General features: G+C 42.1%; 2 protein-coding genes across 8 annotated transcripts in view; both read right to left on the bottom strand.

Annotated features, from left to right (window-relative positions):
• Positions 1–19670: 19670 nt before the first annotated feature.
• On the bottom strand, positions 19671–46092 carry LOC110496163 (hepatocyte growth factor). Its single transcript, XM_021571914.2, has 18 exons — positions 45894–46092; positions 44618–44774; positions 39572–39684; positions 38724–38838; positions 34201–34343; positions 32935–33055; positions 30712–30830; positions 29544–29709; positions 28579–28712; positions 27733–27820; positions 22103–22233; positions 21887–21919; positions 21677–21782; positions 21316–21390; positions 21067–21216; positions 20854–20960; positions 20594–20736; positions 19671–20476 (listed from the first exon to the last, which is right to left on the bottom strand). Exons 1-18 carry the CDS (start codon positions 45940–45942, stop codon positions 20297–20299), a joined length of 2130 nt encoding a protein of 709 aa, XP_021427589.2. The 5' UTR covers positions 45943–46092; the 3' UTR covers positions 19671–20296.
• Positions 46093–68122: 22030 nt separating this feature from the next.
• Positions 68123–70559, bottom strand: part of LOC110501950 (voltage-dependent calcium channel subunit alpha-2/delta-1) — a 114838-nt gene continuing 112401 nt past the window's right edge. For all 7 annotated transcript variants that reach the window (XM_036955531.1, XM_036955521.1, XM_036955523.1 and 4 more), the window contains one exon: positions 68123–70281. In XM_036955531.1, the coding sequence (XP_036811426.1) occupies positions 70245–70281 (37 nt within the window). In that variant the 3' untranslated portion in view covers positions 68123–70244. The remainder of the gene's footprint in view (positions 70282–70559) is intronic.

Here is a 70559-nt window from a genome sequence, read left to right as displayed (position 1 = left end):
TTAACTGGTTAACCCCAAATTATTAAGGTTATGCTTAAGTATAGGCATTAACACAGAAATCTTAAGGTTAGGTGTTAACTCCGAGTGGTTAAGGTAAGGGTTACGGTTTGGGTTAGGCTTAAAACAAAAATCTCAAAACAACTTTCTATTGCTAGTTTTGAATGCCCTAACAAAACCAGAACCTCCTTGAAGGTAACAGTGTTGCCCCTAGTGGCTTATTTCCACATCATCTCCTGATGTCCTCAGACATGGATAGACGTCGAATACTGACATGTATTACGGGTGACCTGGCTGTGAATTTCATGCTGTGCTATGCTGACAGTACTAGAGATTTTCACTCGTTCAACCTCCCACGATCACTCACTCACTCTAATTACAGAGGTTAAAATAAGCCTGTGAGGGTCTCTTCCTCTATCACCTATCCACCCCTCCCTCCATCCCAAGCTCCTCTGTGTAAGGATGCCTACAGGGCTCTGGTATCTCTGCCTCAGGCTGAGGAGGAGGACAGTGACGTCAGAAGTTTTTTTGTGGTGGCAGTAATGTCATTAAGTCCAGCTCGTATCACAGGGTTACCATATGCCCATTCCTACTGGGCACCTGGGACAGAGAGTGCAGGGTGACACACTACACACACTCACATACCGCAGGAGAAGTGTACACATACAGGCAAGGAAACTCACTGTCACTTACACACACAAACACACAAACGCACAGATACATGCACACACACACACTTCAAAATGTAGAGACCTTTCATGTGATACTAGAACAGGAGACGAAGAGATGCCACCTACAGACACAGCTTGAACCCCTCCATCCATCAATCCATCCATCCATCAATCCATCCATCCATCCATCAATCCATCCATCTGTCTATCCATCCACCCATCAATTCATCCACCCGTCCACCCATCCATCCACCCACCCATCCACCCAACCAACCTACCATCCATCTCTCCATCAATCCACCCATCCATCCATCATCCATCCACCCACCCATCCATCCATCCATCCATCCACCCATCAATCCATCCACCAATCAATCCATCCACCCGTTCATCCACCCACCAACCCGCCCACCCACCCACCCACCCTTCCACCCAACCAACCATCCATCCATCCATCCATCCATCCATCCATCTACCCATCCACGCATTCACCCATCCATCCACCCATCCACCCATCTACACATCCATCCATCCATCCATCCATCCTAGATGGCTTCATCGGAGAGCAGGACCACATAGATGGAGAGGGGAAGAGAGGCTTCCCAGAAAGTGTCAGAAAGTGAATGCCTTAACCATTGTGTAGTCTTAACATTCTGTGTACTCCCCTTGTCCTAAGGGTAAAAAATGACCCGCCTTCACCTAACCCTAAAAATAAAGCAGCTGAATTGAATTTTAAACCCCAAATATTTTTTTGCATGAAGAAACAACCTGTCATTCCTTACAATCTTCATGAATATCTGGGTTTTCCCTCTTCACAACACAGAAAGACTGCATTCAATCAGTGGACACCACTCGTTTTTATTATAACAAGACACCTGTCAACATTTTTTTTTTTTTTACTAAAGTAGAGGTTTATTATTTCTGAAGGTACTGCATAGGTGTAAACAAATGTGTTAGCAAGAGATAGCACTTGTATAGCAGAAAAGTAGCAGAAATGTGCAGAACGTAGTTTTGATGCATTTTATTGAAGGGAAACAATAACAGTCTTACTTTTTTGACAACATAGTGATACAGTACCTTGCAAAAGTATTCATTCCCTTGCCATTTTTTCCTATTTTGTTGCATTACAACCTGTAATTTAAAGTTTTATTTGGATTTCATGTAATGGACAAACACAAAATAGGCCAAATTGGTGAAGTGAAATGAAATGAAATCAAAAAAAAAATTTAAAAAAATGAATGACTGGTGTGTTCATGTGTATTCACCCCCTTTGTTATGAATCCCCTAAATAAGATCTAATGCAACAAATTACCTTCAGAAGTCACATAATTAGTTAAACAAAGTCCACCTGTGTGCAATCTAAGTGTTATATGATCTAAGTGTTACATGAAGTTAAGCTTTATTTTGGTGTATTGCACTTGTGATTGTATGAAAGATAAATAATTATAATAATTTAATTTGAATTTGGCGCTCTGCCATTTCACCGGATGTTGTCAAATCAATCCCGTTGATACCTGGCTATGCCCAGGTAACAACCTTGCCTAACCTAAACAATGACTTAGGTAAGATTAGTCAATTATCCTTATGTTCTGACATTATCATGTAGGAATGCCCCTTTCATTCTCCACTTGTCCAATTATCCATTGGGAGTCCATTCATATCTATCCTGTACCAATTCTCTGCCAAGTGTCTTATCTACTTTAAAATTAAAATATTCTAATGGTTAATTAAAGCCAAAACAAATGCTAACCATATCATATCCCTTTCCTGTGTTAATGAAATCTCTCCTTCGGGAATCCACTGTTTTTTATCTAAAAAATAGCATGGGTTAAACTTAAAAATCAGTCACATCAATAATTTAATATATGTTGCATAGTTTGAGATACCTTATCTACCGTAATTTACCATCCCTAAGAACTGCAACGTATTTATATTCACAAATAATTGTAATGCTTATAAAATCACCTTTTCTATCATGGATTTTCCTGCTCTATTGGCTTAAACTGTGTCCTGTCCAAACCTCAAAAGACCATCCTCTGTGGTTCAAAACTAATAATTGTGGTTCTGAACTAATAATTATGTCCAAGAGCTATAAACTCCATTATAATTAATTTACCTTAAAAACCAGTACCACCCATGACCACAAATTCATATTCAAATGGCTCCCCCCTGTGGCTGATCAGACCACCTGAGAATGCCATGAAAACTGGTCAAAAGTTACACTACCCCTTTACATTCATGTTCCATACCATATTAGACACATTAAAGAACCCTTTATCTTTAAAAAATTTACTCGTCTAATTAAAATGCAGAAAATAAAACTCCTAAAATTCCATATGTGAGTGTACCCCTTTAAGATATCTTGTCTCTGGGAACATGGTAATCCCCTTAACCCAAACGTTTACTACAAAAAGAAAACCTAATAATTAGGATAATACCCTCAAATCATTCGTTTTAAATTTCCTCAGTGTTTCATTCAGTCTTTCTCCAAATTGTCTCACCAAAATACTTTATACCCTGCCATTACACTCACACAATTGTGATAAACGTGCACTGTCATACCCTATTGTAGACCTTTCATTGTTCCCCGTAATGAAAACAGATCATGTTTAGAATACGTTAACTTCTTGTTCGAATTCACTGGCGTTACCTAACCAAAAATCCATACCCGGGAAACAACCACAACTTTTTACGATTCAACTATTCTTACCTCCCTATATTATAGCCAAAAATAGCCCAATGGAACGCCTAGCAATTCTGATGCAAGCTGTAGCATCTTTTCAGACTATCCTGACGATATTCCGCTACTTTTTAAAAATGTACTTCCCTCTAAATGACACAACCAATTTTCTCTGTCATAATTTTAGGAACATTATTATGTATTCAACGTAATGACGCAGCAGTTCAACCTGTCTCTCGTCAAAAATATATCCCCTATTCAGATTGAGTTCTGCTTTAAATTGTAGCGAAAAAGTAAAACCAACCGAACTTCCCAACTTTCTATACCCCAAAATTTAAACGTACCATGTTCTTTGCTAAATTTATATCGTATGTCAGTCGATTCTCTCCGTTATTCCTTAGAATTCATCAGGTTTAGGTAACTTTCTCTTCTATGATACATTTATTTAAATACGACTCCCGTCTCAATATATTATTTCAGCAGATCATTTTGGGCAACACAACGTATTACATCAAAATTGCCTCGCCATTATTTTGAATGAATTATTCTCTCAATTCAACCTAAACAACCTATTAAAAACGTTCAGTTCATATCGTATACAAACACTAGCGACCGTATTTTTCCAGGCAAAACGTACAAATAGTTGAATTACAATTTTAAAAAATCACATTTTAGTCAAAATAATTTACCGGCAAGCGAACTCAGATCTCAAGCTTGGAAGGCACCTATTTAACCACTGAACCACCAACACTATTTGGAATGAAAGAAACTCCCCGCCAACGACCATATTATTATAATTTTCTGTAGTCGCAAACTCCGGCACCGAGAATTCCCAGAAAATAGTCCTAATTTAAACGCTTCCTGACTATTTTAGCAGTATCAGTTTCTATTCAGGGTTCATCATCGTCTTTGTCTGAGTCAGACGCCTCTCTTCATTTCCCTTTGTTCTCAGCTCTCTTCCTCGCCTCGGCTAACCATATCCTAGCTGTATTTAGCCCCTCTGCCCGTTGTTTATCTGTCTTGTCTCCACTAACCCTATTTATTTGTTTAATCATTGATTCCAGTTTTTCTTTCAAATTCGTACTTACTCCTCCATGTCTGGCTAAAATAGGCGTTCCTCTTATCTTCTATCTGCATAGATTTCTTATCTCCCGTTAATTTCGGGACCTCCTCTGAGGATTTACTACTCATGTTTAATAAATACTTGCCGCTCCTAGTAGCAATGTTCGTACTTACTATATGTATGTATTTCTATGTATGTGTTGTTTACCCTTACCTAGTTCTCTCCTTTGTTTTCTCCTTTGTGGAAACGTTGTCTATAGCTTTGACTCTCGATCAGATACCATGTCTCACCCTTACAACTATAAGCTATTACCCAGGGGTCGTAAATCCCTAGTTAACCTCCTATTTCATGTTGCCTCATAGGACTTTTAAAGTACACCAATATCTTGTCTCACTTCGCTATATTAGGCTTCCCTCTCTCCTGGAACCTTTTGTCTATAGATTTGGCTTTTATCCCATTCCTCTAGATTTTGGCTTCCCTCTCCTCCTCATTTGGACTGCCTGTTCCGTCTTAATAACCACTCTGGCCTCCAAGGCACCCGGATCTATCAAGCTAGTTTATTTATGGTGTGCACTTAACCCCAGGTTGTCGCGAACCTGCCAGTATATATACACAAAACCCAGTGTATCGCGGTCATACACAACCCATTGGATCTGTTTGGAATAGCAAAGCTCCTATTCTTGATAAATTCTAAACCTTTTAGAACATCAAATCAAAGATAACAGAAATCATTCCTCCCAGAATCGAGAATATAGGCTACTGACCTTGTCGCTGACTGGGAAAAGCAATGTTTGTTGGATCTAGTCACCTTCCCTGTCAGTCTGGGGTGTATACCGTCCTGTTCTTTAACCTCAATTCAGAGGCCAGGTCTTAAAATAACTGGACTAGACCCGCCCGTGCACGATTTTCGGCGTACTACCTTCAGATGGCAGAGACAAGTATTTAGTCCCGGCGTTCGAAGGACCAATTGTTAGAGCAATTCAATTCCTATATGTTCAATACCCAATTAAAATGAATACACTCAGCCCATTTCAAAGGATTTGTAAGAAACTTATTTGCATAAAATGGGCGGAGACCAGTCTCAAAATCAAGCACTAGCGTTTATTCTCGAGAGTACTGAACATGATAAAATTTACAACAGGTTATAAACTGAAAATGTCGTCATTAGGTTTCGGACTGTCCCGTCTCTCCTCCACTCCGGTACAATGGCAGTATAGTTCTCAAGCCTTCCTACATCGTCTCTCACCAATTTAGATAATATATGACCAAGCCAAGGTCTTCCTGCATTCTAGCCAGTCTGACGATAAGTTCATTCGTTTCTACAAAGGAACAGACAGTCATTGTTCTAATTCGTGATTATAATTACACACATTATATTCAGTACTAGGATTAAAAGAAAATTCATACATCTATACAGTAACATAATAGTATTCTGAGTAGTCAGTCCTGATTGAAATGTATGCATAATTAGTCATTATTGATAAAAAAAAAATACCTTAACACCACCCTAGTCACACCCTGGCCTAACCAAAATAGAGAATAAAAACATCTTTATGGCCAGGGCGTGATAGTAGGGTCCCCGCCTCTGGTGCGGGGACCCTCGCCGCCGGACTGGGGACCCTCATAGCGGGCCCTAGACTGGGCACCGTCGTTGCTGGAGGCTCCGGACTGGGCACCGTCGTTGCTGGAGGCTCCGGACTGGAGCCCGTCGTTGCTGGAGGCTCCGGACTGGAGCCCGTCGTTGCTGGAGGCTCCGGACTGGAGCCCGTCGTTGCTGGAGGCTCCGGACTGGAGCCCGTCGTTGCTGGAGGCTAGGGACTGGAGACCGTCGTTGCTGGAGGCTAGGGACTGGAGACCGTCGTTGCTGGAGGCTCCGGACTGGAGACCGTCGTCTCTGGAGGCTCCGGACTGAAGATCGGCTCCGGATTGGAGGCCGTTGTTGGAGGCTTCGTGCCATGACTCCTCACTGGAGGCTTCCTGCCATGACTACTCACTGGAGGCTTCGTGCCATGGAACATCACTGGAGGCTTCGTGCCATGGAACATCACTGGAGGCTTCGTGCCATGGATCATCACTGGAGGCTTTGTGCCATGGATCATCACTGGAGGCTTCTTGCCATGGATCATCACTGGAGGCTTCGTGCCATGGATCATCACTGGAGGCTTCTTGCCATGGATCATCACTGGAGGCTTCTTGCCATGGATCATCACTGAAGAGAGGAGACGTATGGGCAGTCTGGTATGTGGAGGTGTCACAGGGCTCACCAGGCTGGGGAGACATACAAGGGGATTAGTTCTGGGCGCAGGCACAGGACTCACCAGGTTGGAGAGACATACAGGAGGCCCTATCCTTGGCAGAGGCACAGGAAACACTAGGCCGTGGAGGCGCACTGGAGGTCTCGAGCTAAGAGCCTGCATAACCCGTCCTGGCTGGATGGTGACTTTGGCCCGGCACCTGCGGGGCGCAGGCACAGGACGCACTGGGCTGTGCAGGCGCACTGGAGACACAGTGCGCAGAGCCGGGGGAAGGATATTCTGGGCTGTAGAGACGTACTGGAGGTCTGGAGAGCAGGGCTGGCACAATCCGTCCTGGTTGGATGCTCACCCTAGCCCGGCAGATGCATGGAGCTGGGATGTAGCGCACCGGGCTAAGAAAGCGTACTGAAGATGCTCCACCGCATAACACAGTGCCTTACCAGTACGACGCTCTCTCCGGTAAGCACGGGGAGTTGGCTAAGGTCTCCAACCTGGCTCAGCCAATCTCCCCGTGTGCCCTCCCCAAAACATTTTTGGGAGTGGCCTCCCGGTCTTTAGTGCCAGTCTTGTCCCCGTGTAATCCTTCGCCCTTTTCCTAGCTGCCTCCGCATTCCGCCTTCCTTGATCCGACCTGCAACCATGGCAGGCGATCTTTTCCGGCCAGGATCTCCACCCACGTGTAGGATGCTTTGCCGTCCAGGATGTCCTCCCATGTCCAGTCCTCCTTACCACGCTGCTTGGTCCTTTGGTGGTGGGTAGTTCTGTAACGCTCGTCTGAAGAAGAGGGAGTGGACCAAAGCGCAGCGTGGTACGTGTTCATGATGTTTATTAAAATGTGAACACTAGCACAAAATAACAAAGAGCAAAAACAACAACAAACAGTTCTGTCAGGTGCAAAAACACAAAACAGAAAACAATTAACCACAAAACACAGGTGGGAAAAAGCTGCCTAAGTATGATTCTCAATCAGAGACAATGATAGACAGCTGCCTCTGATTGAGAACCACACCCGGCCAAACACAAAGAAATAGAAAACATAGAAATATAGAAACTAGACTGCCCACCCTCATCACACCCTGGCCTAACCAAGAATAGAGAATAAAAACCTCTCCATGGCCAGGGCGTGACACGAGGTCTGTAGTAGGAGTCCTGTGGTTTAAATATCTCTCATCCTGTCTGTCTCAGAACTCATTGTGCACCCACACAAACTCAATTATTTGCCTTGTGTACGTTTAAGAAACATTGCCATGTGCCTTAAAATTCCATTACCAAAAACCCTCATATCTATAATATAGTTTATAATTTCTCTCCCTCATGAGGATGGAGAATAATGAAAGTTCACAGAAGAAACAAGTAAAGGTAGACCTACCAATTAGTTAGTGTTTTTACTGGTATCTATTTGGTTTTTTAAATTGGTAGCAAAATTGCAAAAAAAAAATGGTAATGGAATTACTGCAGTTGAATTGGCTACAACGGGGAAGTCATACTAGTCACAAACCACAGTTGAGTCACCTGCTACTATCCTCCCTTCCACTGGCATACTGTTATGTTCAGCTCAGAACTGTTTTCTTTCTCTTTCTGTCATCTGGTCCATGATTGGTTCAGACTGAACTCTACTGTAAGAATACATTTTCAAAATATTGCCACATACTGTACACCAGATAGGTGTAGTGAAAATGTGTTGTTTGGTACTGTACTTTACTCTATTGTGCTGTACTGTACTGTACTGATGTGGTACTTTGCTGTACTCTACTGTGATGTATTTTGATCTCCAAACATGTGAAACATAGAGGTCTATGATTGGTTCAGATTAGGTCCTGTCCAGACCAACCAAATTTGTTTGGGGACGGAGATCATTAAAATAACTACCTTACTATGATGTTTTCAATTAAAATGGTTAAAAAAATAACAAAAATAGCTTCTTAGCAAAGAGCAATTTCTCAAGCAAGAATTTTGCTAGGACTGTCTGGGAATTATCTGAATGGGGAGGGGAAAACTGAAAACTAACTGTTATTGGCAGAGAGGTTTGGAACTCTCTTTCTTATTGGTCTATTAACTAATTTACCCACCAAAACAGGCTGAAATTGTAGGCAGTCTTTTCAAACAGCTCTTACACTAAAAGGGCATTATCATTTCACAGTATTATTCCAACCTCAATGTGGGGAAATGTAAATAAAACATAGAAAACCACGTTTTAGATTGCACTTGGCCTTTTAACCAAGAGTTAATATTATAATGATAGAGAGCACTTTCATCAGCCATATAGCCCTCTATATCTCTCTCTCTCTTCCCTCTCCGTCCCTCCTTCATTCCCTCCCTCCTACATGTATGAGCAGTCAGCAGTCAGCCAGGCATGATGGTCTGTGACAGTAGCTGTGTGCTACGGGTCATTAAGCAGACAGGAGCCATGGCAGTCACGCTGCTCTCTGCCTCTAGATGAGACACCAAGAGGACATACTCGCAAGCTTTTGCTTAGATCCAAGGTTTAGACGGGTGGTCTAAAATGGCTCGCTGCTATCTTTTCTCATAGGGCAACCTGGCACAATAAGCCACAATGCTGAGGACGACCAACTGAGCACATGATTATATCCGATAACAGATTTCGTATCAGACAATTAAAATCGTTGATGTAGCTGGACGTGATCCAAAACTTTTTCACAAAATTAACTACACTGAAAAAAATATAAACACAACATGCAACAATTTTAAAGATTTTACTGAGGTATAGTTCATATAAGGAAATCAGTCAATTGAAATAAAGAAATTTGAACCGTATCTATGGATTTCACATGACTGGGAATACAGATATGCAATTGTTGGTCACAGATACCTTAAAAAAAGTAGGGGCGTGGATCAGAAAACCAGTCAGTATCTGGTGTGACCACCATTTGCCTAATGCAGGCTGTTGATTGTGGCCTGTGGAATATTGTCCCACTCCTCTTCAATGGCTGTGTGAAGTTGCTGGATATTGGCAGGATCTGGAACACGCGGTCGTACACGATGATCCAGAGCATCCCAAACATGCTCACTGAATGGGTGACATGTCTAGTGAGTATGCAGGCCGTGAAAGAACTGGGAAATGTTCAGCTTCCAAAAATTGTTTACAGATCCTTCCGACATGGGGCCGTGCATTATCATGCTGAAACATGAGGTGATGGTGGCGGATGAATGACACAACAATGGGCCTCAGGATATCATCACGGTATCTCTATACATTCATATAGCCATTGATAAAATGCAATTGTGTTCGTTGTCCGTAGCTTATGTTATAATTTGGAACATGTTTTTATACATTTTGTTCTTTACCAGAACCCCACCACCACCGTGGGGCACTCTGTTCACAACGTTGACATCAGAAAACCGCTCGCCCACACGATGCCATACACGCTGTCTGCCATCTGCCTGATACAGTTGAAACCGGGATTCATCCGTGAAGAGCATACTTCTCCAGCATGCCAGTGGCCATCGAAAGTGAGTATTCGCCCACTGAAGTCGGTTATGACGCCAAACTGCAGTCAGGTGAAGTCCCTGGTGAGGACGATGAGCACTCAGGTGATGATTCCCTGAGATGGTTTCTGATAGTTTGGGCAGAAATTAACACCTTGACAATAAACTTTAAGAATGATTGTCAAGATCGTCTGAATGAATGGACCAAGGCGCAGTGTACTTAACACAAACAATATAGAAGAAAACAAAACGTGACATTCTGGGCTGCTCACAGGCAGCTACACAAAAACAAGATCCCACAAATAACCGGAGGGAAAAAAGGCTGCCTAAATATGATCCCCAATCAGAGACAACGATACACAGCTGCCTCTGATTGGGAACCATGCCAGGCCAACAAAGAAATAGAAAACCTAGATTGCCCACCCTAGTCACACCCTGACCTAACCAAATAGAGAATTTAAAGGATCTCCAAGGTCAGGGCGTGACAATGATTTAAAAAGGAGCTACAGTTAATGTCGAAAGTCTACATACACCTTAGCCAAATACATTTAAACTCAGTTTTTCACAATTCCTGACATTATATTATAGTAATAATCACTGTCTTAGGTCAGTTAGGATCAGCACTTTATTTTAAGAATGTGAAATGTCAGAATAATAGTAGAGAGAATTATCTATTTAAGTTTTTATTTCTTTCATCACATTCCCAGTGGGTCAGAAGTTTGCATACACTCAATTAGTATTTAGTAGCATTGTCTTTAAATTGTTTAACATGGGTCAAACGTTTTCGGTAGCCTTCCACAGCCTAGTGGTTAGAGCGTTGGACTAGTAACCGGAAGGTTGTGAGTTCAAACCCACGAGCTGACAAGGTACAAATCTGTCGTTCTGCCCCTGAACAGGCAGTTAACCCACTGTTCCCAGGCCGTCATTGAAAATAAGAATTTGTTCTTAACTGACTTGCCTGGTTAAATAAAGGTAAAATAAAAAAAATAAAATAAAACAAGCTTCCCACAATAAGTTGGGTGAATTTTGGCCCATTCCTACTGACAGAGCTGGTGTAACTGAGTCAGATTTGTTGGCCTCCTTGCTTGCACACGCTTTTTCAGTTCTGCCCACATATTTTCTATAGGGTTGAGGTCAGGGCTTTGTTATGGCCACTCCAATGCCTTGACTTTGTTGTCCTTAAGCCATTTTGCCACAACTTTGGAAGTATGCTTAGAGTCATTGTCTATTTGGAAGACCATTTTGTGCCCAAGCTTTAACTTCCTGACTGATGTCTTGAGATGTTGCTTCAATATATCCACATAATTTTCCATCCTTATGATGCCATCTCATTTGTGAAGTGCACCAGTCCCTCCTGCAGCAAAGCACCCCCATAACATTATGCTACCACCCCCGTGCTTCACAGTTGGGATGGTGTTCTTCGGCTGGCAAGCCTCCCCCTTTTTCCTCCGAACATAACAATGGTCAATATGGCCAAAAGGTCTATTTTTGTTTCTCTTTTTTTCTGAGGTCTTGGCTGAATTTGTTTTGGATTTTCCCATGATGTCAAGCATGAGGCACTGAGTTTGAAGGTCGCCCTTGAAATACATTTACAGGCACACCTCCCATTGACTCGAATGATGTCAATTAGCCTATCAGAAGATTCTAAAGCGATGACATAATTTTCTGGAATTTTTCAAGTTGTTTAAAGGCACAGTCAACTTACTGTATGTAAACTGACCTACTGGAATTGACCTACTGGAATTGTGATACTGTGAATTATAAGTGAAATAATGTGTCTGTAAACAATTGTTGGAAAATGACTTGTGTCATGCACAAAGTAGATGTCCTAACCGTCATGCCAAAACTATAGTTTGTTAACAGGAAATTTGTGGGGTGGTTGAAAAACAAGTTTTAATGACTCCAACCTAAGTGTATGTAAACTTCCAACTTCAACTGTACATATTTGTTCTGCCTTGTAGAGAAAAACACTGATATGATAGGGCCTAATAATTATATAACAGTTTACATATAGGCCTATGATTGTTTTCTCTGCATTGTTATAATTATGTACTTTGTCACATATGCGTTATTTGACTTGAGGACCAGCAGTGGAGTATTATTTTCCTTGGGGTTTGAACTTACAGCTGTGGTATCTCTCAAACTTCGGGCGAACTGTCTCAGCATACTGCAACACAAATTTGGAAAAGTAGAAGGGAAATACAGCTATTTGACAAGACCGCCATCTTCTTTTACATTTTTTTTACAGTGTAGCTACAAATATAAAAGTATAATCCTCTTACTTGTTTTATTGCTAAAAGCAAATCAATGTGTGAAACAGTAAGCAATAAATTAGCATTTTTTCATATATGCAAAAACGTGCCTTTAGAATTTTGTGTAACATCAGTAGCCTAGTCAAGGAAGCGTCATGTAATGTATATTTGCACACTGCACCTATGACTGAGACATGGGTAAACAAATAAAACTTGAAGATGGAGGTTTTAGAATCTCCCTCTGGTGGCCAAGTTGACCTGTTTGACAAATGTAATTGGATGGTGGATCTATCGTGTAAGGTATTTGATAGGTTGATTCGTTATTCTGTTACCGAATATAATCATGTGCTCAGCTGGTTGGCCTCGCATAGTGCCAGTTTACTTATTGTGCCAGGTTGGCCTATGAGAAAAGATAGTAGCTAGCTATTTTTAACCACAAGTATAAACCTCAGGTCTAATCAAAAGTTTTCGAGTATGGCCCCCACACATCTGCTGGGACACTGGTGGCCATGTGTGTGTGTGTTGTGCATGTCAGCAGTAGCATGCAGAACTCACACAACAGAAAATGTCAATTCTGTGTATTTTCTGCTGGCTGTGACATCTTTAATGCTACATCAATGGATTCCGCATTTAATCCCCTCTCCCTCTCTGTCCCTTCCAGCTCCATCTCTTGCGTTTCAGTGTCTATTAGGCATGCCCCTGTTTAAGTGTGTTTGGATGCATAGCGGCTTATGTGGGGAATGATGTGGGTGCAGGACTATAAGAGCAGCCAACACCACTAAAGACACCGTCAGTCAGGGAGAACCCTGCTCTAGCACAGCATCACTGCTGTGACATACACACAGCCCTGCATCTGCGGTTTGGACTATAAAATATTGAAAGAAGAGATTCTAAGGGAAGATAAGACTCTCACAAACACGTTGGTGTTCTCCGTTTTGCTCTACGATCCCCACAAGCGTCTTGGGACTCGACAGAAGTCGGTACAGCCAAACTGCCAGCTTCTGCCTGTAGCATCTGAACAGTTTAGGAAACACACCTCTGTGGATTCACATGAACACGAACACTACTGGTCAAAAGTTTTAGAACACCTACTCATTCAAGGGTTTATCTTTATTTTTACTATTTTCTACATTGTAGAATAGTAGTGAAGACATCAAAACTATGAAATAACACATATGGAATCATGTAGTAACCAAAAAAGTGTTAAACAAATCAAAATATATTTTAAATTTGAGATTATTCAAGTAGCCACCCTTTGCCTTGATGACAGCTTTGCACACTCTTGGCATTCTCTCAACCAGCTTCACCTGGAATGCTTTTCCAACTGTTTTAAGGAGATCCCACATATGCTGAGCACTTGTTGGCTGCTTTTGTTTCACTCTGCGGTCTGACTCATCCCAAACCCGTCTCAATTTGGTTGAGGTCGGGGAGATTGTGGGACCAAGAGACTGAAAAACAGCTTCTATCTCAAGGCCATTAGACTGTTAAATAGCCATCAGAGAGGCTGCTGCCTACATACACAGACTTGAAATTATTGGCCACTTTAATAAATGGAACACCAGTCACTTTAATAATGTCACTTTAATAATGTTTACATATCTTGCAATACTCATTTCATGCAGTATGCACTGTATATGCTGTACTGTATTCTATACTATCTACTGTATCTTAGTCTATGACGCTCTGACATTGCTCATCCATGTATTTATATATTATTTAATTCCATTCCTTTACTTAGATTTGTGTGTATTAGGTATTTGTTGTGAAATTGTTAGACATTACTTGTTAAATATTGCTGCACTGTCGGAACTAGAAGCACAAGCATTTCGCTACACCTGCAATAACATCTGCTAAACACGTGTAATTGACCAATAACATTTGATTTGATTTGTGGAGGCCAGGTCATCTGATGTAGCACTCCATCACTCTCCTTCTTGGTCAAATAGCCCTTACACAGCCTGGAGGTGTGTTGGATCATTGTCCTGTTGAAAAACAAATTAAGCGCTAAGATGGGATGGCATATCGCTGCAGAATGCTGTGGTAGCCATGCTGGTTAGGTGTGACTTGAATTCTAAATAAATCACAGACAGTGTCACCAGCAAAGCACCCCCACACCATCTCACCTCCTCCTCCATGCTTTAAGGTGGGAAATACTCATGCGGAGATCATCCACACCACGTCTCACAAAGACAAGGTGGTTCGAATCAAAATTCGCCAATTTGGACTCCAGATCAAAGGACAGATTTCCACCGGTCTAATCTCCATTGCTTGGGGTTCTTGGCCCTAGCAAGTCGATTCTTCTTATTGGTGTCCTTTACTAGTGGTTTCCTTGCAGCAATTCGACAATGAAGGCCTGATTCACACAGTTTCCTCTGAACAGTTGATGTTGAGATGTGTCTGTTACTTGAACTCTGTGAAGCATTTATTTTGGCTGCAATTTCTGGACTTCTATTCCTGTGGCGGTCCTCATGAGAGCCACTTTCATCATAGCGCTTGATGGTTTTTGCGACTGCCCTTTTCCATATTGACTGACCTTCATGTCTTAAAGTAATGATGGACTGTCGTATCTCTTTGCTTACATGAGCTTTTCTTGTCATAATATGGACTTGGTCTTTTACCAAATAGTGTTATCTTCTGTATACCCCTACCTTGTCACAACACAACTGATTGGCTCAAACACATTGAGGACAGAAATTCCACAAATGAACTTTTAAGAAGGCACATCTGTTAATTGAAATTCAATCTAGGTGACTACCTCATGAAGCTGGTTGAGAGGGTGCCAAGTGTGCAAAGCTGTCATCAAGACAAAGGGTGGCTATTTGAAGAATCTCAAATATAAAATGTTTTGGTTACTACATGATTCCATATCTGTTATTTCATAGTTTTGATGTCTTCACTATTATTCTACAATGTAGAAAATACTATCAATGAAGAAAAACTCTTGAATGAGAAGGCGTTCTAAAAAATTTGACCGGTAGTGTCCATGTCGGTTGTTTTGTTCTAGGACACCCACAGGCTTCACAAAACTCGTCTGAAGGTCCTCCGTGATCAGGTGAAAAAAATGAATGGAAGTATATATGGAGACTGTTTAGTTCCAAAAATAAGGGGTCATCTCTCAGATATCGGACAGACACTTCATGACAAACTTCCTTTTTGGGGGGGACTATCTCTTGTTCCATGTAGTGAATATGTATTCAATGTGTTTGCATGGACTAATAGCAGTAGGGCCATATAAAAATGTAATTTTTTTATACTTCAAGGGGTCTTAAAATTCTAAATCAAATAGCAAAATGATCCCCCTCCTCCAGTTTAGCAAGGGATTAGACTCTTATGGTTTAAATCTTATTCTTCCTCCACATATTGCCTGTACGCTATCACCACCTAGTGGACACTGCAGCCGAGTTCCATGATGGCATTTTATTAGGATCTCCATTAGCTGATGCGAAAGCAGCAGCTAATCTTCCTGGGGTCCACACAAAACATGAAACATAATTCCACAGATAATTGTTGGTCTTGGAATAAGCTAGACAGGTAACACCTCTCACAACGCTTCAGTCTAACTAGTTTGGAAAAAATACTATCATTTAGGATTCAACTGAGGAGGGTTTGACCAGCGTCTGCAACTCGTCTTCCATGGAGGTAAAACATGAAAGATGTAAATTCCAGACTGGGAGTAGTCTATTGATGAGATACACTTCAGAGCAGCTTCCTAAACAACTACAAAATTGCCTACTCAGCAAACAAATTGCTTCTGCCAGGCCGCTTGTACAGTACAAAGTCAAAGTGAATATCCACAACAAATCCTCGCTCTGCAATAACAATTTTAAACAGTACATTTAGACACAAATGCTAATGCTGCACTTATTGCCTACCTTTTAATTGTCTTGTCCAATTGCATGTTAGCATTGGTGCTTTTAATGAGCTTGATATGTGAGCCACGTGTCAAAGACAATTTCCTTCTGTTAATTTTATGGACGCTTTCTGAAGCAAAGGTAATAAATGACACCTGTAGAAGCCTAGGCCCTACTGTTATAACACCTTGTTACAAATTCTCCCAGAAAGGTTGAAATGGAAATGAGGTCTAATGATTACACTCCCAACCACCTAATGCCTTTTAAATAGACAAACTCATTGTGTGTGGCCATTGTGCCATGCACAATAACATTGAGAAAGGAACACGGTGTAGACTATTACAGGTATATGATAGTACTGTATTGAAATTGAGTATTCAAATGAAAAACAATACATGTACAGTAGCCTAGAGTATACAGGTACAGATAATCTAACATTGTATAGCAGCATCACACACACACACAGAATACAACTTCACTAAATGTTCAAATACAAATGCATGAAATATAAGAAGAGCTATAAAGTGGGCCTACTTGTTTGACCCCTCACATTCCCAGGTGAAATAGTCAGACCAACGTGTGATAGATATAGAGGCTAATACTTCCACAATGATAACATAAAAAATACAGTACACCTCCATTTCGGTAACAGTTTGCAGTAACATATTCTGTGAAAGTTAATTTCCAGAGTAGATGGTTACTGGATGTCTGCCAGAGGCTGTGGGAGGGGAGGGAATATAACTCACTCCAATAGAATTCACACACACACACACACACACACACACACACAGAATCAGTCATACTGGCCTGTGGTAATGAGTTCTGTGTGTTTATCAAACAGAATACATTACTGCAGTAAGAGAGGGGTGGAGGAGAGATGAGGAGAGAAGTGGAAATAGAAAGAAAGGAGGTGAGAGGGTAAGAGGACACTGGTAAGGCTTGGAGTTGCAATCCATTCCCTTTTACCTTTAAAAGACTGTACATATACAGAAATAAAACATATTTACATTCAATGGCTTCATATTGATCTTTCCATATTCCTAAAAGGCCAACTTCACCATCCTCTCACAGGTCTATAAGACCAATATCACATTCCGAGTGTTAGAGTCACACTCAGCAAACTATTTACACTGTGACACTTACTGGCATAGTACAGAAGAACACTACAGAAGTGGAGAGCTACTGCCTTTTGATTTTCAGTACATTCAAGTAACTTCAGGAATCAAGTGTAGGGGAGATTGGGGTAGGTTGAGCCATTTTTTTTTTACATTCAGCATCACTATGTCAAGTGAAAAATAGTATTGTTTCTACCAAAGATATCTACATATACACAAAAGTATGTGGACACCCCTTAAAATGAGTGGATTTGGCTATTTCAGCCATACCCGTTGCTGACAGGTGTATAAAATCAATCACATAGCCATGCAATCTCCATAAACAAACATTGGCAATAGAATGGCCTTACTGAAGAGCTCAGTAACTTTCAATGTGGCATCGTCATACAGTAGGATGCCACCTTTCCAACAAGTCAGTTCATCCAATTTCTGCCCTGCTAGAGCTGCCCCAGTCAACTGTATGTGCTGTTATTGTGAAGTACAAAATTCTAGGGGCAATAATGGCTCAGCCGCAAAGTGGTAAGCCACACAAGCTCAAAGAACGGGACCGCCAAGTGATGAAGCGCATAACACTTAAAAATAATCTGTCCTTGGTTGCAACACTCACTACAGAGTTCCAAACTGCCTCTGGAAGCAACGTCAGCACAATAGCTGTTCGTCAGAAGCTTCATGAAATGGGTTTCCATGGCCAAGCGGGCACACACAAGCCTAAGATCACCATGCGCAATGCCAAGAAACAGCTGGAGTAGTGTAAAACTCGCCGCCATTGGACTCTGGAGCAGTGGAAATGTGTTCTCTTCAGTGATGAATCACGCTTCACCATCTGGCAGTCCGGCGGACAAATCTGTGTTTGCAGATGCCAGGAGAACAATACCAGCTTGAATCCATAGTGCCAACTGTAAAGATTGGTGGAGGAGAAATAATGGTCTTGGGCTGTTTTTTATGATTAGCGCTAGGCCCCTTAGTTACAGTGAAGGGAAATCTTAACGCTACAGCTATTGTGCTTCCAACTTTGTGGCAACAGTTTGGGGAAGGCCCTTTCCTGTTTCAGCATGACAATGCCCCCATGCACAAAGCGAGGTCTATACAGAAATGGTTTGTCGAGATCGGTATGGAAGAACTTGACTCGCCTGCACAGTGCCCTGACCTCAACCCCATCGAATACCTTCAGGATGAATTGGAAAGCTGACTGCGAACCAAGCCTAATCGCCCAACATCAGTACACGACCTCACTAATCCTCTATTGGCTGAATGAAAGCAAGTCCCAGAAGCAACATTCCAACATCTAGTGGAAAGCCTTCGCAGAAGTGTGGAGGCAGTTATAGCAGCAAAGGGGGGAACAATTCAATTTTAATGCCCATGATTTTCGAATGAGATGTTTGATGAGCACACTTTCATAATGTATTTCAGGATGTTGTGTATCCCTGGAAATAATCAGAATTCATGGAAACATAACAGTTGTGAAAACATAGCTTGTTCAAAAAATGTGGTATTTTAGCACATCTTATGTATATGGGTGGGGTAAGTTGAGCAAAGGAACAAGGTCAGTTGAGCCGCCTTGAGGTAAGTGGGTGATGGTGACCTGTGATAGTGGGTGATGGTGCTGGTAGGTCAAAGTTGAATTAATGGAATGGGGGTGTGGTATAGTGTATATCTTAAATGTATGCCTACATTCAGATAGATCTTTCTGTTCAATATCACTGACCCTTTCATTTCTTGACCAGTTGCCTGGGATAGAGATGTTACTTCAATGTGCCAATTCGTATGTGCCAGTTGTGCCAGTTCTCTGCATTTAAGGCTAAGCCCATGAAACTGGTCTGCCAGATTCTTGATATGATCAGCAAGCTGAGACTCCATGTCATCAGATGAGACCTTGTGTGCCTCTGCTACTCTGTCATAGCCTTGCTGATCATCAATGTACCTCTTCAGTGTCATAAAGACAATTTTTTCTATCCTTTTCTGCTGCTCAAATTGACTTCTTCCCTTCTCTCACTTCCTTGGTTGCTCTCTCAAGAAACTCAAGGCGGCTAGACTCCTGCTTGTTTTACGTTTGTATACAAGGGGCATGATGATGTCTGCTCTGTAATAATACAAATGCACTATCATGAGTGTATATGCATGACACATGGGGTATGGTGGCCATTGGCTCAACTTACACCAAGGCAAACATTTTGATTATATGAGTCCACACAGCTACAAGGAACTCTTTCATGCAAGGTTTAGGACCTCATATTGTAGCTTATAAAGACCCCAACTGTACATCTAACTTTGGTTTAGATAGAAGCATCATGGAACCTGGAACACAATACATTCAATTTACTTTGTGGTTGTGGTTTCTTCCTTCTGACTCCATGAAATGATGACCTCTTCCTAAAAATGTGGTCACATTATTAATTTTGTATATGGTTTCCTAGAAACAAGGGGTGTCTCAATTTACCCCACTCTCCCCTATTACCACATTGTCTACAGATTCTTACTGATTGTGTACAATATGAGTCCTGAACATCCAAACCTTACCAGCTTCAGCACATGGTGTTTAGCCAACCACATATCCACACCTCTGTTGTCCTTAGTAGCATGTCTGTAACACTACATATTTATATTATCTAAAGGATCGATCCCGCAGTCTGATCAACACAATTACATTCCACTTCACAGGTCCACTCCAAAGACATATAGAAGCCCATGAGTCTGAATTCCAGAATCAAGTTTGGAGTTGCGTTTGATATCTTTCTGTATGGCTGGAGCTTTCCCTCTTTCAAATGCACAGGGACTCAGTTGGTCCTTACGTGACTGAGCCACAGGTGTATCTATATCAAGGGGGGTCGAGTGAGTCTCTAATTGATGATGGGATAAAGGTTTATCTGTATTTGATATTTAGATGATCTGAGGGTAGTGCCAAGTTGATCTGAGGGTCGTGCCTAGTTGATCTGAGGGTCGTGCCTAGTTGATCTGAGGGTAGTGCCTAGTTGATCTGAGGTTCGGGGTAGTGTCGGAACACCTTGTGGATCCACTGGGTGTAGAAGGGGACGTTGATGAAGATGCCAGGCCGATTGGCACGGGCACAGCCTCTGCCATGGACACTGACCCCCACTATGACCCTGCTCTCTCCTTCCTGGCACACCAAGGGGCCGCCATAGTCCCTCTGACAGGGGGAGAGACATAAAGCATACATTAGGAAAAACATAGTCAACTCCTGATGAGAGAGAACTGTTCAATGTGTTTCAGGCACATTTCATTCACAGTTCACCAGCTTCCTTACCTCACAGACGCCCTCGTCCTTCTTCCCCCCAGCGCAAATCTTGGTGTCTGTGATGTGGAGGTTCCCTCTGTGTTGTTCACTACACCTCTCATTACTGATCATGGGCAGATGGACCACCTTCAGTACACCTTCATGACCCGTACCTGAGTGATAGGTGAGAGGAGGGGAGATTATAGTCATGACAACAGTACAGCTAATGAGTAACCAGTCCCTTTCCTAGATGACATAATCCTGATGGATGCGATGGTATGTGTGTGTACCTTTGGTTTCACCCCATCCATGCATGCTACACATCGAGCCATCAACAATAGAGCACCCAGCCACCGGCAGCTGAATGGTGTGGACACTGTCTGCAGGGAGGGCAGGCCTGAGTGAGAGAAATATTTTTGTTGTTGAAGAATAGAAGAATAGAGGACTAGAAAACGTACCATATACGACCAGGAGTGTTTGTATATTTCTGTTCAGGCACTCACTGGGCCAGCCGTATGAGGGCCAGGTTGGAGCCCTCAGGACCACAGATCACATGGGAGATGGAGACTTCCTGTCTGAAGGAGCTGTTAGGAGCCAAGCCACGAAGGTCTGATACACCTAACCACACACGATACTCACTCAGGTCTGGAACACTGTGTGGATACAGGTGGATGTAAGCATAGTAAAGATAAAGAGGCAGAGGAAGAAAGGTAAAGAGCAAAAGAGGAAGAGAGAGAGAGAGGTGCAGTTACCATGAGGAGAAGCATTGTCTGTCAGTGAGGACCCACTCCTCTCGTATGAGAGAACCTCCACACCAGTGACTGGACCTGGGGAGGGAACACAACACATGATATTACACACTGGGAATGGACCTTTGCTAACCCCAACACTTGGACAAATGGTCTACACATCTGCCACTAGAGCAGAGTTTATACCTACAGTAGATAACACAGAGAAGCAAAGCCAGGCGTGTGTGTGTGTGTGTGTGTGTGTGTGTGTGTGTGTGTGTGTGTGTGTGTGTGTGTGTGTGTGTGTGTGTGTGTGTGTGTGTGTGTGTGTGTGTGTGTGTGTGTGTGTGTGTGTGTGTGTGTGTGTGTGTGTGTGTGTGTGTACCGTTTCTGTATGCTGACCATCCAGCTTCCGTCTGTGATGGCGACTGGAGCTCCTCCTACTATCCTGGTCGTCTTATGGATGAAACATGACACATTGGACACCTCCACTGACAAGTTGAGAAAGAGGAAACTATGTTGAAACAACCATTTTATACCCAGAGAGAAATACAAGATGAACATGAAAACCAGAAGGCGGAGTAGAGCGACTGACCTCTCTGTGGAATGGTGTTCTTTGATGGTACACCTGTGTGACAGAGCATGAAAAACAAGATAGAGGTCTCAGTGACAACACAGTGACAATGCCACTACAGCAGGGGTGTGTGTGTGTGTGTGTGTGTGTGTGTGTGTGTGTGTGTGTGTGTGTGTGTGTGTGTGTGTGTGTGTGTGTGTGTGTGTGTGTGTGTGTGTGTGTGTGTGTGTGACTCACATGGTTTGATGCTGCAGTAGTCCCAGGGTATAGCAGTGCTGTTAGTATAACACCAGGGGCCATGTGTGTCTCTGTCTGGGTTCCTACAGAAACTCGCCTCCTGTCCCACCACCGCTGCATCTCTGTCCCAACTACACACAAGAAAAGCAAAGGAGAGTATGAGAGATGGTTAAAGACAGACTGTCAGCCCATCATAATGAGAGGAGACAGCTGTGTATGGCCTCTCTCTTTACCCATCTCTCTTTACCCATCTCTCTTTCTCTCCGTATCTTCCTCACACACACACACACACACACACACACACACACACACACACACACACACACACACACACACACACACACACACCCACACACACACACACATACACCTACAGTGACACAGGGCAACAATCATAATGTTTGGAACGTCACCAACAGAATTCCTTCCCAGACAAGGATGATAATAGGGGAATTCATTGGAGGACCATTCACCAACGCACAGTGTGCGTGTGCGTGCGTGCTGAGAGAGTGATCCCTCTGAGTCTCTCTAACATAAACAATAACTGCTGACCTCTGACCTCTGGGTGGGAGCCAAGCAGAGGAACCGATTGGCTTTGAAGTATTCCGAGAAGGGAAGAGGCTCAGGGTCAGAGGAAGCCTGCAGTGTGTCCTCCAGATGCTTTATTACACACCCACTCAACCATCCATTACAGTGGAGTGGAGTAATGGACTCGTTTTTCTCTCCTTGAGAACAGCCAGGCTCTGACTCTTTGTTAGACCAATATGACTTGACCACATGTCAGCTACAGGTTAACTCCCCCATGACCTCTTAGGTTCAACCATGTGTTTCTGAAGAGGGCACTCCATCTTAGGGCTGTTACGGTAACCGTATTACCGCCACACCGGCAGTCATGAGTCATGACCGCAGTTAAATTCCAAACTTGCTAACTGCCTGGTACTCCACACTCTATTGTCCCTCTAATCACTCTGACATCAATATAAATGTGATCGAAAGTCACATCGAAAGTCAAACACTTCATGAGAGCCCATTAGCTCATGTTGTGCAACATTTCTATAGGCTATGCAATTGATGACCTTATTAAAAAGAGGAGGATCCCATTAGCTTTCTATAGGCTAGGGCTACTATATTTATTTCTCAACTTTCCTAATATTAAGCACATTGCTTCACTTTAAAACAGGAGTATAGCCTACCTGGCTGGCATGAAAATGAACCATGGGAAAAGCGTCCTCCATTCACTATTTAAGTGCATAGATTACATGTGTTTTTCCCCTGCCTCTGTTCTGAGACAGGTGCATGATAATGTTCCATTCTAAATCAAAACTCATTTCACACATTATTTAGTATACAGTACCAGTCAAAAGTTTGGACACACCTACTCATTCAAGAGTTTTTCTTTATTTTTACTATTTTCTACATTGTAGAATAATAGTGAAGCGATCAAAACAATGAAAAAACACATATGGAATCATGTAGTAACCAAAAAATATATTTTACATTTGAGATTCTTCAAAGTAGCCACCCTTTGCCTGGATGACAGCTGTGCACACCCTTGGCATCCTCTCAACCACCTTCACCTGGAATGCTTTTCCAAAAGTCTTGAAGGAGTTCCCACATACACTACCATTCACAATTATGGCAACGTTGAAGAGCCGACCCTGGGATGCTGGCCTTCTAGGCAGAGTTGAAAAGAAAAAGACATATCTCAGACTGGCCAATAAAAAATAAAAGATTACGATGGGCAAAAGAACACAGACACTGGACAGAGGAACTCTGCCTAGAAGGCCAGCATCCCGGAGTCACCTCTTCACCGTTGATGTTGAGACTGGTGTTTTGCGGGTACTATCTAATGAACCGGCCAGTTGAGGCGTCTGTTTCTCAAACTAGACACTCTAATGTACTTGTCCTCTTGCTCAGTTGTGCACCGGGGCCTCCCACTCCTCTTCCTATTCTGGTTAGAGACAGTTTGCGCTGTTCTGTGAAGGGAGTATTACACAGAGTTGTACGAGATCTTCAATTTCTCGCTTGGAAAAGCCTTCATTTATCAGAACAAGAATAGACTTACGAGTTTCAGAAGAAAGTTTCTGGCCATTTTGAGCCTGTTATGGAACGCACAAATGCTGATGCTCCAGATACTCAACTAATCTAAAGAAGGACAGATGTATTGCTTCTTTAATCTGAACAACAGTTTCTAATGATCAATTAGCCTTTTAAAATTATAAACTTGGATTAGTTAACACAACGGGAACACGGGATGGATGGTTGCTGATAATGGGCCTCTGTACGCCTCTGTAGATATTCCATTAAAAATCAGCCGTTTCCAGCTACAATAGTCATTTAAAACATTAACAATGTCTACACTGTATTTCTGATCAATTTGATGTTATTTTAACGAACAAAAAAATGTGTTTTTCTTTCAAAAACAAGGACACTTCTAAAAAAAAGTATTTAACCAGGTAGGCCAATTGAGAACAAGTTCTCATTTACAACTGCGACCTGTCCAAGATAAAGCAAGGCAGTGCGACAAAAACAACACCTCCTCCTACATGCGTCACAGTGGGAACCACACATGTGGAGATCATCCGTATGTCATCAGACCAAAGGATTTTCACCGGTCTAATGTCCATTTGCCATGTTTCTTGGCCCAAGCAAGATTCTTCTTCTTATTGGTGTCCTTTAGTAGTGGTTTCTTTGCAGCAATTCAACCACAAAGGCCTGATTCACACAGTCTCCTCTGAAGAACTGCTGTTGAGATGTGTCTGTTACTTGAACTCTGTGCAGCATTTTATTTGGGCTGCAATCTGAGGTGCAGTTAATTGCTGATTTCTGAGGCTGGTAACTCTAAATAACTCTGCGTCTTCCTTTCCTGTGGCGGTCCTCATGAGAGCCAGTTTCATCATAGCGCTTGAGGGTTGCACTTGAAGAAACTTTCAATGTTTTTGAAATGTTCCAGGTTGACTAACCTTCATGTCTTAAATAATGATGGACTGTCGTTTCTGTGTACTTATTTGAGCTGTTCTTGCCATAATATGGACTTGGTCTTTTACCAAATAGGGATATCTTCTGTATACCACCCCTATCTTGTCACAACACAACTGATTGGAACAAATGCAATAAGAAGGAAATAAATTCCACAAATTAACTTTTAGCGAGATACACCTGTTAATTGAAATGCATTCCAGGTGACTACCTCATGAAGCTGGTTGAGAGAATGATAAGAGTGTGCAAAGCTGTCATCAAGGCAAAGGGTGGTTACTTTGAAGAATTTGTTTAACTATTTTTTGGTTACTACATGATTCCATATGTGTTATTTCATAATGTTGATGTCTTCACTATTATTCTACAATGTAGAAAACAGTAAAAATAAAGAAAAACCCTGGAATGAGTAGGTGTGTCCAAACGTTTGACTGGTACTGCATGACGAATAGTCTGATGGGTGACAATATTAGCCTATCACTTGTGAAAGATGTACAGCATGTACCGTTAGGCAAGAAACAGCGCATTGCTTTTTTTTGCAACTTTTTCAAAGTATAGTCACACAGCTAGCCTAGCCCATAGGCCTATGTTTTGATAAGGTTTGTATCACAACTAAAGTGGCCAAATAACTACTTAAAATTAGGCAAATTAATCCACTTTATAACCGGTGGAGAGCCTAACTGGCTCATTGGCGGGGTGTGAGTTTCAAGTTTGTGGAAGATCATTTTTACCATAATAAAGCATTAAATGAATAATCACATTTGCGGTCACTTTTGAGAATGTGTTTTCCTGCTAATTGCATTTTGGAACATTCGCACTTATAGCCTACTGCCGTGGGAGCACTGCTGGCTGTGAACAAATAGCCTAATAGTTTATTAACATTTTATGCTAAACATTCTGATCTGTTGTATCAGCCTCATTGCTTTGACATTTTTTTTTATGCAGTTGTTGTATTAATTTGGGATCTATCACATTCCACAACTGTCCCAGACTATATTTGGAATATTTATTTCTCCCACAGAAGGACAGGTTGACCAATAGAATAGGTCAAGTTATGTACTATGGGGAATAGAAGATTGACATAAGCTAGAACGTTTGCTGTTTGTTAGATCTACTCATCTTGTTGGCTGATAAAAAGTAAATGTGGACAGTTCCTCTAACATCTTCAATATGCGCCTCGGAATTCTATAAGAAGGCAGTTGCCCGATGTGTCTGTCTTCACTTGTAGCCTACTTCGGAGCTCAGATGCCTGTGAGAAGAACCTGATCAGGTGACATGCATTGGCTAATAAGAATAGAGCTATCTGAGAGAGCCATGTGAGAGATGCTTCGGAGCACGCAGCCGGTAGAAGGGAATCCTAATGATTATATTCACCTCATAGGCACATCGGCCACTTTGGCCGCAAAAGGCATAACATTTTTTAGGGGGCATTACAGCCACACATGTGGGATGCTGTCGGAAAATTCGAGGCCTTGTGAGAGTGCTTGACAAATTGTGAATGAGAGACTGATAAAGTGTGCACAGCCTCCACAAGAAACAAAGAGCTCATGCCTTTGATGCAACTTTTTTCTACTCATCATTAGAGTCGCATGTACTACAAATCAAAACATATAGCCCAACGTTTGTATCACAACTAAAGTTGCATAAATAACTCTAAATTAAGCATACAGGAGGACCTGCTCAACACTGAATAGCTGCATGAGCGCACTCCATTGAAAATCATTTGGAGAAAATATCCTTTCTATTTTATTCAATCAAATTGAATCAAATGTATTTATAAAGCCCTTTTTATATCAGCCGATGTCACAAAGTGCTGTACAGAAACCCAGCCTAAAACCCCAAACAGAAAGCAATGCAGATGTAGAAGCACGGTGGCTAGGAAAAATTCCCTAGAAAGGCTGGAACCCATGAAGAAACCTAGAGAGGAACCAGGCTCTGAGGGGTGGCCAGTCCTCTTCTGGCTGTGCCAGGTGGAGATTATTACAGAACATGGCCAAGATGTTCCAAATGTTCATAGATGACCAGCAGGGGCAAATAATAATAATCACAGTGGTTATAGAGGGTGCAACAGGTCAGCACCTCAGGAGTAAATGTCAGTTGACTTTTCATAGCCGATCATTTAGAGTTAGAGACAGCAGGTGCGGTAGAGAGAGTCGAAAACAGCAGTTCAAGGCAGCACGTCCGGTGAACAGGTCAGGGTTCTATAGCCGCAGGCAGAACAGCATACATACAGCATGTTCAATTGTATTCTTCATACTATAAAGTAATGCCACGGCATTCTAAGCAAATCTTGTCTGCTAAATGAACTAGTGTAGCCCACAGCCATATGTCATAGCCACATTAGCGCCTAACGTAAGCACAACTCATAGTATGCTATCCTGTTTTTCTGAAATAAACATTTTCTTCATATCACGTTTCTCACAATAAATCCAAATGAATTATGGATGAACTGTGATGGTGTAGGCTATATTAAACGGCTAAACGTGTTTATGTTAATTTACGGTCAATTACCGTGATACCGGCAGTTATTTGCTCGACAATCACCAGCTTACAAAACGTCATGACCACCACAGCACTACTCCCATCTATGCGTCCCCCACCCCACCCCACAACACACACAACACACACAGATGTGTAGCATGTGGTTTTGTTACCTGTGGTCTCTCCAGAGGGAACAGGGAAGACCTGACCTGGTCCTCGACACCTCTCCTCTGTAGCTCTCTCCGTTGCCCTCATAGCAGTCTGGAACGCACACACACGCACAGTATGATAACAGGATAATAAAATATGAAAACATATTTATGTTACTGTAATACAAGCCAGAATGCTACAGACCACACCAACCACAGGGAAATATGGTATTAAAACTATACAAACTCTGCTGTCCTGACTGGTATACCAGAATATGACCACAAAACACCAGTCACAAAACTGTCCCAGCTGTAAGAAAAACACAACCCTAAAGAATATGTATTCCAGATCCACTTACTGGCCTCTTCTCCTCACTGTCCAATGGGACAGAGCGATGTTGTAATGCTGTCAGAGCTAGTTAATTTATGTGCATTGGGCTGTGATTCCCAGAGTCCTTCAGTAATACTTCTATAGAAACATACTTTCTAAGTTGCTCAGGAGATCATACTTCAGGGACAGCACTGAACTAATTAAGTATATTTTTATTCAGAGAAAACATATCTGCATCAGGAATCCATCTATTTTTGCATGGTCAAAATAAAAACGTTTAGGAGCCAGAAACCTATTACATTTACATAATTTAGCAGACACTCTCATCCATTCAGGATTTGAACCAGTGCCCTTTTGATTAATGGACCAATGCTATAACCGCTAGGCTACCCACCACCCCTTCACATGTTAGTTTAACCAAAAGCAGTAAATGTCCATTACACTACCATTGTCTGAGACCTGAAGACCTGTATTAGTTCCTGGAGCTATAGGCTTTAGCTCAGGAGACTACTGTGGTTTTGATTATGCTAGGCTCTCACCATGGGGTTCAGTATTCTGTGTGCCACAGCGGAGGATGTTGGTGCAGAATGCCTTGCGAACGTTAGGGTCTGAAGTGAAGCACCATGGGAGGTCAAGGCCGTCAGGGTTCCTGCAGTAGTTCTCCCTCAGGTCTCTGCAACACACACACACACAATAAAGATATATTCTCTAAACAAGTTAAAGTGCAACTCCACCCTTTTTCAACCTCCTATTCATTATCTCCAGCACCAAACCAGTGTCTACATATGTGAAAGCGGCATGTTTCTACGATCTGTGGTTAAAAAGATGAGGAGAAAGTTTTTTTTAAAAATAATTCTCAGTGATATCAAAGGGTAGGATTAAAAGTAAGACAAATTGTGATTTCCAAAACCTGCACTGTGTTTCTAGCCAGAGGTGTCACACCCTGACCATAGTTTGCTTTGTATGTTTCTATTTTTTGGTTGGTCAGGGTGTGATCTGAGTGGGCATTCTATGTTGTGTGTCTAGTTTGTCTGTTTCTGTGTTTGGCCTGATATGGTTCTCAATCAGAGGCAGGTGTTAGTCATTGTCTCTGATTGGGAACCATATTTAGGTAGCCTGTTTGGTGTTGGGTTTTGTGGGTGATTGTTCCTGTCTCTGTGTTTGTTTGCACCAGATAGGGCTGTTTCGGTTTTTCACGTTACGTTTTTGTATTGTTCGTTATCAGCTTCATTAAAGATGTTTAAAGATAACCACGCTGCATTTTGGTCCGCCTCTCCTTCCCAGGAAGAATCCCGTTACAAGAGGGAGGGTATCATCTGGCTCCCCACGTCACCACGAATCTCATAGTGTTTGAAAATCACTATTTTACATGTTTAAACTTATGATGTCATTGGGAATAACTTGTTAACATTATATTTGAATATGAGGTTGAAAAGTGGTGAAGTTGCCCTTCAACATGTAATATAGTGTGTGTCGGGTTGTCGATGTGTGTCCAGTCACTCACTTGCAGCGATAGTCCTGGGGTATGTAAGTGTGGTTGTGGGGGTACTGTGAGTCCCAGCGTTGACAGGTCACCCCACTGGGTGTTACTGCTACTGTCCCTCTGTAGCCCTCACCTCGACCCAGGAAACACCCGGTAGTCACATCTACCTCTCCCACACTGTCTGAGGCTGAGAGAGGCAAGGAGAAAGAGACAGTGTGTGTGTGTGAGTGAGTGAGAAATGCACCATGGTTAAATATAGCCATATCACCTGTAACATCTGTTAAACTACACCAGCTTCTCCTTGAGGCCACTGTGCCACTCAGACACAGTAGCAAGAACAAGACTCACTTGGACTAAAACACCTCTATTTTCTATAGATTATATTGCAGTCATGTAGTTGATTAAACTGAAATAACAAGGAAACAACGCTGATAAATTTTGCATACAAGTATACCCGGCAGCTTTTGTCTCTCCACAATCTAAACCCAGTATTTTGTGGATCTGTCTAAAAATAGAGTGCTACTGGTGAGGATTATAAAGACAGGACCAGGGAATAGAAAAGGCCAAAACAATACAACTCTTTGTTTCTATGTCTTTCTTTCTGCCTTGGTTTCATTAACACAACGTTTAAGGGTTAGACCATAAAACTGGACTGGGTTGACTTCCAAGGCCTGTATCACAGAGACAAAGAGAGAGAGAGAGTCCAACCGGTAAGATGCTATCTGTCCCAGTTCCAGTGCTGCTGATGACTAACAGAGAAGAGCCAAACAGAAACAAAGAAACAACAAACACACTCACACAGCTTTAAAGTGTTGTTCTCCGTCAACCTTCTATAGGCTCACTTTTTTTTAGACCTTTATTTAACTAGGAAAGTCAATTAAGAACAAATTATTATTTACAATGACAGTCTACACCGGCCAAACACAGACGACGCTGGGCCAATGGTGCGTCGCCCTATGTGACTCCCAATAACGGCCAGTTGTGATACAGCCTAAAATAAACACACAGTCTATTAGGCATGACATAACTGGAAATGAGTGTGTGTTGCTCAAATTCGCATTCCTCTGCCTTATCCAATCAGAGAGAGGAGGGGGTGGAATGACAGGTACAGGAAGCTCTACATTTGGAGTAGTTAGTCACACCACACACACACATACATACGCATGCACACACACCCACACACACTCACGGCAGGCTGTGATGTTGCAGTACTCCCAGGATGTGTGTGCATCCAGGGTGAAACACCACGGTCGTTGACGTCCATCTGGGTTCCTACAATAGTTGTCATCTAGGCCTTTATCAGGATACCTACAACCCAAACAGAAGAGAAGGATTTCAACAAGTCATTGGGACAGATGTAGATACATACAGTTGAAGTCGGAAGTTAACATAGGTTGGAGTCATTATAACTCGTTTTTCAACCACTCCACAAATGTCTTGTTAACAAACTATAGTTTTGACAAGTTGGTTAGGACGTCTACTTTGTGCATGACACAAGTCATTTTTCCAACAATTGTTGACAGACAGATCACTTCACTTATAATTCAATGTATCACAATCCCAGTGGGCCAGAAGTTTACATACACTAAGTTGACTGTGCCTTTAAAACAGCTTGGAAAATTCCAGAAAATGATGTCATGGCTTTAGAAGCTTCTGATAGGCTAACTGACATCATTTGAGTCAATTGGAAGTGTACCTGTGGATGTATTTCAAGGCCTACCTTCATACTTAGTGCCTCTTTGCTTGACATCATGGGAAAATCAAAAGAAATCAGCCAAGACCTCAGAAAAACAATTGCAGACCTCCACAAGTCTGCTTCATCCTTGGGAGCAATTTCCAAATGCCTGAAGGTACCACGTTCATCTGTACAAGCAATAGTACGCAAGGGTATACACCATGGGATCCCACAGCCGTCATACCACTCAGGAAGGACACAAGTTCTGTCTCCTAGAGATGAACGTACTTTGGTGCGAAAAGTACAAATCAATCCCAGAACAGCAGCAAAGGACCTTGTGCTGGAGGAAACAGGTACAAAAGTATCTATATCCACATTAAAACAATTCCTATATCGACAACCTGAAAGGCCGCTCAGCAAGGAAGAAGCCACTGCTCCAAAACCACCATAAAAAAGCCAGACTACGGTTTGCAACTGCACACGGGGACAAAGATCGTACTTTTTGGAGAAATGTCCTCTGGTCTGATGAAACAAAACAGAACTGTTTGGTCATAATGACCATCGTTCTGTTTGGAGGAAAAAGGGGGTCGCTTGCAAGCCGAAGAACACCATCCCAACTGTTAAGCATGGGGGTGGCAGCATCATGTTGTGGGGGTGCTTTGCTGCAGGAGGGCCTGGTGCACTTCACAAAATAGATGGCATCATGAGGATGGAAAATTATTTGGACAAATTGAATCTCAAGACATCAGTCAGGAAGTTAAAGCTTGGTCGCAAATGGGTCTTCCAAATGGACAATGACCCCAAGCATACTTCCAAAGTTGTGGCAAATGGCTTAAGGACAACAAAGTCAAGGTATTGGAGTGGCCATCACAAAGCCCTGACCTTAATCATATAAAAAATGTATGGGCAGAACTAAAAAAGCGTGTGCAAACAAGGAGGCCTACAAACCTGACTCAGTTACACCAGCTCTGTTAGGAGGAAAGGACCAAAATTCACCCAACAAATTCACCCAATGTGAAGCTTGTGGAAGGCTACCTGAAACATTTGACCCAAGTTAAACAATTTAAAGGCAAAGCTACCAAATACTAATTGAGTGTATGTAAACTTCTGACACACTGGGAATGTGATGAAAGAAATAAAAGCTGAAATAAATAATTATCTCTACTATTATTCTGACATTTCACATTCTTAAAGTAAAGTGATGATCCTAACTGACCTAAGACAGGGGATTTTTACTAGGATTAAATGTCAGGAATTGTGAAAAACTGAGTTTAAATGTATTTGGCTAAGGTGTATGTAAACTTCCGACTTCAACTCTATGAGCAATGAACAAAGTGGGAATGCCGGTGTGTGTGTGTATGTATGCGTCTCCATCAGTGTAAGCGTGCATTTATACGTTTGTGTGTGTGTGTGTATCTATAAGTATATGTGTGTTGACCATAGGGCCTCCATTGGCAGAGTACACTGGTCCACTGCAGGTGTTTTGCATCTCATTCCTCCTCCAGGCATACTAACAGAGCCTCAGAGGTACTGAGAACCTCTTCATCACAGCGTTGAAGGGTGTGTGTATCTGTTTGTATGTGTGTGTGTGTCCTGCCCCAGCAGCAGGTGGTGTGGATTAGTGTTAGACTCGTTAACACGTCTTTAGTCATCCTTGTGTTTCTGTAATTAATATTAAACCTCAAACTGAGTGTGTATGCGTGTGTGTGTGTGTGTGTGTGTGTGTGTGTGTGTTACCTCTTGGGGTGGAAGAGGTGTTTGTGTGGTTCCTCTAGGTCCCAGCGTTGACACTCCCGTCCCGTCTCTGTGTGATCCATGGGACCTCTGTAACTTTCCCCATTACAGCTCACACACTCCACTGGGGACACACACGTGCCATGGACATTATTTATGCAGATACTACATAAATACTACATGTAATACCAAAATAGTTGTCCTATCTATTTAATAGTTTGTGTAAAATGTCTCCCCTTAAGTCAAATGAGTCAACATTCAGTGTGTATGTGTGTGTGTGTGTGTGTGTGTGTGGAGCAGTGTAAACAGCAGAGCAGAGCAGATTAGAAACAGATGTTTATGAGTCTACTATTCTCATTATGTGTGTATATGAGTGTGTGTGTGTACGCGCGCGCGTGTGTCTGTGTGTGTGTGTGTGTGTGTGTGTGTGTGTGTGTGTGTGTGTGTGTGTGTGTGTGTGTGGTGTGTGATGTCCCAGTGTTCCTCATTACTGGAAACTTTCTTTCAAATCAACCTTTCCAGTCATTTTTCTTTGGACCAAAACACACATTCCCATTACAACACAGACCCATTACATTTTCTCAGAACCTTGTGGATTCCTCCCTCCCACACACATCTCTGGTAGTCCTGTGTATTTCATACACATCTTATCACATCACTGTCAGCTGTTTATTAACTATATACATTGTACTATCCACAGAGGACATTTGTCCTCTAGACATTTGTCCTCTAGACCTCTGAGAAACAGTGATTTCTCCTGTGACAGTTTGCGTTCTAGATACCACAGACCATGATCCAGTTCTACAGGGAGAAGGGATTACAGTGCAGTTAAATGGTGCACTGTAAAAGAACATGGGCTGTGGTGGGAAAACTGCTCCATGCCTAAAGTTAAAGACATTTAACTGACCTACTAGAGTAAGAATCCCCACTAGGAACATGGGTTATGTATAGACTGAAAAGCAAAAAAAGCAGACGGAGTCCCTTTGGGTTGAAATAGTTAACAAAGCCAGGGAAAGATGAAATGAGAATCGACAACATAAACTGAATCACACTACTGCATGCAGCAATTCAGGCCAATACCATCAGAAACAGTTGGATAATTCTACATTACTGAGAACACACCTGATATTCCACTTGGCTGCAGTTTGCCACAGATAAGTGGAGACCAATGAGGGGCATTGAGGGAGAGAATCCACCATGATAGAGCCACTAGTTGTTGGCAGTGGTCAAATTTGTGTGTGTGTGTATGTGCATGCGTGGGTGTCCTACCTTGTAAGCACTCAGGTACTCCACAGACCTGGTGTCTAACGTTGGGGTCTGTAGTGAAGCACCATGGTCCTGAAATAGCGTTGTCAGGGTTACGACAGTAGTTGTTTGTCAGCTCCTTCTTCCTGTTCTTCCTTGGTAGGAAACTTGAGGGAGAGAAGAACTTCAGTGTTCATCAATATCTCACTCAATCACAAACATATTCTCATTCTATCTGGTGCAGAGTTGAAAGGCAAAAGGGAAATCTCCACAAGGTGGAGCGTAGAACAGGCCATGTGTTACTAAGTAACCTTGAGTCATACACATCTACGTATTGACTGAGGAACAATTCAATTGTGGTTTTGTTTGCTGACTCACATGATCAATTGGAAGGATTTATATGGGTCACAGCTGAAACAATTTGGAAGGCACAGAGCTAGGCAACATAATGCAACATATGGTAATGTGTGGGTGCCCCAGTGTAAACTCACTGATAAAGCACACATGCACACAATTTATTGCTTGACATACCAAGCCTTAACAGAACTCTGACACATCCGACGAGCGTCAGAGCCGGTGTAGTAGGATTTCATTTTAGTCCTGTATTTGACGCTTTTCCTGTTTGATGGTTCATCTGAGGGCATAGCGGGATTTCTTATAAGCGTCCGGATTAGTGTCCCGCTCCTTGAAAGCGGCAGCTCTAGCCTTTAGCTCGGTGCGGATGTTGCCTGTAATCCATGGCTTCTGGTTGGGATATGTAAGTACTTTAGGATGAAGCAGATGACTGTGGTGGTATACTCCTCAATACTATCGGATGAATCACGGAACATATTCCAGTCTGTGCTAGCAAAACATTCCTGTAGCAAAGCATCCTCATCATCGGACCACTTCCATATTGAGCGAGTCATTGGTACTTCCTTGTGATGGTGCCGGAGGGGAAGGTTGCAGTCTTATCAGCTCTTAACCAACCATGCTATTTTGTTTGTTTTTTCACGTTGTTTATAACTTGTTGTGTACATTATGTTGCTGCTACCGTCTCTAATTACCGAAAAGAGCTTCTGGACATCAGAACTGCGATTGCTCACCACAAACTGGACAAAGAGTTCTTCTTCAGTGAGTCAGACGGGAGGGATATAATACAGACACACGACCAGGCCCAGATCCCCACATTCGCTGGAGAAGGAAATCAGGGTGCCTTGTGAGGATCAGGCGACGAGTGGCTAACGTGCCCGTGCCTTCCATCCTGCTAGCTAACGTTCAATCGCTGGAAAATAAATGGGACATACTCAAAGTACGTTTATCCTACCAACAGGACATTAAAAACTGTAACATCTTATGCTTCACCGAGTCGTGGTTGAACGACGACATTAAGAACATACAGCTGGTGGGTTATACACTCTATCGGCAGGACAAAACAGCAGCCTCAGGTAAGACACGGGGCGAGTCCTATGCATTTATGTAAACAACAGCTAGTGCAAGATATCTACGGAAGTCTCAAGGTTTTCCTTGCCTGAGGTAGAGTATCTCATGATAAGCTGTAGACAACACGACCTACCAAGAAAGTTTTCACCTGTATATTTCGTAGCTGTCTATATACCATCACAGGCCGATGCTGCCACTAAAACCACCCTCAATGAACTGTATACCGCCATAAGCAAACAGAAAAACGCTCATCCAGAGGCGGCGCTCCTAGTGGCCGGGGACTTTAATGCCGGGAAACTTAAATCAGTTTTACCTCATTTCTATCAACATGTTAAATTAACAACCATAAGGAAAACAATTCTAGACCACCTTTACTCCACACACAGAGACGCATACGAAGCTCTCCCGTGCCCTCCGTTTGGCAAATCTGACCATAGTTCTATCCTCCTGATTCAAGCTTACAAGCAAAAATTTAAGCAGGAGGCACCAGTGATCAGTGATGAAGCAGATGCTAAACTCCTGGACTGTTTTGCTGGCACAGAATGGAATATGTTCCGGGACTCTTCCGGTGGCATTGAGGAGTATACCACATCAGTCACTGGCATATCCCAACCAGAAACCATGGATTACAAGCAACATCTGCACCCAGCTAAAGGCTAGAGCTGCTGCTTTCAAGGAGCTGGACTCTAACCCGGAAGCTTGTAAGAAATCCCGCTATGTCGTCCGATGAACCATCAAACAGGCAAAGCGTCAATACAGGACTAAGATCGAATTGTACTACACCGGCTCGGACGCTCGTCAGATGTGGCAGGGCCTGTAAAGTATTACAGACTACAAAGGGAAGTACAGCCGAGAGCTGCCCAGTGACACGAGCCTACCAGACGAGCTAAATAACTTCTATGCTCGTTTCGAGAAAATTAACACTGAAACATGCATGAAAGCATCAGCTGTTCTGGACGACTGTGTGATCACGTTCTCCGTGGCTGATGTGAGTAAGACCTTTAAACAGGTCAACATTCACACGGCCGCAGGGCCAGACGGATTACCAGGACGTGTACTCTGAGCATATGCTGACCAACTGGCAAGTGTCTTTACTGACATTTTCAACCTCTCCCTGTCTGAGTCTGTAATACAAACATGTTTCAAGCAGACCACCATAGTCCCTGTGCCCAAGAACACTAAGGTAACCTGCCTAAATGACTACAGACCTGTAGTACTCACATCTGTAGCCATGAAATGCTTTGAAAGACTGGTCATGGCTCACATCAACACCATTATCTCAGGAACCCTAGACCCACTCTAATTTGCATACCGCACCAACAGATCCACAGATGATGCAACCTCTATTGCACTCCACACTGCTCTTTCACACCTGGACAAAAGGAACACCTATGTGAGAATGCTATTAATTTACTACAGCTCAGCGTTCAACACCATAGTGACCTCAAAGCTCATCACTAAGCTAAGGCCCCTAGGACTAAACACCTCCCTCTGCAACTGGATCCTAGTCTTCCTGATGGGCTGCCCCTAGGTGGTAAAGGTGGGTAACAACACATCCACCACGCTGATCCTCAACACGGGGGCCCATCTGGGGTGTGTGCTCAGCCCCCTCCTGTACTCCCTGTTCACTCATAGCTGTATGGCCAGGCACAACTCCAGCACCATCATTACGTTTGCTGATGACACAACAGTATTAGCCCTGATCACTGACAATGATGAGACAGCCTATAGGGAGGAGGTCAGAGACCTGGTCGTGTGGTGCCAGGACAACAACCTCTCCCTCAACGTGATCAAGACAAAGGAGAAGATTGTGGACTACAGGAAAAGGAGGACTGAGCACGCCCCCATTCTCATCGACAGGGCTGTAGTGGAGCAGGTTGAGAGCTTCAAGTTCCTTGGCGTCCACATCACCAACAAACTAACATGGCAGTCGTGAAGAGGGCACGACAAAACCTATTGCCCCTCAGGAAACTGAAAAGATTTGGCATGGGTTCTCAGATCCTCAAAAGGTTTTACAGCTGCACTATTGAGAGCATCCTGACTGGTTGCATCACTGCCTGGTTTGGCAACTGCTCTGCTCGGCCGGTGATGTACTGGGCCGTACGCACTACTACAGAGGGTAGTGCGTACGGCCAAGTACATCACCGGGGCCAAGCTTTCTGCCATCCAGGACCTCTATACCATGCGGTGTCAGAGGAAGGCCCTAAAAATTGTCGAAGACTCCAGTCACCCTAGTCATAGCTGGAACGCTGCTGCTACAATCTGTTATTATCTATGCATAGCCACTTTAATAACTCTACCTACATGTACATAATTACCTCAATTACCTTGACAATGGTGCCCCCGCACATTGACACATTGACTCTGTACCAGTACCCCCTGTATATAGCCCCCACTATTGTTATTTACTGCTGCTCTTTAATCATTTGTTATTCTTATCTCTTACTTTTTTTTGTATTTTATTAAATCTGCATTGTTGGTTAAGGGCTTGTAAGTAAGCATTTCACTGTAAGGTATTTTGTATTTGGCGCATGTGACAAATAACATTTGATTTGACTGCACAGAGAAGAAAGGCAAAAACAGCAGGAGAGAAGAGGAGAAGGGCGAGGTAAGAGGAGAATGAGAGGAAGAACGAGGAGGGGGTGGATGGTTGTGCTCCTCTAATGAACTTCTGTCACGAGCTGTATCTCTCTCTGTGTCCTCTCTCTCCCTGTGTCCCTGTGTTCTCTCTCTCTCTCCCTCTCTCTCTCTCTCTCTCTCTCTCTCTCTCTCTCTCCATGTGTCCTCTCTCTCCCTGTATCTCTGTGTTCTCTCTCTCACTCTGTGTTCTCTCTCCCTATCTCTCTCCCTGTGCTCTCTATCTCTCTCTCTCTCAGGTTTTTATCACTTAATTAACAGGTTTTACTACAGTATAAACTCTCTTGAACACACACACCCTACATAAACAAGGAGACTAAAACAGGAAATGATCCCTGACTGTGTAAAGTGTTAGAGTGAGTTCAGAGAGGACTAGTACTGATGAATGACTGGCCCCTTAAGACTAATCACCAGCTAATGTATCACTCTACACACATGCACACAGGCACACACACACACCACATGCACAAACACAGGTTCTAGCTTACTTGTGTTCATGAGGGAAAGGAGAGGCCCAGGCTTGGCACCTGATTCCACTGGCCGTTACAGACCTTCTCCCTCTGTAGTTCACTCCTGTCCCCACTATGCACTCCTGCACATAGGCTAGAAAGAGATAGAGAACAAGAGAGAGAGATACAGAGACAGCAGCAAGATTTGTGACCTGTTGCCACGAGAAAAGGACAACCATTGAAGAACACACACCATTGTAAATACAACCCATATTTATGCGTATTTATCTTATCTTGTGTCCTTTAACCATTTGTACATTGTTAAAACACTGTATATATATATATAATATGACATTTGTAATGTCTTTACTGTTTTGAAACCTCTGTATGTGTAATGTTTACTGTTAATTTTTGTTGTTTTTCACTTTATATATTCACTTTGTATGTTGTCTACCTCACTTGCTTTGGCAATGTTAACACATGTTTCCCATGCCAATAAAGCCCTTGAATTGAATTGAATTGAATTGAGAGGGACAGAGAGAGAGAGAGAGAGAGAGAGAGAGAGAGAGAGAGAGAGAGAGAGAGAGAGAGAGGACAGTCAACAAAAAAAGGACTCTGTTTGTAGGAACATTTCTGCTTTTCTCATCTGACAGAGCACAGAGCATCTGACAGAACATGTTAGGACGGGTCTCACATCCCCCATACTGTTCCATTTTACTCTACACATACATAACATTACTAACCCAGGTACCAAACTCTGATGAGAACAAGGAGTACGAGGCACTTTAGACACTTGTAAGCAGTGCCTTTCTACTGACAGTAGAGAGAGAAGGGGGAGAGGGCTGGAGGACAGAAAGAGAGAAAGACAGGGAGATAGTGTACAATACCTTTCTTCTGGTAGAGTTGGTAGTTGAAGTCATGTTGGCTTTGGACTCCTGGTGAGTTCCTGTCAAACGACAGCCACTGGCATTTCCTGTTTTTCTGATCATACAAGAACGCTCTAGATAGATAGAGAGAGAGAGAGGGGGAAGGGATGGAGTGAAATATTGATTGATTTATGTAGTATAATCATTTAGCAGGCATGTTTATCCAAATGGACTTATAATTAACATGCAGATAATACATTATGTGTCCTGAACTGAAATAGGATTGACGCCAAGCCTGCTACTGCTGAAAGGAGACTGCAGAGAGGACTGAGTCTGTCAGGGGAAACCTAGACGTGCATACCAGACTAATTTTGCTGCTGAAAGACACTAAGGGAAACCGAACTTCTCATTACAGAGTGGTAGGGTTTTACAGTAAGCAGGGTTGGGAACAATTCAATTTAAAAGGCAATCAAAAGAAAACCAAATTCCAAATGTTCCTCATTGAAAAGCATTGAAGAGAATTTTAATTTCAGTGTACTTCCTGAATTGACTGGAATTGAAATGGAATTGGCTCCAACCCTCACATGATTACGATATAGAGTTTGGGCTGCTGCCAAAGAAAGCCAGGGGATGGTGTCATACTGGCTTAGACAACAAATACAGTATATTGCCGCTGTCTGATGAAAATGTATTTTCTCCAAAACATAAACTTTTCAGGAAATTAAAAAAGTACCATATTTTCCCATTATTGAAAATACAATTATGAAAATTCAGAAGCTATTTTGAATACATTTTCTTGGTTCTAGTCATGAAATGAAGGGAGTTACTGCATTTAATTAATCAAAAACTTGACAGCGACAATCTAACTACAGGTGGAAAACAACTATTGACAGTTGTCATAGACCATATTTGCATACGGACAGTGTTCCGGAGAGTAGCTCATACCCCACTTAGGTCTTATTTTGGATAAGCCATTTGCACCTTTGATATCCCACTCATGAGTATTCTTGTCCATGAATAAACATTCAATATTCCTCATTTAAGTTCATAAGAGTTAAATGGAATAGTAACTGAAATCTGAACACTGACTGTAGGCCTGTAACATCTCACATGTAGCCTAACATAATATTAACTCCTGCAGAATTTGGCAGGAGTTAATTTGGCATTTTGTCTCAGGAACAGGAGTGGAGAAATATATTTAAAAAAATTCAGCACCTCTATAGAGAAAATGTGAATTCGCGTGTAATGTGTTATCTTTGAAACTGTTTTGCAAGCAAACAGTATTTCAACTACATAAAATATGCATCCAAGACTAACAAGTCTTATCAGAAAAGTGTTTCGTCGTTTTCTCAGCTTTTCATTTCCTTAAAACGGATGACATTTGGACAGTTCGCACAGGACCAATCACTGAGGAGGACCATCCTCCTCAATGATAGTCATAAAATAAACAGTGAAACATTAAAACCTCATAAGGATCCGCCCCTTTGTTTCAGTTATCGTCTAAAATGACATACCCAAATCTAACTGCCTGTAGCTCAGGACCTGAAGCAAGGGTATGCATATTCTTGGTACCATTTGAAAGGAAACACAAGTTTGTGGAAATGTGAAAGGAATGTAGGAGAACATACACAATAGATCTGGTAAAAGATAATACAAAGAAAAAAACAACCGTTCTTTTGTATTTATTTTGTCATTTTTCCCTCTTTTGTCGCCTGGAATTAAAATAGATTTTTTGGGGGGGGGTTGTATAATTTGATTTACACAACAAGCTTACCAATTTGAAGATGCTGAATATTTGTTATTGTTAAACAAACAAGAAATAAGACAAAAAAAAATAAAACTTGAGCATGAGCATTCATAACTATTAACCCCCCCCCCCCCCCCCCCCCCCCCCCCAAGAATACTTTGTAGAGCCACCTTTTGCAGCAATTACAGTCTCTTGGGGTATGTCTCTATAAGTTTGGCACATCTATCCACTGGGATTTTTGCCCATTCTTCAAGGCAAAACTGCTCCAGCTCCTTCAAGTTGGATGGGTTCCGCTGGTGTACAGCAATCTTTAAGTCAAACCACAGGTTCTTAATTGGATTGAGGTCTGGGCTTTGACTAGGCCATTCCAAGACATTTAAATGTTTCCCATTAATTAAACCACTCGAGAGTTACTTTAGCAGTATGCTTAGGGTCATTGTTCTGCTGGAAGGTGAACCTCTGTCCCAGTCTCAAATCTCTGGAAGAGTGAAACAGGTTTATAATTTTCCTGTATTTAGTGCCATCATTCCTTCAATTCTGACCAGTTTCCCAGTCCCTGATGATGAAAAACATGATGGTGTTCTTGGGGGATGAGAGGTCTTCGGTTTGCGCCAGACATAGCGGTTTCCTTGATGGCCAAAAAGCTCAATTTTAGTCTCATCTGACCAGAGCACTTTCTTCCATATGTTTGGGGAGTCTCCCACATGCCTTTTGGCGAACACTTTAAGCAATTGCTTTATTCTGGCCTCTCTTCTATAAAGCCCAGCTCTGTGGAGTGTATGGCTTAAAGTGGTCCTATGGACAGATACTCCAATCTCTGCTATGGAGCTTTGCAGCTCCTTCAGGGTTATCTTGGGTCTCTTTGTTGCCTCTCTGATAAATGCCCTCCTTGCCTGGTCCGTGAGTTTTGGTGGGCGGCCCTCTCTTGGCAGGTGTGTTGTGTCAATTTTTTAATAATGGATTTAATGGTGCTCCGTGGGATGTTCAAAGTTTCTGATATTTTTTTTTATAACCCAACCCTGATCTGTACTTCTCCACAACTTTGTCCCTGACCTGTTTGGAGAGCTCATTGGTCTTCATGGTGCCGCTTTTTTGGTGGTGCCACTTGCTTAGTGGTGTTGCAGACTCTGGGGCCTTTCAGAACAGGTGTATATATACTGAGATCATGTGACAGATCATGTGACACTTAGATTGCACAAGTGGACTTTATTTAACTAGTTATGTGACTTCTGAAGGTAATTGGTTGCACCAGATCTTATTTAGGGGCTTCATAACAAAGGGGGTGAATAAATATGCACACACCCACCGCTTTTCTGTTTAGAATTATTTTACATTTCTTTAAACAAGTAATTTTTTTCATTTCACTTCACCAATTTGGACTATTTTGTGTATGTCCATTACATGAAATCCAAATAAAAATACATTTAAATTACAGGTTGTAATGCAACAAAATAGGAAAAACACAAAGACTTTTGCATAGTACTGTAAATAGAAATATTGATTAAGTCAATCTCTACTCCACTTTTGACACAAGAAAGACTGACATGCAAACTATTAATATTAGCTCTCTGTGTACATACAAGGGCCATCCGTGCTGCCATGTTCTGAGCCAATTGCAATTTTCCTACTGCATGATTGTAGCGGGTTTACTAACATGTTAGTTCTAGTAGCTATGTTGTTGCCTTGACATTAGATAAAATGGTGACAATGATGTAGGCCGTGTGTATTTGTTAGGGGTTATGAAATTAAGGTTTGGCTTGGAAAGGTAATGTGTTGTGCACTGGAGTCAACAAGCGAAGAGAAAAGGTGAGAGGAGGAGAGTGCGTAGATGAAAGAAGGATTTATAAAACAATCTGGCTGCTATGAAAGTGAACTGTGATTGCGTGTGATCAGGGGTGTATTCATACTGCAAATTCTGTTGAAAAACATTTCTTAAATGGAAGCAAACTGAACGAAACAGGGATAAACATACCTGAATCTGTCCAATTGTCACGTTCTGACCTTAGTTATTTTATTGCGTCTTTGTTTTAGTATGGTCAGGGCGTGAGTTGGGTGGGTTGTCTATGTTAGTTTTTCTATGATTTGCTATTTCTGTGTTTGGCCTGGTATGGTTCTCAATCAGAGGCAGCTGTCAATCGTTGTTCCTGATTGAGAACCATATTTAGGTAGCCTGTTTTCTATTGTGTTTGTGGGTGATTGTTTTCTGTTGTCTCTGCACCAGCCAGAACTGTTTTCGGTCGTTTCTCTTTGTTATTTTCGTGTTCATTTAATAAATATGGACACATACCACGCTGCAAATTGGTCCGACCTCTCTTACTGCTCATCAGAGGAAGACGACGAACGTTACACCAATAGAAACTCTCGTTTGCAACTGTTGGACTAATGATTACACACTAGATCAGCTAGATGCAGGCAAGATTGTGCTGGGTGGTATTTCATGTGTCAATGTCTGTCACCTTGATTACTCAATGTCTCTTGAGCTGTGCACCTACATTGGAAACTTTCATTCATAGGCTAGGTTGTAGCAACCTCATGATGGGTATAGGGAAAATATTAGCACCGTGCAGTAGCCTAAACCTATTGATGTTACATTGAGCTGGGTGAATGGACTATGAATGACAGTCATCCAATATGCTGTAATAGAAATAAGGCCATGCTCATGAAAAAATAATCGTCCTCCTTCATCTTAAATGGCACCAACCGCCACTGTTACCGGTGAGCACTACTTTATTTAGTCTTCTGGGGCAACAAGTTAAGACTGAAGAGAAGTTCCATGTTTCGAACTATATTTGACAAACAAATTACCTACCAAATGTCGGGAATTATAATATGGCCTACCAAATGTTTTAAATTATAAGCAGAAACTTGTCTAAATTAGGGGTGAAAGTTGCTTGTAGTAAATTATAGTAAATTAATTATAGTAGGCTGAATTATTGTGGGGGATAAAACTGTGCAGGTAGAATACTTTTTGAAGTGGTTTGACAAACAGATAAAACATCATCACACAACACACATGACATGTGAAACTAAAACAACAGTAAACAGGATAAGATGCCTACATCCCACACTATCCCATCTTAGATCAGCCTATCCCAGGCATTTGTCCGGGTTTCTCATAACCGGGACACAAACTATTTTGGGTTATGGTAAACGGGATAGGTTTATTTGCATCAACTCAAAAACAGAATACTTCAGTATCCCGAATAATACCAGGATATTGGTTTGCATGTAAACATGGTCATAGACACATAGAATATGACGCTGCAAGCGCAAAAATTGTTGCTATACCCAGGAGTTCGTCACAGATGCACCACACCTACCTGCAGGTGAAGAGCAGAATCTTGTTGCGGCTGCAACCACGGGCACACTTCACAATGCTCAACTTCCTGCTTTTGGTATGGAGGGCAGAGTCTGGCAGTTGGACCAATCTCACGCCATCACTCCTCTTGTAGTCCTGTAATGCATTCCTCCTGCACTCTAACACACACACAGTATGAAATTCAGGTGTTGAATGCAGTGTCCAGCCCCTGTCCAGTGAGGCTGTATTGATGTTCCCATCAGGACTGAGACAAACCCAGCAGCATCATGATGTTTAAATTAGCATGGTTTTACCCCCATTAATATGAATGTCTTAATGAGATGCACACTCATCACTCCTTGTCCCCTTACTGACATACTTACAGACGGAGAGATAACTCTTTCTTCTCCTCTCCGTTTCAGCTGGGACACACTTACCTACCACCCCTATCCTTCCTCTCTCTCTTTCTCTCACACATGCACATAGTTTCTTTCCACCCCTTCCTCTCCAGCAGGGACTGATACGCTCATGTTGTTCCACATCCACTCAATGCCCCCCCCCCTCCCCACACGCACACACACACACTACACACACACAATGCAGTGTTGACTCACACATAAACAGCACAGTAGCAGACTTTCAGGCTATATCTCTGTTTAGTCTTAATACTCCAGTATTCTCCTCCTCAATAAAAGTGTAAAAATGTATGGCACAATAAGAGCCACATTATGGAAGAATACCTATACAAGTAGTATCAATAGTCTATAGCAAACATTATGTTCTTTCTAAATGGTGAATGCTGGCTGGGATCAGCGAGTTCACGTCAGACTCGTCTAGAAGCTTTAGAATGACTGTGTACTCTGAGTGTAACGTGTATGAATTTAGCCTATTTCCACCAACACATCAAGCGGAGAGAGTTACGTCTAGCGCTTCAGCTCGATATACATAGTTTTACATAAAACGCACAGGTTCTTATCTTAATTGGCTTTAAAAAATGATGTTAGGAAAGTTTGCTGTAGAACCATCACAGAGATGGGCTCTAAGGTTTCTATATTCCTCACAGAAAGCTGTGCGGATTTTTTATTTTTTTTACAGTTTAAACTTGACAAGCTAACTTGAAAGGTAACATATTTAAACAGGTTATTATGATGTGTTGGTTTGTAGAAAATCACATCCACCATTCGACATTAGGCTACGCTAGCAGGGCGAGGAGAAAAGTTCAACAACAAACTGCTGAATCTCAATTAGCCTACAATCATAAAGTCTAAAATGCCCTGGTGACTGTCTCCCAAACTTACCTGAATAACGGACGATTAAGAGAGTAAAAATAATGTTGTAAATCCACATAGTTGCTGCAAAAGCTGTTCACGTTATAAACGATTATTGATATCCCAATAATAGTAACGGTGTTGTCTTTCGTTGACAAGGTCCAGACAGCGGGACGGAGGTACTGGGGTTGTTCACTCAGCTACAGCACAGATGCCTCTTAGTAGAAACACACTATGGATCTCTCTCTCTCTCCCTCTCCATCTCAGCGCTCTCCTCCCACTTTATTCCTCTACTACACTCACTCACTGTTTAACAACTCATGGTATACTGAGTGTACAAAACATTAGGAACACCTGCTCTTTCCATGACATAGACTGACCATGAGAAAGCTATGATCCCCTATTATTAACAAATGTTAAATCCACTTCAATCCGTGTAGATGAAGGGGAGGACACATGTTAAAGAATATGTTTTTTACTTTGAGAGATGGATCATGTACGTGTGCCATTCAGAAGGTACATTTGCAAGACAAAATATTTAAGTGCATTTGAATGGGGTATGGTAGTAGGTGAGTGTGTCAAGAAATGCAATACTGCTGGGTTTTTCACGCTCAACAATTTACCATGTGTATCAAGAACGGTTCACCACCCAAAGGACATCCAGCCAACTTGACACAACTGTGGGAAGCATTGGAGTCAACATGGGCAATTGTCCCTGTAGAGTTTATGCCCCGACGAATTGAGGCTGTTCTAAAGGGACAAAACGGGATGCAACTCAATATTAGGTAAAAGTGTTCCTAATGTTTTGTGCACTCAGTTAATATCTCAGTGAAAAAGTGATGAGGAAAATCATTAGGTATTGATTAGTGGAACTGTTCCCCTGATGACAGCATCAAACCCATGAGTGTCAGGAGTTATCTCAGCTTTTACAAACAGCCCTGTCTTCATGGAGGACACACAGCATCCTAAACCTCCGCTCCTCCATATCTCCTGGGACATGGGGAATCTCATCACGTCATCACCCCCTCATCATGTCATCGCCCCTAAATACACACACACACACACACACACACACACACACACACACACACACACACACACACACACACACACACACACACACACGTAAGTACTGTAGCAGCAGATGTGTTGGGATCATTCAGATGTTATGGTTTGCAGAAATCTCCATTAGTCCTCTATAACGATCTGATATAGAAGTGTTTGTGTGTGTGTTTTGAAATTAGACTAAGATTAGAGTTCTAAACTCAGCAAAAAAAATAAACGTCCTCTCACTGTCAACTGGTTTATTTTCAGCAAACTGAACATGTGTAAATATTTGTATGAACATAACAAGATTCAACAACTGAGACAAACCGAACAAGTTCCACAGACATGTGACTAACAGAAATTGAATAATGTGTCCCTGAACAAAGGGGGGGTCAAAATCAAAAGTAACAGTCAGTATCTGGTGTGGCCACCAGCTGCATTAAGTACTGCAGTGCATCTTCTCCTCATGGACTGCACCAGATTTGCCAGTTCTTGCTGTGAGATGTTACCCCACTCTTCCACCAAGGCACCTGCAATTTCCCAGACATTTCTGGGGTGGAATGGCCCTAGCCCTCACCCTCCGATCCAACAGGTCCAAGACGTGCTCAATGGGATTGAGATCTGGGCTCTTCGCTGGCAATGTCAGAACAGTCACATCCCTGACTAGCAGGAAATCATGCACAGAACAAGCAGCATGGCTGGTGGCATTGTCAAACTGCTGGAGGGTCATGCCAGGATGAGCCTGCAATAAGGGTACATGAGGGAGGAAGATATCTTCCCTGTAACGCACAGAGTTGAGATTGCCTGCAATGACAACAAGCTCAGTCCGATGATGCTGTGACACACCACCCCAAACCATGACGGACCCTCCATCTACAAATCGAACCCAGCTCCAGAGTACAGGCCTCGGTGTAACGCTTATTCCTTTGACGATAAATGTGAATACGACCATCACCCCCGGTTAGACAAAACCGCGACTCGTCAGTGAAGAGCACTTTTTGCCAGTCCTGTCTAGTCCAGCGGCGGCGGATTTGTGCCCATAGGCGATGTTGTTGCCAATGATGTCTGGTGAGGACCTGCCTTACAACAGGCCTACAAGCCCTCAGTCCAGCCTCTCTCAGCTTATTGCAGACAGTCTGAGCACTGATGGAGGGATTGTGCGTTCCTGGTGTAACTTGGGCAGTTGTTGTTGCCATCCTGTCTCGCAGGTGTGATGTTCGGATGTACCGGTCCTGTGCAGGTGTTGTTACACGTGGCCTGCCACTGCGAGGACGATCAGCTGTCCGTCCTGTCTCCCTGTAGCGCTGTCTTAGGCGTCTCACAGTATGGACATTGCAATTTATTGCCCTGGCCACATTTGCAGTCCCCATGCCGCCTTGCAGCATATCTATGGCACGTTCACGCAGATGAGCAGGGACCCTGGGCATCTTTCTTTTGGTGTTTTTCAGAGTCAGTAGAAAGGCCTCTTTAGTGTCCTAAGTTTTCTTAACTGTGACCTTAATTGCCTGCCGTCTGTAAGCTGTTAGTGTCTTAACGACCGTTCCACAGGTGCATGTTCATAAATTGTTTATGGTTCATTGAACAAGCATGGGAAACAGTGTTTAAACCCTTTACAATGAAGATCTGTGAAGTAATTTGGATTTTTACAAATGATCGTTGAAAGACAGGGTCCTGAAAATGGGATATTTCTTTTTTTGCTGAGTTTAGTAGCTAGCTCACTGTTACATACAACTGGAACCATTTAAGACTGAATAGAGGCATGAGTTGTTTGGACATTGGGTTTGACTTGCCATTGCCTTGTCTGAAATTGTAAATCATGAAAACTGTGAAAAAGGTAATAAATATATACAGTTGAAGTCGGAAGTTTACATACCCCTTAGCCAAATACAGTGCCTTGAGAAAGTATTCGGCCCCCTTGAACTTTGCGACCTTTTGCCACATTTCAGGCTTCAAACATTTGTGAAGAATCAACAAGTGGGACACAATCATGAAGTGGAACGACATTTATTGGATATTTCAAACTTTTTTAACAAATCAAAAACTGAAAAATTGGGCGTGCAAAATTATTCAGCCCCTTTACTTTCAGTGCAGCAAACTCTCTCCAGAAGTTCAGTGAGGATCTCTGAATGATCCAATGTTGACCTAAATGACTAATGATGATAAATACAATCCACCTGTGTGTAATCAAGTCTCCGTATAAATGCACCTGCACTGTGATAGTCTCAGAGGTCCGTTAAAAGCGCAGAGACTATCATGAAGAACAAGGAACACACCAGGCAGGTCCGAGATACTGTTGTGAAGAAGTTTAAAGCTGGATTTGGATACAAAAAGATTTCCCAAGCTTTAAACATCCCAAGGAGCACTGTGCAAGCGATAATATTGAAATGGAAGGAGTATCAGACCACTGCAAATCTACCAAGACCTGGCCATCCCTCTAAACTTTCAGCTCATACAAGGAGAAGACTGATCAGAGATGCAGCCAAGAGGCCCATGATCACTCTGGATGAACTGCAGAGATCTACAGCTGAGGTGGGAGACTCTGTCCATAGGACAACAATCAGTCGTATATTGCACAAATCTGGCCTTTATGGAAGAGTGGCAAGAAGAAAGCCATTTCTTAAAGATATCCATAAAAAGTGCCGTTTAAAGTTTGCCACAAGCCACCTGGGAGACACACCAAACATGTGGAAGAAGGTGCTCTGGTCAGATGAAACCAAAATTGAACTTTTTGGCAACAATGCAAAACATTATGTTTGGCGTAAAAGCAACACAGCTCATCACTCTGAACACACCATCCCCACTGTCAAACATGGTGGTGGCAGCATCATGGTTTGGGCCTGCTTTTCTTCAGCAGGGACAGGGAAGACGGTTAAAATTGATGGGAAGATGGATGGAGCCAAATACAGGACCATTCTGGAAGAAAACCTGATGGAGTCTGCAAAAGACCTGAGACTGGGACAGAGATTTGTCTTCCAACAAGACAATGATCCAAAACATAAAGCAAAATCTACAATGGAATGGTTCAAAAATAAACATATCCAGGTGTTAGAATGACCAAGTCAAAGTCCAGACCTGAATCCAATCGAGAATCTGTAGAAAGAACTGAAAACTGCTGTTCACAAATGCTCTCCATCCAACCTCACTGAGCTCGAGCTGTTTTGCAAGGAGGAATGGGAAAACATTTCAGTCTCTCGATGTGCAAAACTGATAGAGACATACCCCAAGCGACTTACAGCTGTAATCGCAGCAAAAGGTGGCGCTACAAAGTATTAACTTAAGGGGGCTGAATAATTTTGCACGCCCAATTTTTCAGTTTTTGATTTGTTAAAAAAGTTTGAAATATCCAATAAATGTCGTTCCACTTCATGATTGTGTCCCACTTGTTGTTGATTCTTCACAAAAAAATACAGTTTTATATCTTTATGTTTGAAGCCTGAAATGTGGCAAAAAGTCGCAAAGTTCAAGGGGGCCGAATACTTTCGCAAGGCACTGTATATTTAACTTTTCACAATTCCTGACATTTAATCCTAGTAAGAATTCCATGTGTTAGGCCAGTTAGGATCAAAACTTTATTTTAATAATGTGAAATGTCAGAATAATCTATTTCAACTTTTATTTCTTACTTCACATTCCCAGCCGGTCAGATGTTTGCATACACTCAATTAGTAATTAGTAGCTTTGCCTTTAAATTGTTGTACTTGGGTCAAACGTTTCGGGTAGCCTTCCACAAACTTCCTACAATAAGTTGGGTGAATATTGGCCCATTCCTCCTGGCAGAGCTGGTGTAATTGAATCAGATTTGTAGGCCTCCTTGCTCGCACACGCGTTTTCAGATCTGCCCACACATTTTCTATGGGATTGAGGTCATGGCTTTGTGATGGCCACTCCAATACCTTGACTTTGTTGTCCTTGAGCCATTTTACCACAACTTTGGAAGTATGCTTGGGGTCAATGTCCATTTGGAAGACCCATTTGTGACCAAGCTTTAACTTCCTGACTGATGTCTTGAGATGCTTCAATATATCCACATAATTTTCCATCCTCATGATGAAATCTATTTTGTAAAGTGCACCAGTCCCTCCTGCAGCAAAGCACCCCTACAACATGATACTGCCACTCCCGTGCTTCACGGTTGGGATGGTGCTCTTCGGCTTGCAAGCCTCCCCGTTTTCCTCCAAACATAACGATGGTCATTATGGCCAAACAGTTCTATTTTTGTTTCATCAGACCAAAGGACAGTTCTTCAAAAAGTACGATCTTTGTCCCCATGTGCAGTTGCAAACCGTAGTCTGGCTTTTTTATGGTGTTTTTTTGAGCAGTGGCTTCTTCCTTGCTGAGCGGCCTTTCAGGTTATGTCGATATAGGACTCGTTTTACTGTGGATATAGATACTTTTGTACCTGTTTCCTCCAGCATCTTCACAAGGTCCTTTGCTGTTGCTCTGGGATTGATTTGCACTTTTCGCACCAAAGTACGTTCATCTCTAGGAGACAGAACGCATCTCCTTCCTGAGTGGCATGATGTCAAGCAAAGAGGCACTGATTTTGAAGGTAGGCCTTGAAATACATCCACAGGTGCACCTCCAATTGACTCAAATGATGTCAATTAGCCTACCATAAGCTTCTAAAGCCATGACATAATTTTCTGGAGTTTTCCAAGCTGTTTAAAGGCACAGTCAACTTAGTGTATTTAAACTTCTGATTGTATTAAGTGAAATAATCTGTTGTAAACAATTGTTGGAAAAAAACGACTTGTGTCATGTACAAAGTAGATGTCCTAACCGACTTGCCAAAACTATAGTTTGTTAACAAGACATTTGTGGAGTGGTTGAAAAACTAGTTTTAATGACTTCAACCTAAGTGTATGTAAACTTATTATTTTTATTTCTACTTTGCACATTTTTCCACTGCAAATCTACCATTTCAGTGTTTTACTTGCTATATTGTATTTACTTTGCCACCATTACCTTTTTTTGCCTTTTACCTCCCTTATCTCACCTCATTTGCTCACATCGTATATAGACTTGTTTCTACTGTATTATTGACTATATGTTTGTTTTACTCCACGTGTAACTCTGTGTCAAACTGCTTTGCTTTATCTTGGCCAGGTCGCAATTGTAAAGGAGAACTTGTTCTCAAATTGCCTGCCTGGTTAAATAAAGGTGAAATAAATAAATAAATAAAAAACTTCTGACTTCAACTGTGCAGTAGGCCCATATTAAAAAACAGCTCCTCAACCTGCACTTTGTAAGCCTCCAGTTCAACCTACCACATTTGCAAGTTAAAAAGGATGCAGGCACATTCTTAAAATGTTGGTTTGGAACTGGGCATCACTGGTGTAGAGGGGGTAGGGGGTAATAGGATAGATGGGGTAATTTGATTTCCTCCAAATTTGCCAGGCACCAGGGTAGTGTGTGTGTTTGGTTGGTGTGTGCACACGTAAAGGTTGTGTTTCATCTGCTACAAATTTCCTATACTTTTTTATTTATTTTACCTGTAATTTACCAGGTAAGTCCACTGAGAACACATTCTCATTTACTGCAATGACCTGGGGAATACCTCAAGCTGACCTTTACCCCTTCTCCCTCCCTCCTCCCTCTCTCTCTCTTCCTTGAGCCCTCTTTCTCTCTTCTTCACATCATCTTTTCTCTTCTCTCTCATCAGACATAGTGACCCAACTTGCCTGTGGAGAAAGGAAAGGAAGGAGGCAGATGGGGAGTGAGGGAGCAAGAGAAGAGGGGAGAGAGTCTTACAAATATTAGAATCAACTATTAAAGACTACCAGAACCCACTGGATTCTCCAATTACTTTGAATGAGCTACAGGACAAAATAAAAACCCTCCAACCCAAAAAGGCATGTGGTGTTGATGGTATTCTCAGACATGCAGACAACAAATTCCAATTGGCTATACTAAAACTCTTTAACATCATCCTTAGCTCTGGCATCTTCCCCAATATTTGGAACCAAGGACTGATCACCCCAATCCACAAAAGTGGAGACAAATTTGACCCCAATAACTACCGTGGGATATGCATCAACAGCAACCTTGGGAAAATCTTCTGCATTATCATTAACAGCAGACTCGTACATTTCCTCAATGAAAACAATGTACTGAGCAAATGTCAAATTGGCTTTATACCAAATTACCGTACAACAGACCATGTATTCACCCTGCACACCCTTATTGACAAACAAACAAACCAAAACAAAGGCAAAGTCTTCTCATGCTTTGTTGATTTCAAAAAGCCTTCGTCTCAATTTGGCATGAGGGTCTGCTATACAAATTGATGGAAAGTGGTGTTGGGGATAAAACATACGACATTATAAAATCCATGTACACAAACAACAAGTGTGTGGTTAAAATAGGCAAAAACACACACATTTCTTCCCACAGGACTGTGGGGTGAGACAGGGATGCAGCTTAAACCCCACCCTCTTCAACATTTATATCAATGAATTGGCGCGGGCACTAGAAAAGTCTGTAGCACCCAGCCTCACCCTACTAGAATCTGAAGTCAAATGTCTACTGTTTGCTGATGATCTGGTGCTTCTGTCACCAACCAAGGAGGGCCTACAGCACCACCTAGATATTCTGCACAGATTCTTCCAGACCTGGGCCCTGACAGTAAATCTCAGTAAGATCAAAATAATGGTGTTCCAAAAAAGGTACAGTCGCTAGGACCACAAATACAAATTCCATCTAGACACCGTTGCCCTAGAGCACACAAAAACTATACATACCTTGGCCTAAACACCAGCGCCACAGGTAACTTCCATAAAGTTGTGAACGATCTGAGAGACAAGGCAAGAAGGGCATTCTATGCCATCAAAAGGAACATAAAATTCAACATACCAATTAGGATCTGGCTAAAAATACTTGAATCAGTCATAGAACCCATTGCCCTTTATGGTTGTGAGGTCTGGTGTCCGCTCACCAACCAAGAATTCACAAAATGTGACAAACACCAAATTGAGACTCTGCATGCAGAATTCTGCAAAAATATCCTCTCCGTGTACAACGTCGAACACCAAATCATGCATGCAGAGCAGAATTAGGCCGACACCCACTAATTATCAAAATCCAGAAAATAGAAAATTCTACAACCACCTAAAAGGAAGCGATTCCCAAACCTTCCATAACAAAGCCATCACCTACAGAGAGATGAACCTGGAGAAGAGTCCCCTAAGCAAGCTGGTCCTGGGGCTTTGTTCACAAACACAAACACACCCAACAGAGCCCCAGGACAGCAGCACAATTAGACCCAACCAAATCATGAAAACTTTACACACTGGAAAGAATTAACAAAAAAACCGAGCAAACTAGAATGCTATTTGGTCCTAAACAGAGAGTAGAATACCTGACCACTGTGACTGACCGAAACTTAAGGAAAGCTTTGACTATGTACAGACTCAGTGAGCATAGCCTTGCTATTGAGAAAGGCCGCCGTAGGCAGACCTGGCTCTCAAGAGAATGTGCACACTGCCTACAAAATGAGGTGGAAACTGAGCTGCACTTCTTAACCTCCTGCCAAATGTATGATCATATCAGAGACATATATTTCCCTCAGATTACACAGATCCACGAAGAATTTGAAAACAAACCCAATTTTGATAAACTCCCATATCTACTGGGTGAAATTCCACAGTGTGCAATCACAGCAGCAATATTTGTGACCTGTTGCCACAAGAAAAGGGCAAGCAGTGAAGAACGAACATCATTGTAAATACAACCCATATTTATACTTATTTATTTTCCCTTGTGTACTTTTGTACATTGTTACAACACTGTATATATACATAATATGACATTTGTAATGTCTTTATTCTTTTGAAACTTCTGTATATGTAATGTCTACTGTTAATTTTTTATTTTTTATTTCACTTTTGTATATTATCTACCTCACTTGCTTTCGCAATGTTAACACATGTTTCCCATGCCAATAAAGCCCCCTGAATTAAATTGATTAGGCTAGTGGCCAATACTGAAAAAGGGCTTTAATTTTTTAGATACCCATACCCAAGGTAGAACAAAACACAACCATGTTTTTTCACATCTCTAATATCTCTCATTTATGAAATGGATGGTTGTGAAAAAGTTAATGTAGCCCAATATTACAAGCTCTGATATTGCTAAAATTGTAAATACAAGTAGTTAGTTCACTACATACACAAATAAACAGTATTGGGATATCTTAATGCATCTTGGAAATGTATACCTGTAAACACATATGCAGAAATATCAAATAGGAATATTTCTGATGAATGTAAGATAACTCATTTTGGTAGCTGATTAATAGAAAACTCAAATGTGCAGTTATTCAGTGTAGTATGGTCCTGCCTGACAAAAATGTGTACAGATAAACATGTTTTTTTTTACATTGTGGCTATTGTAGTCTAATAGGTTCTCAGGAAAACAAGTGGGCTCAGACAGTAAAAATTGACATTTATTTTCAGTCAAAGGTTGCTCTTTGGATTTTATACGGAACAAAAATATAAATGCAACAGGCAACAATTTCATATAAGGAAATCAGTCAATTTAAATCAATTCATTAGGCCCTAATCTATGGATTTCACATGACTGGGCAGGAGTGGCACAGGCCCACCCACTGGGGAGGCAGGACCGGCCAATTAGAATGAGTTTTTCATCACAAAATATTTTTTTAATAACAGACAGAAATACTCCTCAGCACTACTCAGCTGTATAACGTTTTGAGGACCTGGGGGACCAATGCCAAATCTTTTCTGTATCCCGAGGGGGAAAAGGTGTTGTCGTGCCCTCTTCACAACTGTCTTGGTGTGTTTGGACCTTGATAGTTCATTGTTGATGTGGACCCGCTCCACTATCTCCCTGTCGATGTTAATTGGTTTATTTTCCTATAGTCCACTATCAGCTCCTTTGTCTTGCTCACATTGAAGGAGAGGTTGTTGTCCTAGAACCACACTACTAGGTCTCTGACCACCTGCCTATAAGCTGTCTCATCGTTGTCTGTGATCAGGCCTACCGCTGTTGCAAACTTAATGATGGTGTTGGAGTCGTGCTTGGCCACACAGTCGTGGATGAACAGGGAGTACAGGAGGGGACAAAGCACACACCCCTGAGGGGCCCCAGTGTTGTGAATCAGCGTGGCAGATGTGTTTTTGCCTACCCTTACCACCAGGGGGCGGCCCGTCAGGAAGTCCAGGATCAAGTTGCAGAGGGAGGTGTTTAGTTCCAGGCTCCTTAGTTTAGTGATGAGCTTTATTGGCACTATGGTGTTGAACGCTGAGCTGTAGTCATTGAACAGCATTCTCACTTAGGTGTTCCTTTTGTCCTGGTGGAAAAAGGCAGTGTGGAGTGCGATTGAGATTGCGTCATCTGTGGATCTGTTGGGGTGGTATGCGAATTGGAGTGGGTATAGGGTTTCCGGCATGATGGTGCTGATGTGAGCCATGACCAGCCGGTGCGGTAATCATTTATGCAGGTTACCTTCGCTTTCTTGGGCACAGGGACTATGGCAATCTGTTTGAAACATGCAGGTATTATAGCCTGTCAGGGAGAGGTTGAAAATGTCAGTGAAGACACTTGCCAGTTGGACCACGCATGCTTTCAGTACACGTCCAGGTAATCTGTCTGGCCCCGCGGCTTTGTGAATGTTGACCTGCTTAACAGTCTTGCTCACATTGGCTATGGAGAGTGTGATCACACAGTCGTCCGCAACAGCTGGTGATCTCATGCATGCTTCAGTGTTGCTTGCTTCAAAAAGCGAGCATAAAAAGGCATTTTGCTCGTCTGGTAGGCTCGCATCACTGGGCAGCTCACGGCTGCGTTTCCCTTTGTAGTCCGTTATAAGTCGTGCCACATCTGACGAGAGTCAGAGCCGGTGTAGTAGGATTCAATCTTAGTCCTGTATTGGGGCCTTGCCTGTTTGATGGTTCGTCTGAGGGCATAGCAGGATTTCTTGTAAGCATCCAGATTAGTTTCCCGCTCCTTGAAAGTGGCAGCTCTAGCCTTTAGCTCGGTGCGGATGTTGCCTGTAATCGATGGCTTAAGGTTTGGAAATGTACGTAAGGTGACTGTGAGGAAGACAACGTCGATGCACTTATTGATGAAGCCGGTGACTGAGGGAGCATAAACCTCAATGACATTGGATGAATCCCGTAACATATTCCAGTCTGTGCTTGCAAAAAGTCCTGTAGCCTAGCATACGTGTAATCTGACCACGGCACACCTGTTAACAAGGAACACCTGTTAATTGAAATGCGTTGGTTGAGACAATGCCAAGAGTGTGCAAAGCTGTCATCAAGGCAAAGGTTGTCTACTTTGAAGAATCTCAAACATAAAATATATTTAGATTTGTTTAACACTTTTTTGGTTACTACATGATTAGATATGCGTTATTATTCTACAATATAGAAGATCGTACAAATAAAGGTGTGTCGAAACTTTTGACTGGTACTGTACATGCTTTTAATCAAAGACATCTTTCAGATTTGTGTACTCTAATTATGACCTGTACGCAATACCATTTTTGTGTAATTCAACTATGTTTGGAATCCAATAGGCCTGCCATAATTACACTCAAACACCATTGTCTGGATACAGAAAAAGCAGCAGACTGCATGGTATGGCAACACAAAGTATTTCAAGTCACAAGCCTCTGAGGATCAATGAGGAAACTCAGAGGCTACAACGAAAGGAAAGAGAACCCTGGACACCCTCTCCCTAGCTCTACAACTTGCCCCTACTGTGGGATAAATTGTGCCTCCAGGATTGGGCTCTTAATAAGTTATCCTTTTGTGACTAGGGGGCAGTATTTTCATTTTTGGAAAAATAACGTTCCCGTAGTAAACGGGATATTTTGTCAGGACAAGATGCTAGAATATACATATAATTGACAGCTTAGGATAGAAAACACCCTAACGTTTCCAAAAGTGTAAAAACTATGGTCTGTGAATACAACAGAACTGATGTTGCAGGCGAAAGCCTGAGAAAAATCCAATCCGTAAGTGCCTCATGTTTTGAAAGCTCTGCGTTCCAATGTGTCCCTATTGAGCAGTGAATGGGCTATCAACCAGATTACTCTTTCTCCGTATTCCCGAAGGTGTCTACAGCATTGTGACATAGTTTTACGCATTCATGTTGAAGAATACCCGTAAGCGGCTACATTGCACAAGTGGTCACCTGATGGCTCCCAGAGTGACTCTCGAGTAAAATACAGAGGTAGCCATTATTCCAATCGGTCCTACTGAAAAACTAATTGTCCCAGCAGATATATTATCTAATAGATATTTGAAAAATACCTTGAGGATTGATTATAAACAACGTTTGCCATGTTTCTGTCGATATTACTATATCGTGACTGCAATTTCCGGTCGATTTATCAGCCAAACATGAAAAACAAATTATTTTGCCTACAAAAATAATATTTTTGGAAAAAAGGAACATTTGCTATCTAACTAGGAGTCTCGTGAGTGAAAACATCCGAAGCTCATCAAAGGTAAACGATTTAATTTTATTGCTTTTCTGTTTTCCGTGACCAAGTTACCTGCTGCTAGCTGGACAAAATGCAATGCTAGGCTATCGATAAATTTACACAAATGCTTGTCTAGCTTTGGTTGTAAAGCATATTTTGAAAATCTAAGATGACAGGGTGATTAACAAAAGGCTAAGCTGTGTCTCAATATATTTCATTTGTGATTTGAATAGGAATATTATCTAGGAATATTTATGTCCGTTGCGTTATGCTAATTAGTGTCAGTTGATGATTACGCTCCCTCATGCGGGATGGGTAGTCACACCTCCATATTACTTACAACTAAGCTTTGATTTATTGCTAGTCCAAAGCGGCTGCCAGAAACCAACATTACTTTCTGCTGGCTCACTACATTTGTGATCCACATTGGTGTATGCGCTCTTATGCTGTTCGTTTTGAGCTGGCACATCTTCAAAAATAATAATAAATCATGTCCACCATTCTATCTTTCTGCCCTGGAGCTGCCGTATGAGTTGACTTGGTGACATTATGGTGTATGGGGAAGATGCAAAAACACAAGATGACAAGCGCATAAGGCATGTGTTCACTACAATGATCCAACACAACCTGACACTTATTGACAAGAAATGCCATTAACTTAGTGGACCTTCACATGTCATAGAAAATTGTGCCTATTAAATGTTAATGCCATCTTGAATCTCCCAGTCTGCCCTGGAGTTGATGAACATGTTGACTTGGTGACATTGTGGTGTATGGAGAGGATGCAACCACGTTCATAAGGTAGGTGTTCACCACATTGATCCAACACACCTCCTGAATCTCCCAGAACTGTCCGTGATAGGCCCACTCCACCATCAGTCCCCCCTCTGGCAGTTAATAAAGACAGAGACACCGTGGATCTGGACTGCCATATGTCAGGAGGCCATTCAACAGCCAAAATACCATCTGGAAAGTTCTGCCGTGCATTGCCCTATTTTGCTACAACCCATGACTGGCCAGCCCATGTGACACCTGAACTGGACTTGCATGTAAAGAATGAGCTCTCATGCTGGGGTGACTCATGCACTGGTCTAGGAAACTGTTCAGTAATCCCAACATCCCTAAGGACATAATGCCATCTATGGCAAACAAGAGGCCCCTTAGTATGGTCAAACTTAAGCAAAGATGCTGTATGTCATCGTGTATGATGGTTGGGGATTGACTGTGAGTGAGTGACCTTTGTGCACCATGTTTGATCAGTTCCACCTACCCTGCAACACCTTTACTTTCCATCAAAGCCCGGGGATCATCTTCAAATGTGTATCTGTGTGGAGCTGAGTGGAGCTGTGTACGTCCCTCATAACCAACATATTCATAGTCTATGACCTACACTCTAAGTAACCTCTAGGTAACCTGAGATTACCCTCACAGGTTCTGTCACTCTCCTCATCTCCTGCTGGACCTGCCCCAAACCGGAATCCTAGCCAACTACCAACAGTGAATAAAGGCCAAATAATCATCCTACCGACTGCCTTCAGAAAGTATTTACACTCCTTGACTTCCACATCTTGTTTTGTTACAGCCAGAATTGAAAATGGATCAAATGTATTTGTTTTTCTTACCTATCGATACACAATACATAATAATGACAAAGTGAAAACATGTTTGTAGAAAATTTGGCAAATATATTGAAAATGAAATACATAAGTATTCACACACCTGGGTCAATACATGTTAAAATCACCTTTAGCAGTGATTACAGAGTATTTCTGGGTAAGTCTCTAAGAGCTTTGCACACCTGAATTGTACAATATTTGCACATTATTTATTTTTTTAAATAAAAATTCTGTAAGCTCTGTCAAATTGGTTGTTGATCATTGCTACACAGCCATTTTCAAGTCTTGCCATAGATTTTCAAGCTAATTTAAGTCAAAACTGTAAATAGGCCACTCAGGAACATTCAATATCATCCTGGTAAGCAACTGTAGTATAGGACCTCAGACTCGGGCGAAGTTTCACCTTCCAACAGGACAATGTCCCTAAGCACACAGCCAAGACAATGCAGGAGTGGCTTCAGGACAAGTCTCTGAATGTCTTTGAGTGGGATTCAGAGCCCTGACTTGAACCTGATCAAACAACTCTGAGAAGACCTGAAAACAGCTTTGCAGCGACGCTCCCCATCCAATCTGACATAGCTTGAGAGGATCTGCTGAGAATAATGGGGAGAAGGTCCCCAAATACAGGTGTGCCAAGCTTATAGAGTCATACCCAAGAAGACTTGAGGCTGTAATCGCTGCCAAAGGTGCTTCAACAAAGTACTGAGTAAAGGGTCTGAATACCTATGTAAATGCGATTTAATTTGAATTATTTTGCAAAAATGTCTAAAAACCCATTTTTACTAAACCATTATGGGGTATTGTGTGTAGATTGATGAGGGGAAAACACGATTTAATCAATCAATAAGGCTATAACATAACAAAATGTGGAAAAAGTCAAAGGGTCTGAATACTTTCTGAATGCTCTGTAAAGGAATATGTAGGACTGCATTACTTTTTGCCACATTTTATATAAAAAAAACACTTAGGTCAATTAGGTGTTGAAAATATGTAAGGGCAGATGTGTTTGTGACAGTCCTTTCACGGACTCTGCTTCACTACCAGACAACCAACCATTCTACCACTGGATTATCCCCTACATCATTAAGGCCTATATAACACTCCAGTTAGTCAATGAGGTTCGAGTGCCTGAAATGGAATCTTCCCTTGTCGCTGCAAAAGTCATCAACGCAAGTCTTTTTTTCACCTTTTTCCCCCAATTGGTAGTTACAGTCTTGTCCCATCGCTGCAACTCTCGTACGGACACGGGAGTCGAAGGTAAAGAGCCTTGCTCCCCCAAAACATGGCCCTGCCACACCGCACTGCTCACTTAACTCAGAAGCCAGCTGCACCAATGTGTCTAACCTTCACCAGATATGAGCTGGTGAAGGGAAGCCTACCATGAATTTTATGGGGATTTCAAGACAACTGGGAACTCGTAAAAATACGAGGTCAAATCATGACGTCTGTGAACTTCAGGTAGGAAAGTCAGAGCTCTCGAAAGAGGCCCAAGTTCCCGAGCTGGAATTCCAAGTTAGATGACTGTTCAAAAAATTATCCCAGTAGGAGGTTGTTTCTTTATGAGTTCCCAGTTATCTTGAACGCACTGAAATCTAAAGTCAGAGATTCCCGAGTTCCCAGTTCAAAGTTCCCAGTTGTTTTGAAAGCAGCATTAATGTTCAGAGGGAGACGGAAGGGTATTCCCTTTGACCAGCCCGCCGTCCTGTGATAGATGGAGCCCCATCTGTGCAAAAGCCCACCAGTCGATCCCATGTGGAATCCCATGTGGAATCTGTTTTTCGTCAATTTAGGCAGACAGCACACTGAACATCCCATCCCATATGCCGTTTTATGCTCAGGAATCGTGAGACAGAAAAATATGTCCTTGTGAATAGCATCCCCTGACACGTATAGTGAACATAAGTCAATGCGTGGGCATCTTGGCCTTCACAGCTAACGTCCATTTGGAGAGCCTAAGCTGTGGAGTTTGAGTAGTTCAGCCAGTGTTTTTGTTGTTTAACAGTGTTATCTGACAAAGGTATTGTTGTAAGTTTCTGTGCCTCTGCCTCCCCACACATTGTTTTCACCATATCAATTGCGGACGGTAGTATCAGGGTCCCTACAATAGTGTGTGGTTTCATAGCGTTGCGGGCTTAGCCATTCACGGTGGGAATGATTCAAGTGCAAAGGTCAAGTGCAGCCTTTTCCCATGATCTAAGGGCGCTCTCTGGTTGAATTTTATCCTTGAGATTTTAATTATTTTTTTTATTTTTAAGGTTAAGCACATTACAATGATTTTGAGATACAAAGACAATATTACAATATTTCTGTATTTGTATATATATTTTTTTTTCAGGGTTTTGGAAATTCTGTGACCCCATTTTCATATCAGCCAACCCCACATGGGGTCGTCACCCCTAGATTGGGAACTGCTGGTTTAGGGGTGCGTCACAATATCTATAAATGTAACCAATTTTGAAGCAAAATATTTCATAAAAAGGAGGCATTAGACCTGAAGAAAACAAATTTAAAAAATGTGTAGGCCTTGCCACTAGCCTAGACTGGGTGATTCTGAAGGACGAGGGGTTTGGGGAGTGGGGTCTCAGATATGTGCCTCTAATCGGGGCTAAAGGAAATAAAAACATCCTTTTACAAACATATTCCTGTGTCCTGCTGTGTGTGTGTGTTTGGCGTAAACACAGACACAGTGTCAGACGATCCTGCTGTAAACAAACACACACATCCTGTCAGACCACCACTGCTAATTAAAACGTGCTGACAGGCACAGTCCACACACACACACACACACACACACACACACACACACACACACACACACTCTTGCTACATAAACATGGTGTGTTGTTCTGTAGCTAACTATAAATTAAACTACTAAATTTTGATGTTGCAATCATTATATACATTGTCAAACCTCCTTCCAGTCTGTAAACCAAGGCCTTTAGACTTTTAACTGTTGCCAGACACACACACACTCCCTAATGATATACAGCAGCTCCTTTTCAATCCACCAGATACACACACACACATACGTGCATGTACGGACACACACGCAGACAGGGGCGTCATGAACCCATTATTTTAGAGGGGGCACAAAGTACTTGAGGATGGAACAGTTTTATCATTATGACAAATTCAGTCAAAAATATATTTTTCTGCAAAGGTCAGTGGTTCCCAAACTCGGAATTGAAATGGGGTCCCCTGAGAAAAACTATAATCTAATCAAACAAAGTAAAAACTTGTTTCTCTCAAATGGGTATAGAATACAACCTTTTAGTTTAGCCTGCGAGACCTAAAACTGAGAGAAAATTAACAATTTTTTCGAAGTGGGATCTCCTGCATTTTCTAGTGTCAATTTGGTGTTGTGTTCAGAAACAGTTTGGGAACCTCCTTGCATAGGTTATCTAAGCATACCTCTTTACCTGTTAAATAGTCCTTTTAGTGAGGATGTCATTCTGACTGTTGTAAATCAAACAATCTGCATTAACATTTGATTGATTTATTGAACTGGGCAAGTCAGTTAAGAACAAACAACAGATTTTTACCTTGTCAGCTTGGAGATTTGATCTTGCAACCTTTCAGTTACAAGTCCAACACTCTAACCACTAGGCTAACAAGGCTAAGGAATTAAAACGATGAAGGGAAAAGGAAACCGCACACTGCTCTTGATAGTATCACTGATCTTCAATAAGGTTACGTATCGGCCTCAAGGCCTTCGTCAGAGCTTAATATCAAATCAAAATTACAATACAGGACATGGGATCATAACCCACATCATCAATACAGGCACATATCATGGCATCATAATTAATACACAAGTATTATGAATATTATCATAAGGAGTCAGATTACATTTAAACCAAGTATTTTTCTGCATATCTAAGCATACCTCTTGAGCAGTCTGTATCCTCCTGACTGATGGTTCTTTTTTAAATAAACTAAATATGCATCTCTGCTAAAAATCTGTGTAAAAGATTGAAAGAAATGTGAGTATTATTCAGTACATTTAGTAATTACTTGCTTTTCTAAAGTAGGCATGCCAGCTAAGGTAGTTAGACAAGCTACTCTAACTTGACTGAATGGCTGAAATGGCTTGGTAGCTAGTTGTGAGGTTGGGAGAATGGGAACCTTTCCAGCTGGCAAGCTATAGCCAACTTCATAAAATTATTATGTGGCTAGTATTGCAGAGAAACAAAACTTTTTTTGTGGTATTTATTCCCTTCATCGGCAGCTAAAATCAAGTCAACACTGTCTGCATGCACTAGAGTGTCTAGAATCCTGACTAGCTTATCTCAGGGTGCACCTTGGAAGGAACCACTTACTAGGGAGAATAGGGAGAGGTACTCTTTGCCTGATCCAGTCGGTGTGCCACCTCTGCAAAATAACGCTGACAGATCATTCATAAATAATTATGATAAAACATGGGCTTAAAAAGAAGTTAAGTCATTCATTTAATATCTGAAGAATTCAAATACAGGACACATCTGAGGGGGCATACCCTTGTGCCCCCTATGGGCATGACGCATCTGCACACACCCAAAAACAAACCTTATCAGTTATTCAGTGTCTGTCCTTTGTCACCAGTGTTTATAAGTGTTGATGTGAAACAATCCCCGAGTAGAATACCCTATCCTTTTGTATATCCCACTAACCATAACGGTTTAACTCACACATCCTTTGCCATTCTATACATATGTCACACACAGAGAGAATAGACCACGTTTTACATACAAGACACAAGACCATTCCACGTTAAGAGGAAAGAAATAGAGTTGCTTCACTATTGTTGTGCCAGCTGATAAAGGTGTTATACCTGCAGTATCCTCTGGCCTTTCGTGACTAATGACTGGGATGACTGTTATCAATATAACACCGCCTCATGTTCATTTCACCATGGCCTGTTGTAATGAGTATGTATCATCACCATCCATACATCTGGGACAACCAACTTGTGTTGTCTGGTGGCCATTGTTAATTCACCCTGTGGATAGGGTGGAGAGAACGTTTTCTGGGCAAGCAGTTTTTTTTTACCACGTGCGCGTGTATTTGTGTCAGAACTGATATTTGTAATTAGCCTGTTGATGGTAAACATTATGCACGCTATGCCAAACAGGGTTCAGGTGGGGTCACGCACACACACAGTGCAACCCTCTGCAATGCCCCTGTGTGTGTGTCCGTATGAGATTGATTACCCTCTGAAGAAGCGGGGACCCAGCAGCTGGGAATGATCTACTACACATGCTGGCACCCCCCTCTACAAAATTAATCTCTGTTCAGTCTCCTGTGTGTGTGTGTGTGTGTGTGTGTGTGTGTGTGTGTGTGGTGGGCGTCTAAGGGGACTTTACAGGGCGGTAGCCAGAGGCAGAGTGCTACACTCTGATGGCTGCCATGTACCTTAAACCACCAACAGATTACTCATTACAGTGTCAAATACTTTATTTGAATCCACCACACACACATGCACACACACACATTTGTTTTACTATCCTTGTGGGGACCAAGCAATTGATTCCTATTCAAAATCCTATTTTCCCTAACCCTACTTCTAACTCTAACCGTAATTGTAATCCTAACCCTTACTGTATGCCTAAACTATAATTTTTCCTTGTGGGGACCTGTGAATTGTCCTTGTAGGTCAGGTTGGGAATGTTGACTTTAATTCCAGCACCCACAAGAGAATCAAAGGAATACTGGGGAATGTTAGGATTAATTGTTGACTGATTCCAAATTGACTTCCAAAATGCTGGGTTAAACTATCTAGAACCTAAAAGGGTTCTTCAGCTGTCTCCACAGGAGAACCCTTTGAAGAACTCTTTTTGGTTCAACGTTTGGGGGACCCGGTGTCCACGTAGGATACATGTAGCTCTGTGTGTGGAAACTTTTCATCACAGGTAAGATATTCAACTTGTTTAGTGTAGTACGTTTGTTACTCCACTCACTACACGTGGATGTATATTCCGTTGTTACTCCACTCACAACACACTGTATAGTCAGTTTGTTTGTGTTGTTGGTCTTGGCTAGCTTAATGTTCTGGATGGTAGTTAGCTAGCTTTCACTTCCGTGGCTACTAGTGTCGTCATGAAAAGGGCCATGAGGTAGGCACTATAATATTACGTTTTGTCATGAGCAGGCAATTTGGTCATATTTAGACATGTTTTACTTCAATGTAGATTTATAATTTACTAAAACAAACAGACAACAAGAAAATTGCTTTTGAAAAATGATGACCCTGCTTATGGGAACAAACCCTCCCCTCTGCTCTGACTGGAACAACTAATCTACAACCAATTAAAATGAAGGTCAGAGGTCAACTAAATTAGGGCTGCTTGATAATAGATGTTTATTCAGGCTAGGTCTAATGGCCGCATGGTTAAGGTTAGGTTCATGGTATTTCTTACGGCCTCAGGGTGGTTGTGGCCAGTTTACTAATGAGGATCAAATGTCTATATCAACGCACAGTGCTCTGATCAGAGACAGTGCTGGTCTTTCTCTCAGCTGAACATCATAGTTCCCAAGTTCAATATAGCACAACTCAGAAACACATAGCAGTGTGCTGACTCTTTATGTGTAAGGTAATGTTATTTCAGTCAAAAATAAGGCTTTTTTCCTGTGACCATTTCTGAAGTTGAGGTAATTCCTTCATCACCCCCCTCTTCCTCAGTCTCTGTTAACTCTGAGCACTGGCATGTAAGGAGATAGCAGCCATGGTAAAGGCTATGAGCCCCATCACTACAGATGAGGAGTCACATTACACACAGACCCCCCAAGCTAACCAACCCTTCACACACACACCAAGACCTGCCAGTACAGCCCAACGTGATTCTTTTGAGCTTTCCTTTCCCAGTATAACAAACACAACGCTCAAAAAATGAACAGTAGTTGAATTCATCCAAATATAACATTGGATAAACAACAACATAAACCTAAAGACACTCTGACCTGTCAGGGCCGAGATGATTGACCAGAGCAGAAAATAGGCCAAGTCGGTTTCTCCCCCTGTCAAGACATCACAGAGAGAGGGGACTTGTGGGCCCATCCAGGGATACAGTCTGGTACAGGGGACATGCTATGTCACTACACATCTCTCTGTCTTTCATCTGCATGGACAGATGAATTACACTGAGGTATTACAACAATCATTCTGATTAAAGAAAGAAGAAGGTGATGCACTATATTTCTCCAAAAGCATCTTAGATACAACATTTGCATGCACAAATATCCCATTATGTAAAGGGTGTTATCACAGTTTGCAGGCCTTTAGAGTGTGTGGTTGAAGAATGTCCCATTGGTACCAGGTCATTCTGAGTGAGAACCCCTGTACTATGGTTTTAGCATGATGTATCATCAGTTAGGGAGTCCAGTAGTGACACACTCACATGATCAGTATGAGAAAATAAATATCAACTCATGCTGGCATAATGAATCCCAAGCCTTGAAGAATATCAGTGAAAATCTCTGCCACGGGCAGACTCACTGTAACTAATGGTTGGTCATAGTTGCATAATGCCCTATTAGTATATCAGAGAATCTGAGGAGCATTATTGCGTTTTGAAAAACGTATTGTTATCAGTGTGCTAGAGAGCACAAGAACATCATATCATAGCTTTGTCGTTGTATTAGACAGCCATGGTCATTGCATGTCTGTCAGTACCTTATGATGTTAAACCAAACACTGATAGGTGGCAGAGATAAGTGATTAGAATGGCATACAGTGACATTCATCATGAAGCAGACATTACAAGCCAGTGCTGCACAGTACATCCATGTAACTGCATGATTAGAGTTATTTACTAACCTGTCAGCGGCAGTACAGTTGACTCTGTGTCAAGGCTCCTAACACAGTGGAATGGCTGTGAGAGACTCTCAGTTGTTCTCGCAGAGCGATAGGAAGAGTTGTCCTCTCCCCTCACCTCATCTTTAGCAGTATCGTGACCTTGCTCCGCGCAGCTGAAAGATAATACCATGTTTGTCCTGATCTGTGACCCGCTGTTTGATCTCTCCAGCATGAACTATTATTAAATCATTATTGAAGTATTACTTGTGGGAACAGGGGACCTCAAACAGTAAGCGGTTCTTTTATGTCCATCTGCTGTGCCAAGTTGCATGTCCATAAACTACTCTCCTGTTGAACGAACAGCTAATCAATAGACCATAACAATACTATACGTTTATTGTGAATACATCATATTTGCACAAGAATCACAACCATGTTATATAAACATTATAGCTCCTTTTTTCAGTTTCTTTTTTTTCTTTTCTTTTTTTACAGTAAATATCATTATTGTACAAATGTATACAAAATTGAATCAGGCTAGTCAAGTTACACAAAAGAGTAAGTCATGTATTAAAGCACAATCAAGGATTTCCCCAGGGACCTGCCTGTACCAGGGCTACATAATGTTCTTGGTGTTATACACACGTCAACACGTGACTCCGATAAACAGGCATGATCCTGAACGCCAAACCATTTAGTCACACGATGGCCATGGCAGAAAGGACAACACTGGCAGCGATAGGCCCCGATGTAAAAACGACATAACATGAGCTGTTAGTTCTTCATTTTGGGTTAGGGTTACAGTGCTGCTTTTTTGTAATGTGTAGTTTACAATGAACTTAACTTTTGGTAAGGTTGGGATAAGAGTGGGGTAAGACTTGAAACTGTCTGTGGTTCAGGTCTGTGGTAACAGTGCCTGTACCATGGTCCTCTCCATCATGGCCAAACAGTGACATATCCATGGTTTGAGGAGCGTCCAACATCGAACAGACTCATCCCGTCACATTGCAGCATTCTGACACCGCGCTTTCAGCGTCTCGTTGACAGCACTTAGAGAGCAACACAAAGAAGAAACAAGCAGTAGAAGAAGACGGAAAAGAAACAGTCTTTATACTGTATATGCTGATATCATTCTCCAGTTGTCTGCTCACCAGGGCATGTGATACAAACTCCTGTTGTCTTCTGGAAAGCTTTTCTGTCTTTCACTTTGCTGAAATCCTGAGTCTGGGGATCCAGAGGAAACTAACTTCAGGAGCACATTGTTCTACAGAGGTGGGTTCAAGTCTGTCTGGCAGTCTGAAGGTGAATGAGACTGACACCCAGGCTAGATAGATACCAGCTAGTTATGTAAAATAAGAAACACATCTCTGAGCTACTGCTCCTGCTCTACTACTACACATAGCATACTGTACGGCGTGCAACTGGGACACATTGGGACATCATTCCAATGACTCCCCATCAAAGATTAACTCTGGATATATGAATGGGATGTTGACGCTACATAGGCACTAGGAATCTGATGCATCAAATGAAGCTATACTGTATATGTATCTATAAAGACCTGGGTCAAATAGATAGTGTATCACTTGAGTTGCACTAGATTTCACTTTCCCGGTGCAATGGAACCAATGGAATAGTCCCAAAAGTACAACCATGCTCACTCAGCAAGTGAACCTAAATGAAGCACACCAAAAGTATTTAGAAAGTATTTGGCTCAGGTTGGTACCATGGCCATAACGATATTAAAGTATGATTTGACCATGTTATCAGAGTCTCTTTCATGGGCCAACTATCCCCATTACTCTAATGAGCTTTATTTGGTGTCATAGTTAGTGTTGTCCAGCTCTCTGTTGAGTGAACCCTACTCTAGTCTACTGCATCTATTTACTCGCTCCTGGTTGACCTGGAACATTTGGATTATTGAGAACTTTGCTGTCCATTTCAGTTACAGCGTTTGTTGTCTTCATCATGATCTTTTTCTACATATAATAAATATAACAATAATACAAACAACTAGGCATACACAAATCATTTGCTGTCAGTGAAAAATAATATGTTGGCATGAAAGGACAGCCACTCAACCTCCCTCAGACTCAAACCAATACATAGATACTACAGAATTAAAGGGTTTGGTTAGCTCTTACTGTTGCACCATAGAATATAATAGAATAGAATAGAATATCTCAGGCAATTGAAACATGGTAGAGAAGAGAAGTGAGCGATGAGAGAGAGCACCCTTTGGCATTGGAGAACGATCGGAGAACAGGAGAGTGACTCCTCTTCCATACTGGCAGTGAGTTAACACATCAGTGACTACGTTCAGAGGATGGAGCGTCAGAAAACAGTCCAATGTAAAACACTGTCTAAGTGAGATGTGAGTGTGTATGTGTGTGTGTGTGCATTTGTGTGTTTGTGTAGGGGTCATGAGTCTCGGGAGCCAGTGAGGAGCCACAGCAGCAGTAGTTGGAGCCCCAACAAGGGCCAGAGGGAGGGGCTTAGAGAGGTCCCGCCCCCACAGTCAGAATCATCCTCCTGTTGGACACAACAAACGGTAATCAGACAGGCAGCCAATGAGATAATTCAAACCAGATTATGTGGCAAATAACAGATTAAACACATATTACAAGGCTGCGTTCAGGAGAGTGCAACATTATTGAAATCTCGGTGTGTGTGTGTGTCCTCCTGTTTGATGCCAGTGTTCAGGATATCTGTCAAAATATGTCCCCACGTGTCAGACATACGCAACACCAACACAGGCTCTCCTCAGGGATGTGTTTTGTCCCCACTCCTGTACATCTTGTACACTAATA

Source organism: Oncorhynchus mykiss, chromosome 2 (assembly GCF_013265735.2).
Source record: "Oncorhynchus mykiss isolate Arlee chromosome 2, USDA_OmykA_1.1, whole genome shotgun sequence".
NCBI classification, from domain to species: Eukaryota; Metazoa; Chordata; class Actinopteri; order Salmoniformes; family Salmonidae; genus Oncorhynchus; species Oncorhynchus mykiss.
Note: the sequence above shows the minus strand (reverse complement) of the source record. Positions and strands in the feature narration are given on the sequence as shown.

What these genes read in the sequence shown, in the direction of transcription:
- LOC110496163 (XM_021571914.2), bottom strand. Translation starts at nt 45,942, where the DNA reads ATGTGGATTTACAACATTATTTTTACTCTCTTAATCGTCCGTTATTCA. An exon ending in CTGCAACATCACAGCCTGCC is followed by an intron (nt 29,710 to 30,711) that starts GTGAGTGTGTGT and finishes TGCCTCTCTCAG; the next exon opens with CCTCAGACAGTGTGGGAGAG. An exon ending in GCCCTCATACGGCTGGCCCA is followed by an intron (nt 20,961 to 21,066) that starts GTGAGTGCCTGA and finishes TCTCTCACTCAG; the next exon opens with GCCTGCCCTCCCTGCAGACA.